This window comes from Nelumbo nucifera, chromosome 6 (genome assembly GCF_055504915.1).
Source record: "Nelumbo nucifera cultivar China Antique chromosome 6, China Antique-T2T, whole genome shotgun sequence".
NCBI classification, from domain to species: Eukaryota; Viridiplantae; Streptophyta; class Magnoliopsida; order Proteales; family Nelumbonaceae; genus Nelumbo; species Nelumbo nucifera.
In genome coordinates this window covers 39,243,705-39,295,447 of record NC_142654.1, presented here as the reverse complement: position 1 = coordinate 39,295,447, position 51,743 = coordinate 39,243,705, and the positions used below count along the sequence as shown (strand labels likewise).

The 51,743-nt window shown below is 41.7% G+C and overlaps 3 protein-coding genes and 1 long non-coding RNA gene across 7 annotated transcripts in view; 2 read left to right on the top strand and 2 right to left on the bottom strand.

Moving 5' to 3' along the window:
• Positions 1–281: 281 nt before the first annotated feature.
• Positions 282–28,701, top strand: LOC104586377 (mediator of RNA polymerase II transcription subunit 12). Of its 4 annotated transcripts, XR_016077422.1 has the most exons (14): positions 282–521; positions 1,270–1,866; positions 3,851–3,910; positions 4,155–4,260; positions 7,102–7,170; positions 7,704–7,757; positions 8,023–8,130; positions 9,224–9,373; positions 9,464–9,784; positions 9,948–12,331; positions 19,394–21,699; positions 21,795–21,997; positions 27,263–27,578; positions 27,707–28,701. XR_016077422.1 is itself a non-coding variant. In XM_010243587.3 (13 exons), the coding sequence occupies exons 2-13, from the start codon at positions 1,742–1,744 to the stop codon at positions 28,142–28,144; spliced, it is 6,735 nt and encodes a 2,244-aa protein (XP_010241889.1). In that variant the 5' UTR covers positions 283–521; positions 1,270–1,741; the 3' UTR covers positions 28,145–28,701. The 4 variants fall into 4 exon arrangements, 3 of the variants coding, with proteins under 3 accessions (XP_010241889.1, XP_010241888.1, XP_088745992.1); XM_010243587.3 differs by having other exon boundaries at positions 283–521; positions 19,394–21,997; XM_010243586.3 differs by having other exon boundaries at positions 283–521; positions 19,394–21,997; positions 27,248–27,578.
• Positions 28,702–44,059: 15,358 nt separating this feature from the next.
• LOC104586378 (ATP binding microtubule motor family protein) lies at positions 44,060–49,451 on the bottom strand. Its single transcript, XM_010243590.3, has 17 exons — positions 49,068–49,451; positions 48,696–48,861; positions 48,375–48,575; positions 48,063–48,252; positions 47,789–47,949; positions 47,419–47,657; positions 47,230–47,272; positions 46,934–46,984; positions 46,757–46,813; positions 46,456–46,509; positions 46,235–46,322; positions 45,849–46,114; positions 45,713–45,759; positions 45,172–45,193; positions 45,008–45,076; positions 44,473–44,511; positions 44,060–44,387 (listed from the first exon to the last, which is right to left on the bottom strand). The coding sequence occupies exons 1-17, from the start codon at positions 49,280–49,282 to the stop codon at positions 44,343–44,345; spliced, it is 1,953 nt and encodes a 650-aa protein (XP_010241892.1). The 5' UTR covers positions 49,283–49,451; the 3' UTR covers positions 44,060–44,342.
• A 273-nt stretch (positions 49,452–49,724) lies between these two features.
• The window catches only part of LOC104586379 (uncharacterized), a 3,933-nt gene continuing 1,914 nt past the window's right edge, over positions 49,725–51,743 (top strand). The window contains exons 1-2 of the long non-coding RNA XR_733446.3: positions 49,725–49,880; positions 50,134–51,743. The exon at positions 50,134–51,743 is cut by the window's right edge and continues 1,914 nt beyond it. This is a non-coding gene — a long non-coding RNA (uncharacterized LOC104586379). The remainder of the gene's footprint in view (positions 49,881–50,133) is intronic.
• LOC104586380 (rop guanine nucleotide exchange factor 3) overlaps positions 50,814–51,743 on the bottom strand; it is a 2,082-nt gene continuing 1,152 nt past the window's right edge. The window contains exons 5-7 of the mRNA XM_010243592.3: positions 51,523–51,743; positions 51,096–51,431; positions 50,814–51,003 (exon numbers count right to left, since the gene is read on the bottom strand). The exon at positions 51,523–51,743 is cut by the window's right edge and continues 70 nt beyond it. Of these exons, the coding sequence (XP_010241894.1) occupies positions 50,884–51,003; positions 51,096–51,431; positions 51,523–51,743 (677 nt within the window). The 3' untranslated portion in view covers positions 50,814–50,883. The remainder of the gene's footprint in view (positions 51,004–51,095; positions 51,432–51,522) is intronic.

The window sequence follows — 51,743 nt, the reverse complement described above, 5'->3', positions numbered from 1 at the left end:
CAGTCAATTAACCGGTTGATCGGTTTAGATTTTTATTGTTATAATATATATTATATTATAAATGAATGCATAAAATATTTATAATATCAATACTATAAATATATAATTATAAGTACATATAGTATATATATATATAAATAGTTATATATAATAATATATATCGGTCGATTTGATTAACTGACCGATTTTATACGTTAACCGAAACCGAACCGAAAAAACCGAAATTCTGCAAAATTTTCGATTTCGCTCGGTTTCTTGGTTTTTATAGCACCCCCGCCCAGTTGCAGGTAGGAAGTTGCAGAAATGGGAGCCCGATTGAGGGCACATCCAACAAATCAACGAAACTAGCAGGGCTAAATTTGGGAAGACAACCTGTAGGTATATATGAAGTTATAATATAGATCGACTTTTCTCTTTCTACCACGGAGTCATCGTCATCATCAGCGAAAGCAAGAGTCAAAGCGGAGGTTCTTTCGTCCTCCCTCCCTCTGCGATTCGTTCACTCTCTCTCTCTCTCTCAGGTACGCCATTTCTCTTCTCCTTTCCTTTGTTTCTGTTTCTAGGTTTCATGCCTCCTTTCTTATGAGAGCCCTATCTTTACTGCTTGCTAAGAACCTCTTTCTGAACCTTTTAAAACCCTAGTGTTTCCCACCGCTGCTGAAAGTCAGTAGTTTTCCCCTTCCGGAATTGGAGGTACTAATACTTAAACTATTTAAGTTATGCGAGATTTCATTTGGAATCTTTTTTCGGCTTCCGATTGGTCGTTTTCATTGAAGATTTAAAGGAAATATTCATTTATCTTATTTTGTTCTTTTCCATTCTTTTCTTGCTTTGACGAGATGGTGAGGTTGTTTTGGGTTGAATTGAGTTGTTAGTTCCCGGTTATATACTTAATCATCTTAGAGGCTTCGCCTTCTTGGCGTTTTCCTTTTGTTTTTCTACCGTTTCTGTATTTCATGGCTTCATGCATTTGAACAAGTTTGAAGATTGCATTGATCATGAAAATGGATTCAGATTCTCGGTTAATTTGGTTTTATAAAAGAAAAGTAGATTTCTTTTTGAGCATGTATTATCGGGTCTTCATTTCAGCTCATTACCAGAGTCTAATGCACATAACTTGTTCAGATAGTGTTGTTTTTTGGTTCTTCTCTTCTACTTGTTATGGTTTACAATAATGCTACTTTTTTATATCGTAGAACTTTAAAAGTTTTAATGTTATTATTATATTTCAATAAAGTTTACTTTCTTTTCCCTCCATCTTGATGTCAGTAAATTCGCATTTTCGAGTAAAGGACCAAGAAAGCAACAGCAAGCGCTTACGTTCAGAGTTTCTGTAACTGTGCTCCCTTGATGCATGATCTGTCCCCCCTCAGCTTTCAAATCGACTCGCACAAGTATATGTCCTGTTATGATAGAATAAGGCTTCTGTTATTGGTTGGATCTAGTTTCTGTGGTGACAACCAGGGAAGATTTTCCCGCATTTTCCAGAATACAACACAGCAAATTTTCAACTTAAGATTGTGGATGAAAGCTTTGCACCCAATATATCTGTGATTGTGGCTAGTAATTTAATATTTGTCCGTGAAAGTATTTTTACAGATTTGTTGGAGGGGTTTGTCTCTGATGTTTTGTGGTCAGATATAAGTTAGATTTGGTGGGTACTTTGCAATGAGGTCTAGCTTGCATAGCTTCATGTAGGGTTTAGATGCTGGAGGCAGTATGCAGGTGATTGCGGGGAGAAATGCAAAGGTATTCTGCTACCAGCTCTGGTGATGGAGTTAGCAGCGGCACGGTTGGTGGATCTGCTAGGGATACTGCTCGAGTTGATTCATCCTTCTCGTCATCTAACTTCTCTCTGAGTTCCAGGTAACTAGGTTTCTTGGTTATGCCATTGCGGTAATTTTGGAGATATTTTTTCTCTCCCCCCCCTCCTGTGCTTCCTGATGCTGGCTTTTAATTTGCGGTTGAGTAATGATGCCCATACATACTTCTATTAATAATCATTCACCTAGTCTTCCGAGTATAATGAGTTGATATCCAATCTAGTATATAAACTTTAGGTTTGTTCTGAGAATAAGATAGTTCACATCTTTGTTTATAATTCTTTATCTGAGCACTAAATTGAGAAGTTTGAAGGTAAAGTCTGTCAGTAGGACATGAACCATCATGATGAAGTGTGCAACATCTTAATATCTACTAGAAAAAAGGTGGAAACATAAAGAGAAAAAGAAGAATATAAGAGTAAACCCTAGAAATTGGATCTACTGTTGTCTTCAGATTTGACATCTCAATGATCTCATCTTGCTGCTATTTGCTTTGAGCTGCCATAGGTGCATGTGGCAGCTATTGTGTTCTTTGTAACACAACTATCAGAACTTTTATGCTTTAATATCACCCTTTTGTCTGCGCCTTGTACATGATTTTATGGAGTGTTCACATCCAAAGCTTTCCAAACTCTTGATCTGTATATGGAGTATTTGATACTCATCTCTTTGCTATTAATGATCCAAGTAGAAGTATAAAATTTACTTTTCTTTTTGTAACTTATTGCTCTTTTCTGAGAACTTATCCCTTCTAAGATCCATATTATTTGCCTTTGTTCTCTACACAAATGTTTTAAAAGGCGTGGGAGCCTCCAGGCGAGGCTCCCCCAAAACGCCCTGAGGCGTATGCCAGAGGTGCTGAATACCTCTGAAGCGTATGCCTCATGCACATTAAATATAAAAAGACAAAAAAATAAAAAAGAAAGAAAAAAAGAAAAAAAAAGGAAAGGAAATGAAAGGAAAAGAAAGGGAAGGGAAAGAAAAAGAAAGAGAAGAAAAAAAGAGAAAAAAAAGAAAAGAAAAGGGAAGGGAAGAAAAGATAAGGGGAAGGAACTAGTGCTATGCATCTTCATTCTTCTTAATATAAAAAAAATTATTAAAAATAAAGAAAAGTGAGATCCTCCTTCCTCCTCCTTCCTCTTCATCCCCCTCCTCTTAAGGAGGCTTACACCTCTTATGTTCTGAACTACACCTCACACCTCTAGGTAGTGGAATGCCTCACGTCACACCTCTGCGTTTTAAAACATTGGTCTACACTTATATCTAGATGTACAACCTTCTATTTTCTAGGCATTTCCTTTTTAAAATTCACACTGCTATGGTTATTCAATTTTGGGTGCCTAAGAAACTGAGAAACCTTTTTTCCCCCTTTTTTTGGGGCTAGAGGATACTCATATTAATTGATGACCATTCTGAAGCAGCGCTCTTATTTTATTTGATTTTGGTAGGTTGGTAATAGGGTGAAGTTTTATTGATCAGAAACAAGGGTAACAAGGAAGAAAGGATATAGATGTCATAGCAAAGGGAAGAGGCATCAATCAATGCTGAAAACAAAGAGTGACAATTTTTTCCCTGATAAAAACCATTTCCAAACAAATTACTTATCATGTCTCATCATCCAGCAAATTTATCAGGAGTAGGCTCCAGATGAATATGTTGTTTAATGTCATGTCTTTTTAGTGAATTGATGAAGTCTCCAGGGTCCTCTAGAAAAACCAGTCAACCAATAATGATTTGAAGCATATTCACTTTTCTCCTAAATGAGCAGTCAGTCTCTGGTTGCACTGTTTTCTTCTTCACAAGTATTTTTTTCTCATTTAGTTTTTCTTGACAAGAATGTTGGTTTGTTGATGTGTTACTTTATTTCTTTTTCATATTCATATTTTGGTATGCTTTGACTGATCTTTTTTTTGCTATGCTTTGATATGCCTCTCAAAAGGTCTTTGCTGGTCCTGTTAGATTTCATTCTCAGGGATCATAGTTCCAGTGTTTATTAGGTGTGATGTCCTAAGGATATTGTTTTGCAGGAGGCCATCTCAGTTAACTTCCTACAAACTGAAGTGTGACAAGGAACCACTCAATTGCAGGTAACTTGAATGGTTTTTCCCTTTTTTCGGTGGGGGGGGGATCACTAGCTGGAGACTAAGTTGGATGATAAAGAAAATATGAGTAGAAATTTTGGTTTTCTTTCTCTGCATCTTTTACATATTTACAATTTACAAGTCTTCCAGTTCTGCTACTCCATGTTTTTTTTTTGTAGTTAACACATGTAGTAAAATGATAGATGTACCATATCAATTAAGTATTTTTTTCCTTTGTTTTTCTGTGTAGACTTGGGCCACCTGATTTTTACCCTCAATTTCCAAACTGTCCAGAGGAGACACTAACTAGGGAATATGTGCAATATGGATACAAGGAAACCATTGAGGGACTTGAGGTATATTTCTGAAGCAATTTAATCGCCTTGAGTGCTTGCATCTAGGAGTATCTTTAGAGATATAAAAATATATATATATATATATTTATATATATTATCACATATTCTATTGGTTGGTTCTCTTTATTCTTTTCATTTCTCCAATTTTCTTTTGTATTTAATTGAACAATTATTTGGTGGTCCTAGGGGTGATCATGAGACGGGCCAGGCCAGTCTTAGAACCTAAGATAAGGGCTATAGCCTATAGCCTGGGTCCGGTCTGGACCCTAGGTCTGAAATATAAACCCAGGCCAGGCTTTGTGTCTATGTCACTAAATACATTATATTTAATATATAATAATTTATATTATATGACATATAACATATATATAGTATATCATCATCATCATCTAAGCCTTATCCCAATTCCCAATTATATGGGGGCAGGGTGGGCCAACCCTGGCTTGGCCCAGAACCCAGGCCAGGCCTTAACAAAAAAACCCAGGCACAAGCCTGGAAATTTGTGGTGGGCTAGAAATGGTCACTCCTAGGTGATAAAGAGATGATGAACAGTCTCTCTACCAGCCTTGCATAAGATGCAAATGTGAGAAGATGACATCTGTGATTTGCTTTCCAGAAGCTAGATTTTAGAGTGATTTTTCAGGCAAGGATTTTTAAGAAAACTCCCTGAATATCAGAAGACCAAATCTAGCCATTAGAAAGAACCATCCAATAATTTATCAAAAAGAAAAAACATCCAAAAAGTGCTTGTGCCTAAATTAACTGAGTGATTGTCTTTCCTGGAAAAAAGGCCTGTTCTTGGGAACATGTTCCATTTTTCTATTTTGTTACGTGCAAGTAGATAGAATCTACATGAAATCTTAATTTTCTTCTCTTCTTCCATAAAGATTTGCTTTTATTTAGCTACTGAATACAGACTCTTTGAAGTTTGAACAACTGAGAAAACTCACTGAGTATCAGAAGATCAAATCCAGCCATTATAAAGAACTATGCAACAAGTGCTTGTGCCTAAGTTAACTGAATTATTGTCTTTCCTGGAAATAATGCCTGCTTGGTAAATAACTTTGTTTCTATTTTTCATTTTCTGTTTGTTTATATTGCAAGTGGATGGAATCTACATGAAATCTCAACTTCCTCCTCCCTTTATATAAAAGATTTGCTTTCAATTATTAACTACTGAATCCAGGCTCTTTGAAATATACACCTACACCAACAATCCATTAGCCCTATTTAAAAATTGTTAGTTTTTGTTTGGTCAACTGCATAAAAAACAGGGGAAAATATGGTATGATTTTTCTTCTCCTCAAACATTTCTTCCTCTCCTTTTATCTAACAGATTCATCATTTCATCTAAGCCTTTTTTCCATCTATATGGGGTCAACCACATGAATCCTGTTTTTCCATTCCCTTATATTTAGGGTCATATCCATTGTTAAATTATGAGTGCTTAAATCCAAGGTTCAAAGTATCGACACGTATTGGCCCGTATTGGCCGATACGTATCGTTTCGGGACCTCTTCGATACGCCCATACAGTGGGTGTATCGGGGGTCTGACCGGTTCAGGGGGTGGAGGAGCTCTAAACCGCCCCCCTGAACTGGTTTTGAAAAAAAAAATAAAAAAAGTAAAAAAAAAAGGTATCGATTCGCCTGATACGCCCCTACCGGCGTATTGGGCGTACTGATATTTTGAACCTTGCTTAAATCATTTTGTACTTCAATCCACATCCTTTTTGTCTGCCCCTATCCTTTCAAGCCCCTTCAACTTGCAACATATTGCTTCCCATTACTGGTGCTGTAGATGGTCTTTTATGCAAATGACCAAAACATTTTAGTCTACTTTCTCTCATTTTATCACCTATTGGAGCTACTCCTAGGTTCCTTCAAATACCTTCATTTCTGACTCTATTCCTTCTAGTTTTTCCACCTATTTAATAGATTCATTTATTCCTTTTATATCCCCTTTTTCTGATGCCACTTATCTCTTACATTTGGTAATCACTATTATATAGTCACACTGTTCAATACCACCAGACAGCTAGCGGGTCTTCTGCACCTGCAATGTGGTACATGCATGATGGGCCCCACAAATGCAATTGTTTCTTAGGCTGTATTTGGTAAGGGAGGAAATGCAAATATGTTGGGTTCATGAAATTTTGGTATTATTACCAAACATATTTGGCTGTGATGGATACAAACACGAATTTAAAGACTGGAGTCTACCTTTTTACATAGACCAACTTTGAGGGCAAAAGAAGCAAACTTTACTCCCATTTTGAATGCAAAAATATCAGAAATATTCTTATCAAATGTCTGTGAAACCAAAACGGAGTGCAATTCGATTTGGTTCAGCATTTGCACACTTACCAAATGCAGCCTAAGGTTACTTTCATGCTATAGCCTGTCTATAGTGCATTGACTTTCATCTGAGCTTCTTGTTAGCATTTCTTTTGTCCATTAAATTTTCCAATTTGGATGACAGGTAGCTCTTTTGCAGTTCTGCACGACATTGTACGGCAAACATGATAGGGCCCATAGAAATTATTATCTTTTCATGTTAGGGCATTGAACATGTCTTGCTAGAAGTGATAAATAAACAAATAAATGTATCCTTTTTGCTTGTGTTCCTTGTCTAAGAACTGTGTACAGTTTTTAGTGAACAGTGATGCGTATGCATGTCCTTGCATTCTAGTATTCCATTTGCATTTGATCGTTCATATGTAGTTAAAGTTTTATGTCAAGTAATTTATATTTGCTTGCTATATGCATGCACTAGGTGGACATGCCTTCTTGGTTATTTTGATTTTTGCAAATTTAACTCCTGTTTGCTTGTTAATTGTCAGGAAGCTAGAGAGATTTTATTATCTCAACTTATAACTTTCTCGAAGCCTGTAGCCCTAAAATGCAAAGAGGTAACCTTTTGGTTATTGAAACAACAACTTTATGCTACTCTTGTATTCTTTGCTTACAAACATGGAGGTTCCATGAAAATTAGGGTGTAAGTTGAGTTGCTTGAGTCGAAGAATTTCAATTTTATTGACCTTGGGTTCTGGCATGGTCTATTCAGAACTTATTAAGTGCTCAACCCAACCTGACCTAAGTTGTATCCCTAATGAAAGAACATTACAAGACAAAATAGTATGCCTTTTTGTGAATTCCACATTGTCTGCATGGTTTTTTTTTCTTGAGATCTTTAATCTGTTGGGTTCTAATTTCTTCCCTATCATTTTGTTTTAAATTCTTCTCCTGTTGTAAATGCATAAATAAAACTTTCTTCCCTTCTATAAGGTTTACAAGTAGATTATATGAAATCAGTCATTCACTCATTCTATGTTAGAATAGAGATGTGGAAGTTTTACCTCTTTCAATGTGCACTTACTTGTTTTTTATGATTTTATCACTCTAGTGTTGCCCTTCACTTCCTTTTCATTGATTCTTCTTTCAGGCAATCAGGAAACGTCTTAGGGCTATTAATGAGTCTCGTGCTCAGAAGCATAAGGTAACTTCTTCCTTTTCATAGAGCATGAGGTGATATATATTTAAATATCATTTTATTCATCAGTGATTTGTTATGGATAGTCATGTGTATCCTATTAACTGTTTTTTGTGTTCTGCTTACCTGCATGTGCTGATATCTACAACTTTTGGTGCATGTTTACATTGTTGTTATTTAATAAATGCAGCCTGCACTCCATTTGGTTCTTGAAAATTTAGAATTATATTTCCACCAAAAAAATTATAATTTCATTATGGAAATGCAACAGGCTGGTCAGGTGTATGGGGTGCCTCTCTCGGGTTCACTACTACTTAAGCCAGGTGCCTTTCCTGAGCAAAAACCATGTGGGGAAGACTCCCGAAAGAAATGGATTGAGGTACTCACTGTTCCTCTCAAACATACATCTTACTTGCAACAGCACTCTTAGCAATCTCTCATTATTTTTTGTTGATTGATTATGCTTCTACTGAACACATTTCCATGCCACAATCTATCTTGCATGGACACTTTGAATTGGCTGTCAGGTCTGTGTATATAACATTTCCAAATGTCAGTCTCATTAGTTTTTGGGTTCTTGAGTTTGGGTAAATTGTGTACAACACTTTTCCATGCCATGCCATAATATTATCGTGTCTATGTAACATATATTTTAATTAGGATGTTTGTGCAATAAAAAAATCTTTTTCCTTTTCTGCATTTACATGTCCAGGTCTTCTTGTATAAACCTCTTGGAGTTGGTAGAGTTTAGACATCCTTGGACAATTTATACCTACTCTATTGCCTGCATTTGACATCTAATGACACTAGTGATTGAAAGGTGGTGTTTTCACCTCTCATTAGTAAATGGGTTTCTCGTATGAGTTGGTTTAGAGAAAATTAGGTTTGAAGTGTTTTCTTCATCCTCACTCTTCTTTGCTTTCCCATATTATAAGTAAAGGCTATTGTATTTGTTTTCCTTCAGCTTGTTATTATATATCTCATTGCCAGTAAAAAATTATTACATATCCCACGTAAAATCCACATATTTGCCTCCCCTGAAATTGCCATGGTTGTAATTGAGGAGTTCACATTTTGAACTATGCTGTGTGTGTGGGCACTATGAAGTGACTTGATATGACAATATAGTTATGAACTTATGATTCTGTGGCCTGTGCACCTTTCTAGTTTTTCCTTAAAATAACCTGAGATGAAAATTTTCTTTTTCAAGAGCAGTGCATTGCATGTTTGGTTCTTAATTTGAGCAGTTATATACATATATTTGTTTGTGTTTTTAAATGCTTGTCTATATGTATACATATCTCTTTTAATTGGTATAACATGCTGAAGGGGAAAATATATTTCCCATTTCAACTACTTACAGATGAAAGTATAGATGGTCATAAATTATCCTTCTTATATCTGTTGCTTTCCTTTTCCTGTTAAAGCGTTTGCTAATGTCTAGTGTTTAATTCCATCTGTTCTTTCTGCAGGGTCTATCCCAACAACATAAATGCCTTCATTTTTTGGCTGATAATGTCCCTCATGGTTTTAGGAGGAAAGATCTTTTTGAAGTTCTTATTAGACATAATATTCCATTGTTGAGGGCGACTTGGTTTATCAAAGTATCTTATCTAAATCAGGTTAAAAATGATTTGAAGCTAATTTTCTTTGACTACTAGCATTTGCTTTTAAATATGTTAGCATTCCTAATCGAAGCTGTTGTTTTTCAGATCCGACCTCTCTCTGTCAATGTTTCTTCTGGGACAACAGATAAAACACAATTAGCCCGTACTGATCTTTGGACAAAGGATATTGTTGAATATTTGCAGTACCTACTAGATGAATTCTTCTCTGTCAACAGGGATGAATCTCCCCAAATTCTTTTGGCTGGGTCTGTTCACAAGGGTGACTCGTCACTGGGCCTTACTGAAAGCGAGGAACCTTCTCTATATTTTAAATGGTGGTATATGGTGCGCATCATTCGATGGCATCATTCAGAAGGGTTGCTTTATCCCTCTCTTGTTATTGACTGGGTCCTCAATCAACTCCAGGTTATTTATGCTTCTGTCCTGTCTGGGAAAAAAATAGAGCTGCTTTTCAGATATAACATGAATTGTGTTCTACTATTTGATCATGAATAATCTAGTTTGTAGTTCATTCATTCATTAGAATTGAGAATTGGGCTTTACCTTTCATATTTGTGTTGACTTTCAGGATAAAGAATCACTTGAAACTTTACAGTTACTATTGCCCATTATATATGGCTTGATAGAGACCATTGTACTATCACAGACATATGTCCACAACCTTGTGGAAGTAGCTGTTCGTTCCATACAAGAATCTTCTAGTGGTTCTGATTTAGTGGATAATTCTCAGAAGGCTTACATTGCCTCTGCTATGGTTGAGATGCTCTGGTACTTGATTGTTGCTGTACCTGATACTTTTGTTGCTTTAGATTGCTTTCCTTTACCACTGCCTGTATTATCTGGTGTGGCAAATAGGAGATTTTTCTTGTCAAAGGTATCTGAGGATGCAGAGAAGACTCGGAATGGTGCAGAAGAACTTCTTACCTTGTATGGTGAGAAAAGGCAGGTTGCTCATCATCATTTCTTGACCTTTGACTATGTTGTTTCATCTATTCAGAAACGTGCTGATAATCTTGTAAAGGCTGTAAGTCCTGTCCCTCAAGGTCATGGTGTGGCTAAAGCTGTTCAAGCTTTGGATAAAGCTCTGACATTGGGAGATCTGAAAAGGGCTTACAATTTTCTCTTTGAGGATCTCTGTGATGGATGCATTGAAGAGATTTGGATTGCAAAGGTTAGCCCATGCCTGCAATCATCCTTGAAGTGGATGGGTACAGTTAGTTTTTCATTTATCTGCTCTTTGTTTTTCCTTTTTGAGTGGGCGACATGTGATTTTAGAGATTTTCGGACTTCTTTGCCTTGTGACCTGAAGTTCACTGGCAGAAAAGATTTTTCTCAGGTTTACATTGCAGTTCTGCTATTGAAGATGAAAATAGAAGATATGCATACCTCAAATCAGTGCAAGAATGGGAGCACTTTTGGAGCCAATAACCTTGGAAGGGATGCCAGTCACCATGATAGTTTTTCAGGTGGGGTTACAGGAGAGAATGTCTCTATACGTAAAAATAAATCAAAGAATTTGGGTGGAAGAATAGATTCATCTGATATTTTTGAAAGCCCAGGCCCTGTGCATGATATCATAGTATGTTGGATAGATCAACATGAAGTTGGCAAAGGTGAAGGTTTCAAGCGCCTTCAACTTCTTATCATGGAACTCATTTGTTCTGGTATTTTTAATCCTCCTGCTTATGCAAGGCAGCTTATAGTTAGTGGTATTATGGACAGAAGTGAAACTCTGGTTGATCTGGATAGACGGAGGAGACACTATTTTGTTCTGAAGCAGCTGCCAGGGGCTTACATGCTTGATTTTTTGGAAGTACGGATTGCTGATATCTCAGCACTAGAGGAGGCCTTGAATGTCTACTCAAATGAACGCCGTCTTCTGCTTCATGGACTTCTTAGTGATCTTACAAGCCACTCCAGGAATGGTAATGATAATAATGTAAATATTGATTTTCAAAAACAAAAAAATAATCCAAGTTCTGGGCAGAATGCACCTGGTCCTTTGTCTGGTAGAAATGCCAAAACAAAGGCCCAAGTTGCAGAATTGAAGGAAGCCATTTCAATACTATTGCATCTTCCTAGCTCTTATTCTACACTGCCAGATACACGATCTGATGAATCTCAAAGGAGCTGTAAGAGGTCAATTTGGTTAATTGGTAAGAAGATGGATGTTACAGAAGGAACACCTGGATGCAAAGAATACCGTAGATCAAAGAAACAGAAATCAAGTGAAGAAAGGAGCTCATATATGCAAGGATTTTCACCAAATCCATCAAATGATGAAGATAGCTGGTGGGTGAGGAAGGTCCCTAAATCCATTGAGTCATTCAAGGTTGACCCACCTCTAAAATCAACAAAAAATACATCTAGAGGTCGACAAAAAATTGTGCGGAAAACTCAGAGCCTGGCTCAGTTGGCAGCTGCTAGAATTGAGGGTAGCCAGGGGGCATCAACGAGTCATGTATGTGACAATAGAATAAGTTGTCCTCATCATAGAACTAGTATTGAAGGGGAAGCTTCTAAGCCAGTAGATGGGATGAGAGCCACACATCTTGGAGATGTTGTTTTGATTGGAAAAGCTTTGAAACAGCTGCGGCTGCTTGAGAAGAGGGCCATCACAGTATGGTTGATGTCTTTGGTTAGGCAGCTTGTTGAGGGGTCGGAAAAATCTGCTGCCAAGGTTGGGCACCGTACAGGGCATTTGCCTCCTAGTGATGACAAGAGTTCTGTGCGGTGGAAGCTCAGTGAAGATGAGCTATCTTCTATATTGTATTTGATGGATATTTCATCTGACCTAGTTTCAGCTGTTAAATTCCTTCTGTGGTTGTTACCGAAGGTTCTGTCTACTCCAAATTCAACTCATGGGGGGAGAAGCATTTTGATGCTGCCAAAGAACACAGAAAGCCGTTCATGTGAAGTGGGGGAAGCATTTCTATTATCGTCCATTAGGAGGTACACTTTGCAAATTTTGTCTCTTTTAATAGTTTTTAATTAAAGAGATTATTGTCATGTTCATGGTTGGATTTGGTTTGCTGCCATCCTTTTTTACCTCCCTTTTCCTTTTTCATTGAATGGTTAGGATTGATCATTCTGCTCTGCTACATTCTTTCTTGTATGTTATGTTGATTGCTATTTTGGCTGTTATGATCGAGTTCAAATCTGGTGCGAACACGATGACAAAAAAAGATCTGGTGTGAACACAAGTGTGCGAACTGGTTGTGTGACCAACCACAAGCGAACACACAAATGTTCCGTACACATGGACCCAGACTGCATTGTATGCCATGTTTATGGAACACTGGCGTGCTCACTCATGATTGATCACACAGCCAGGTTTGCACATTCGTCTTTGCAGTAGATTCAAAAGAACCAGAATCTTTATGATGTGGTGGTTTGAAGTCCATGGATATTCTTTTTAGCATGATGGTTTATGATGGTTTCTTCTTCTTATTATTTTTTTTGATAAATGTTTATGATGGTTTCTTGAGCCAACTGCTTTTTTTTCCCTATAAAAACAGTTTCCTTTTTTGATAACCAATAAAAAGAAAATTCATCTATAAAAGAAGAGATTACAATAAAAGGCGATAAGTAATCACCCAAAATAAAAAAAGAGAATCTCAACATCCTCCATTTCACTTTTAAAGTGCAAATTTGAGCCCCTGACCAGTCTTTTAAACAAAGGCAAACCTCCCCACAATCTCAACATCCTCCACCCTAATTGCCTTGACTTTTCCTTTGGCGTCATACCCAGTGTTGAAGAAGATGATGATGGACTTGAACTACAATCCGTCATCAAACCCCCAAAAGGAGGCATGCACTCTTTAAGAAAGTCACCTGCCCTCCCCACAATGGCTTAAGCTCAAAAACTGGCCCACCCAATCTCATTTCTTTCCCTCCTTCACACATGGGCTTCGAAATAATTGACCCAAACTTGTTTACACTTGTCACCCCCATGTAACCTACAAAGAGTGAAATGAATGCACTTGGCCTACTAGTTCTACCTACCCTAATCTGGTTCAACCCCTCCTTTTCTAGATGCCTCTTTGATTCCCCTTATTTTTCAAATAAGCAGTCCCAAACTTAGACTAAAATAAGAGAGAGATATAATTGCTCAGTTTGAACCTAACATACATCCAAGAAGGCAAGACCATGATAATTTAACAAAATACACACATATTGTTAGAAACCAAGACCGAGCCAATAAGCCAGTTATAAAACAAGTATATTCAAGGAGAAAAGCACATGGGGTAAAAACAGCCAGGCAAGATCCAGCTAAGCAAGAACCAGCTGTACAAGAGACAAGTGGCAATTTTGATTCTTGATTTGTTACAACTACCAACTTCAACATCTATAAATACAAGGCAAAATAATAAGAAAGCTATGAAAGATTCAACCTAGAAACCTCTCTGTTCTCTCTGGATCGGCTGAGACCATGCCTTTGCTCACCACGTGGCCCAAATAATGAATCCGGGTTTTGCCAAAATCACATGTAGATTTTTTTGCATACAGTTGATGGTGCCGTAAAGTTTCTAATGTGATTCTAAGATGGTCCAAATGAGCAGCCCAGTCTGCGCTATATACAAGAATATCGTCAAAAAACACAAGTATGAAACGACGAAGGTATGGACGAAATACCTCTTTCGTGAGTGACTGAAATGTTGATGGCGCATTTGTGAGTTCGAATGGCATTACTAGGAACTCGTAATGGCCATCATGTGTTCTAAATGCCATCTTGTGGACATCATCTGGGTGGACCCTTACTTGATGATAGCCGGATCTTAAATCCATCTTGGAGAAGATAGTGGCTGATCTGAGTTCGTCCAAGAGTTCTTTGATCAGCGGTATTGGGAACCTATCCTTGACAGTAATCTGGTTTAATGCCCGGTAATCAATGCAGAATCACCAAGTACTGTCTTTCTTCTTGACAAGCAGTAACGGTGATGAATAGGGACTGGAGTTGGGTTGCATGTGTTGCTTGGATATCAGTTCAGCTACAATCCTTTCTATTTCATTTTTTTGATAGTTTGGATACCTGTATGGTCTTACATTTTCCGGTGGAGCACCTGGTGCGATCGGGATTCTGTGATCGCTTTGCCTGGATGGTGGCAACCCCTAGGGTTCCTTGAATACATCCTCAAAGTTCATCAAGAGGTGCTGGAGCTCCCTGGATATCTCTAGCTGTGGTTGTTCTGAATTCAATTCTGTCAGCTTGGGACTGTTTGGGCTTAGGCCCATATTCATCAAAAGGTGGTGTCCTTGCTGTATGCAGCACTTAATCATGGACTGGAGGCTTTGATTCTGGGCTATTATGGGCCTTACACCTTGGAGATGGCAATCCACGCCATCCACAGAGAAGTCCATTGTCATGCGCCCCCAATCACATACCACTGGGCTTAGTTGGGTGAGCCAGTGGATGCTGAGCACAATGTCTGCTCCTGAGAACTGAAGAGGGTGCAGGTCAGCCTGAAGAAGGTAGCCTTGTACCTTCATGATGACATTTTTGCATAGGCTGGAGCATGGAAGGTTATGGCCGTTGGCAATCCAAACGTTGAAAGGTTGGGTCTGATACACAGTTAGGCCTAACTTCTTGGATAAAATCTCAGAAATGAAATTTAATGTGCTGCCGCTATCTATCAGAATAGATACGGGTTTACCTAACACTATACTTTCGACTCTCATTGTTCTTGGGGAGCTGGAACTCAGGGCATGTAAAGAGATCTGCGGCGAGTCTTGGTTGTTCTCCTCTAGGCTGTTAGAGTCTGCCAAATTCTCTGGTTCTTCTGACTCATCAGTTTGGAGTAGATAGGCCCTTTGAATCTTGCATTTGTGTCCTGGCCGAACTTCTCTTCGCAATTGTAGCAGAGGCCGCGCTCCCGGCGGTTCTGCATCTCAGTCCATGAAAGCTTCTTGTAAGGGACTAATGCCTGTGAATTCTGTTCTAGTGTGAGCTTGACTACTTGCATTTACTAGAGGTTGTAAAGGCTTAGGTTGTATGAGGCAAATTTCATATCCATAGGCCCCTAAGATTGTATCAACCTGACTTCTCCATCTCCTTGTAATTGGTTCCGATCAAAAGCTCAATGGAAAATGATTGAAATTGAGCAAAAAGGTTTTGAGTGTTCCATGGTTGTCAAGGCGACAAAGTGCCCTTTGAGGCTCGCTTTGCCTAATTGCCAAGCAGTTTTTTACTTTCTATTGTAAAATACTTCTTTGTTCTTTATTTTTGGAGATTATAATTATAAAATAGACAATATTAAACTAAAATAATCATTTTGTGTGGACTTCTTTTATACCTTTTCCTTTGATGATATTTGGAGAAATTGGATAGCGGTGGCTAACAGCCATACAAGGACAGGGAATCTGTAGTGTGGATCCCCCTGCTCGAAGGATGGGAAAGCTGAACTTTGATGGTAGCAGCCAAGGAAACCTAGGCCCATTGGGGATAGGAGGGGTGCTGAGAGATACGGAGAGCAACATCTTAGCCTTGTTTTCAGGCCCCGTGGGAATAGGAGACTCTAATAGAGCTGAGATTTTAGCGGCAGTACAAGGTATTCAGATTGCAGAACAATTAGGAGTTCAGCACCTGGTAGTGGAAGGAGACTCTCAGATTGTTGTGAGATGGCTGACAGACCCAACTTCAGTCATGTGGCGACACAAAAACTTGTTGAGGAAAGTCAACTGGCTTACAAGAAACATGACTTTTACCTCTCTTTGGGTGGGAAGATTATGTTTGTAAACTAGATCTTGAAAAGGCCTATGACTTAGTGGATTGGGGATTCTTTTCACAAGTGCCAAGGAAGCGTGGGTTTGGGGATAAATGGTGCAAATGGATAAACGATTGCCTTTCCAATTGCCATTATTCCATCCTAGTTAATGGGGTAGTTATTGATTTTTTCCCAGCTAGTAGGGGTCTGAGACAAGGTGATCCCATGTCACTTTTCCTTTTCATTTTAGTCTCCGATGCTTTTAGTAGACTCCTCTCAGAAGCGGATAGAGCTGAATCTCTAAGAGGGTGGAGAATAGGTAGAGATAGAGTTTCAGTAATCCATCTCAATTTGCAGATGGCATAATAATCTTTTGCGAAGGTTGTGATTTGATGGAGGTAAGGAATCTGAAGGATTTAATAATTCACTTTGAGGGGGCCTCAAATTTGAAGGTAAATTTTGAGAAGAGCTGTGTTGTGGGAGTTCATTTGAACAGAGGGGAGATGGAGTCTATAGCAGCCTTGTTAGAATGCACTTTCTCTCGATGGCCTTTATCCTACCTAGGACTTCCATTAGGTACAGATCCAAAGGAAAGTAGGTTCTGGAACCCGGTGGTGGAAAAATTCGAACAAAGATTGGTACCTTGGAAGAGAAACTATATTTCTGTGGGAGGCAGAGTTACTTTGATTAAAGCAACTTTAGCCAACTTGCCTTTATACTTCTTGTCAGTCTTAGAATTCCTGAAAGGGAGGCAAAGAGGTTGGAAAAACTGGTGAGGGATTTCTTATGGGAACCTGGAGAAGAGAAAAAAGATCACTTGATTAGGTGGGAGGTGGTGAGTCGGAGCAAAAAAGGAGGCCTAGGCTTAGGGAATGTGGTGAGTAAGAATGAGGCTCTTTTAGGTAAGTGGCTTTGGAAATGGCCCCTAGAGCGGGAGAGGTTGTGGCATGAAGTAGTGAAAAGTATCCATGTCTATTTTGAATCAGGTAAGGGCTTTGCTCACAACACCTTGGAAGGCTATCTCTGGCATTCTCCCTAAATTCCTCAGTTTTGTAAGGTACGATGCTTGTTCTGGAAACTCCATTCTTTTTTGGGAAGATACATGGGTGAGCACTCAACCGCTAAAAGATCGTTTCCCTTTTCTCTATTCCATCTCCCCCTTTAAAAAGAAACCCATTTCATGGTTCCTTTCCCCCCCGGTTTGCCCTTTGGCTTTAAACTGGGATTTTGGGTTTCAAAGAGGATTAAGGGATGAAGAATTTCTGTGTTTCAGAGCTATTGTTGCTTCTAGATTTGGTGTGTTTGGACCCCACTAATCCGGATAAAAGAGTCTGGGCCCTAACCTCGGTTGGCTCCTTCACTTGTGCATCTTTCTTTAAATCCCTTTGCTCTAACCCCTCCTTTCAGCTCTTCCCTGTTAAAGAGGTTTGGTCAAGGCCAATACCCCCCAAAATAGCAGTGTTCTATTGGGAAGCCTATTATGGTAAGATCAATACTGTGGAAAACTTGCAAAAGAAGAAACCTTTTATGTGTCTGTCCCCAAATTGGTGTTTCATGTGTAAAGTGAAGGGTGAGGACTGTAACCATTTGTTGATATCGGGCTCCTTTGCTGCCAATATTTGGAACTGGGTTATTTCTTTATTTGGGTGCGGTGGAACTTGCCCTCTGAAGTAAAGCTGCTGTTCACTCCGGCTGCTTTTGGGAGATTGACAAAAAGAAGGAAGCTAATGTGGAAATGTATCAGAGCCGCTACCTTGTGGATTTTATGGGAGGAGAGACATGCTAGAATATTTCCAGAAAAGGAAAGAAGTCTTGCTGAAATCAAGGAATGCATATTGACAAGGGCAATCTCATGGTTAAAATCTTCACATTTGTTGGCAGATTTCTCCTTTGATGAGAGACTGGGCAGCAGTGGCTTCTACAGTCTCCACCAAGAACAAACCACAAGTTGAATGGAAACCCCCACCGGATGGAGTGGTAAGATTGAATTTTGATGGCAGCTGCCAAGGTAACCTAGGTTCATCCGGAATTGGTGGGATTCTGAGAGACAAAGACAGCAATATGTTGTCTCTATTTTCAGGACCAGTGGGTGAAGGTGATTCTGTAAGGGCAGAGTTACTAGCAGCGGTACAAGGTATACAGATGACTAGTCAAATTGAAGTGAACAATTTGTTAGTAGAAGGGGATTCCAAGGTAGTAGTGGGCTGACTGAATAGCCCAGATACAGCTTGTTGGGGCTACAGGGATCTGTTAAAGAAAGTTAAATGGATGACAAGAAATATGACTAAGGTTTCAGTGGGTCAGCAGATCAGCAAATGCAATGGTGGATTCTCTGGCCAAGCAAGGGGTGTCAAGGGGAGATCTGTTTTGGGCTACTTTGTAATTTGTGTTTCAGGTTTGGGCATGTTTAGTGTATATGATTCAGTCCTTGGGGGAGGTAACATCTCATGCCTTCTAGGCTGATTGTATTTTCGTTGTTTTAATTAATAAAATTATTCTCATTTATCAAAAAAAAAAAACTCTTTCCCCAAACCAAACATCTGAAGAAACAGATTCCAATGACTAATTTCTATCTTCAGATTTTCTGGTTTATAATCCATCTTCTGACTCTTTATGTGTACTAACCTCAATCATAAGCTCATCTATCATCTCCTGCTAGTCCTGTAGTAATCCAAGCAACTCTTTCCAACCTTCCCCCATTCTTCCTTCTGGTTTCCTTCCTGGAAAACTCTTAGAGAGATAAATCTTCCTTTAAAATTTTTCTTCCTCTTCCTTTAATCTATCCAATTTTTTTTTCTTCGTCTCTGCATTAAACCTTCTATCTCCTTCCAGTTTATGACTTTTCCACTCAGTGTTCCTACTTGAATAAAGATCCCCTTCTATGAAGTTCTTAAACCATACTATAACTTCTCTACACACAGTAGCACCATCGCCATATTCACTTCCTTAATCTTCAAAGTAACCTTCTCTGTTATCATGATCCTCTTGTACAAAAAACTCTTTGCTTCAATCTTCACTCACTTCCTCCACAGCTCCATCTTAATGCCTCTTGAAACTGACTTCAATAATATATTTTGTCGGTACACTTGGAAAAATATTTCATGGAAATATTAGGAAATATGTTGACATTTTAAACCATGGCTGAAGCAGTTCCCTATAAAATAGTTTCATTTTTGGAGACTCCTTGCATATTATTTTATTTCTCTATGACTGCAGTGCCACTTGAAGCTGCATAGCTTTATGCATGCATGGTATGACAATTGCATTTTAGCTCGTCTTGTATAATACTAAAAATCATTACTTTTTTCAGGTATGAGAGCATACTTGTAGCAGCAGATCTTATTCCTGAAGTTCTTTGTGCCTCTATGGTTCGAGCTGCTGCAGTCATGGCTTCTAATGGAAGGGCTTCTGGTTCAGCAGCATTTGTTTATGCTCGAAACTTGTTAAAGAAATATGGTAACATGGTTAGTGTGGAAAAATGGGAGAAGAATTTTAAGGCAACATCTGATCAGAGACTTCTTGTTGAACTTGAATCTGGACGATCACTGGATGAAAACTTGGGATTTTCGCTTGGTGTTCCAGCTGGTGTGGATGATCTTGATGATTATTTCCGTCAGAAATTAAGTGGCAGGTTGACTAGACCAATCCCGAGCATGAAAGAGATGGTGCAAAAGCATGTTGATGAAGCTATGCATTCTTTCTTTGGAAAAGAAAGAAAGTTATTTGCAGCAGGTACTCCAAAAGGCCCAGTCATAGAAAAATGTGATGATGGATATCGCATAGCTCAACAAATTGTTTTGGGACTAATAGAATGTACTAGGCAGAACAGCAGTACATCTCAAGAGGTGGATCCCTTTATTGTGGCCTCTGCTGTTTCTGCTATTGTTGCTAATGTAGGTCCAGCTTTAGCAAAAATGCCAGACTTCACAGCAAGTGGTAACTACCAAAGCTTTCCATCTCCTATAACATCATTGAATTGTGCTCGGCATATTTTACGCATTCACATAGCTTGCCTCAGTTTACTGAAGGAAGCTATTGGAGAGCGTCAGAGCCGTGTATTTGAGATAGCTCTTTCCATAGAAGCTTCTTCTGCTGTTGCTGCAGCCCTTGCTCCAGGAAAAGGCTCTCGTAGTCAGTTTCAACTGTCACCTGAAGCTCATGATTCCAGCACCAATCTGTCAAATGAAATGTTGACTAACTATACAAAAGTATTTATTGGGAGGGCCACAAAAGCTGCAGCTGCTGTATCTGCACTTGTGATTGGTGCAGTTGTTCATGGAGCTGCTAGTCTGGAGAGGATGGTATCTGCCTTGAGGTTAAAGGAAGGATTGGACATTCTCCAATTTGTGAGGAGTGCAAAGTCTAGTTCTAATGGAATTTCTCGTTCAGTTAGTGCTTTTAAGGTGGATAACTCTATTGAAGTGTATTTGCACTGGTTTAGACTACTTGTTGGAAATTATAGAACAGTTTCTGATGGGCTAATTGTGGAGCTCCTTGGTGAACCATATATATTAGCTCTTTCAAGAATGCAGCGAATGCTTCCTCTTAGCTTGGTCTTGCCTCCTGCCTATTCAATCTTTGCTTTAATGTTATGGAGACCATATGTTCTCAATAGTAATACTATAACTCATGATGTTCAATTGAATCAGTCATTGGCTTCAGCCATAGGTGAAGCCATCACGCACCAACCTTTTCGGGATGTATGCTTACGAGACACTTGTGCTTTCTATGATCTCTTAGCCTCAGATGTTGCTAATTCTGAGTTTGTGGCTATGCTGGAAATGCATGGTGCAGACAAACATATGAAAACCATGGCATTTGTACCTCTCCGTGCAAGACTTTTCCTGAATGCAATCCTTGATTGTAAAATTCCACAATCCATGATCTCACAAGATGATGGGGTTCAGGTCTCTGGGAGTGCTGAATCAAAATTACAACACACGAAAAGTGAGATAAAACTTCAGGATCAGCTAGTGCATGTTCTCGATACCCTTCAACCAGCAAAGTTTCATTGGCAGTGGGTAGAGCTTAGGCTTCTCTTGAATGAACAAGCGCTTATTGAAAAAATTGATACCCATAATATGTCATTTGTAGAAGCTATTCGCTCTCTTTTTCCTAATTCTGACAACTCTGTTCTTTCTGAGAATGAAAACAATTTCAATGAGATAATCCTCACAAGATTACTAGTCAGACCTGATGCTTCTCCCCTTTATTCAGAGGTAGTACATCTACTTGGGAAATCATTGGAGGAATCACTGCTGTTACATGCTAAATGGTTTCTGGCTGGTCATGATGTCCTTTTTGGACGCAAGTCTATCAGACAACGCCTTATTAATGTTGCTCAATTAAGGGGTCTTTCAACTAAAATTCAATTTTGGAAGCCATGGGGATGGCCACATTCTGCTGCTGATCTAGCAGCAAGCAAAGGAGAGAGAAAGAAATTTGAAGTGAGCTCCCTTGAAGAAGGGGAAGTTGTGGAAGAAGGCATTGACTTTAAGAGGCTGGGAAGGGTGACCACCCAAATCTTGGATGCTGAAGTGTTCAATTCCAGTCAGCAGTATGCAACTGAGAGAGCTCTCATTGAGTTGGTTCTTCCTTGCATAGATAGGAGTTCCAGTGAGTCGCGCAATACATTTGCAAATGAATTAATCAAACAAATGAATAATATTGAGCAACAAATAAATGCAGTTACCCATGGCATAAATAAGCAGGCTGGAGCAGTTCCTTCTGGGATTGAAGGCAGCACAAGCAAAAGCAGCAGCCGCAAAGGAACAAGGCATGGCAGTCCTGGTTTAGGTAGGCGATTAATAGGACTATCTGATTCTGCACCACCCTCATCTGCAGCATTGCGAGCTTCAATGTGGTTGCGATTGCAATTCCTCCTCAGGTTTCTTCCACTCATTTATGCAGATAGGTAATAATATGCTCTGATTCCAATTGTTGTGCCTATATGCTGTTGTACTATCTCTTGCTGGATGTACACAGTAGTTCAGGCGCAGATTAATTTCTTCTTGCAGTGCATGTAACAGTTGCAATCTGTTGGCACAACAAATCCAATATTGCGAACTATTGGAGGATATGATTTTAAGCTTCCATGTTCTCCCTTGGGAGAATATTTATCAGTAACAGTAGGCTCAAACCTTTGGCATTTTGTATTTTCATACAAAGTGGCCACCCTGGTACTTGAACCCCACGTTCTCATGCATAGGGGTGCAAGTTGGGCTGGGATAGGTAGGGTTGAGGTCAACCCTAAACCAACCCAAACTGTTGAGTCCTCAATTCTAACCATAACCCAACCCAACGTTTTTGGATTGGGTTGGGATCATGATTTTGGTTTGGTTGGCCTGACTTTTTTACTTTCTTTTGCCCCAAGTGTTCTTATTTCCTAGACTCAGGTGGAGGTCAGTTAGGTTACGACATAGTCATCATGCTTTAGAAAAAATGTGTTAAACGTAAATTTGTTGACATGCATACATCATACATATGTGCATACATATACACACATGGTTGGCTTCAGGCTAGTGTGTCAGCCTTGACATACATACGTCATACATTTATGGATGCATGGTTGCATAAATACTTAAATACATAATAAATGCTTATATAATATTATCAAAGTTAATATGGGTTTGGGTTGGTCAAGGCCTTAACCCTAACCTAACCTGAAATAAAGTCAGGTTCATATTTTTCAACCCTAGCCTGACCTTTTGGGTTGGGTTCAGGCCAACGGCTAACCTGTCCCAAGTTGCAGCCCTACTCATGCATGCCAGCCTGAGATTTTCCATTGCACCAAGTAATGGCCATTTATCAGTAACAGTACAGTAAGTAGAGATTTTATTAATATAGTGATACAAAGAATAAACCCCAGTCATTCCATAGCATTAGGATGAAGGAGAACCAATACAAATAGCAAGACTGACATGCTAAAGCACATTTTATACTTCCCAAGCCTTGTGCCTCTATCCAGCTTTTCCCTCGTTATTCCTTCCCTTGTTAGAAAGTTGGCTACACTATTGGCTGTTCTAAGAAACTCTGTAAATGAGTTCTTCATATTCAATGTCAATGCCTTTGCTTCTTTTATCAGATGCCAAAGAGACCACGGGTGATATGTAATAGGAATCATCTAATGCTACTAGGCAGTCCCTTCTACAGATTTTTTTTTTTGATCAATAATGGAATTTCATTGAAATAAATTGGGAAGGATTACAAACAAACAGAGGGAGGTTAACTCTCTTAACTCCCCCCACAAGCATAAAAAGAACAGAATTAGAAAAAAGGCCCAAAACATTGAAGCCCTATACACCCCTTGCTTAGCTAGCCTGTCAGCAAAGGAATTTGCAGTTCTTCCCAGCTGTACTTAACTTCAATATCCTTTGCCAGCCATTTAAAATTTTCCTCTCATTGTTGTATTTCCACAAACCAGGCTTGTCTTCCTTTAACCAACTTACTACTACCTCTGAATCTCCTTCAAGAATCAGTCTCCTAATATCCAATTCTCTTGCTCTTTGGATCCCTCCCAAGGCTGCTGATATCTCAGCCCTGAGAGAGTCACCCTCTCCAATTGGGCCAGAGAAAAGGGCTATAGCATTCCCTTCTTCAAAGAAAAAGACCCAAAGTGGTACCCACTCTCTTCATCAGCTTTGCAAAGAACACACCTGTGTGGGGATAGACAAGTCTTGGGTCTTTTTCTTTGAAGAAGATCACACCTGTTGATTCTTTCCAGAAAGGTTTCCCAACAAAAACTCCCAACCTGAGGTGGAATAGGCTTGCACCAAATTTCTTTAACAGGGAAAGGCATCCCAAGGGGACTAGGATGCTGGGATAGGGACTGAAAGAACGAGACACAAGAGAAAGAGCCCGAGGGGGATGGAGTCCAAATTCTGCAGTCTTCCTTTAGAGGGTTCAGAAACACATTTTCAAAGATTGCCAAGAGGGACATAGTATCTTCTTAGTCAATGTCCCTAACAACCCTTCTCAAATTCAAATTCCACCAAAACCAGAGGAAGCATTTGAAGGGACTAGAAAAGAGGAAATAGGCTCTCATTCTTGAGGTCAGAGAGAGCATGCAAAGATGGAAGTTGGCTTGACAAAGTAGAATCCCCAACCCAAGTCTATTCCCAGAATTTAATAAGTTTACCTGAATTCAATTCATACCTGGTCCATTGAGAAAAGACTGGAATAAGATTATGGATGGCTTTCCGAGGAGAAGTGCTTGTGGCCCTTGCCAAGATTCCAGGATCCCAGCCATTGTTCTCCAACCCATGAATGCTAACCACTATCTTTGCCCACAATTTATCCCTTTCTAAAGGAAATCTCCATAGCCATTTCCCCAATAATGCCATATTCCTTTTCTTAATATTCCCAATCCCCAACCCTCCTTGCCTCTTGCTTCTAGTCACCACTTCCCAACCTACCCTATGGTCCCTCTTTTCCTCCCGTCTCCCATAGAAAAAGTCCCTCATCAACTTTTCCAACTTATTAGAAACCTGTGAGGGGATCTTGAATACTGTCAGGAAATAAACAGGTAATTTAGTTAGAGTTGACCTAATCAATGTGATCCTCCCCTCCATAAAGAGATAAATTTTCTTCCAAGAGGCAAGCCTTTTCTCAAATCTTTCCATCACTGGGTTTCAAAAACTTCCTTTCCTAGGGTTAAGTCTTAGGGGCAAGCCCAAGTAACTTATTGGCCAATCTGAAGTTACACATCCCAGAATATCTGCACACCCCCTAACCTCTCTTTCCTCCATGTTTGTTCCCATAATACAACGTTTCTCAAAGTTCACCTTAAGATTGGACATTTGCTCAAAAAGCTGTATAACCAACTTCAAACTCCGAATCCAGCTTATATTCCCCCCTTCACAAAAAAAAAAAAAAAGGATTGTATCATCTGCAAACTGCAAGTGTGTGAGTGGATTCTCCTCCCTTCCTAATCTCCATCCTCTTAACAGATTTCTTGAGTCAGCTCTGTGAATCAATCTCTCAATAACATCTGCAATCAAAATGAACAAGAAGGGGGAGAGAGGGTCTCCTTGTCTTATTCCCCTCAATGCTGGAAATAAGTCTACCACTGTCCCATTTATCAATACTGAATAATGACAGCATTTACCAATTCTGGAAAGAGAGGGTCTCCTTGTCTTATTCCCTTCTACAGATTGTTCCATCCTGAAGAGTAAATCATAGAGTCCTCTCTTTGGAAGGTCTGAATGGAAAAGGCAAACTGGTTTGTGCTTCCATCCCCATTGCAGCCATTTGGTCTAAGTGGAAGGAACAAAACATGAAGATCTTTGAAGGAGATACTTCATGGGTTGGGGAGATTATCAAACAGTCTGTAGGCAGGGTTATTTCTTGTTTGGCCATGCAAAAGGCTTTCTATGATGTTCGAATTCATTCAATTCTATCTAATCAGGTTTGGGGGTAATTGGAATGATCTGATTGTGGGAATTATGTTAATGGGGTTTTGGGGGGGGGTAATAGGAATGTGTCTGATTTATGTATTTTGATGTGTATATATATATATATATTGTAGCTGCACCCCCCTAAAACATAAAAACAATGAATTGTGCATTGATTCATGTTGACCAAATATATATATATATATATATATATATATTGTAGCTGCACCCCCCTAAAACATAAAAACAATGAATTTTCTTTCATCTAGTTGACCAAATATATATATATATATATATAGATAGATAGATAGATAGATAGATAGAGATATAACCTAATTTTGAATCCAGGCAAATTGAATTGTGCATTGATTCATGTTGAAACAGTTGACAAACTTGTAGATCATCTAGGGATTTAGGTAACTATTGTCTAGGGTAAATTGTGGGCAAAGAAACATAACAACAAGGTCTAGCACTGGTAGCCCCACCACTGCCATAATTTTTAACCTTGATAGTGTGTTCATGTGGCCACATGCACTTAATTTGATTGTAATATGCAAGACGGATTGATGTAGTATGATAGTAGAGAAACTCATTTTATCATTTATGTGGTGGGTAAAGGGAAAAAGATCTGAATTATGAAAGAAAAAAATTAGAAAAAGAAAATTGATACTAAAGGCATGATAAAAAATTGATAAGCAATCAACTGGTATCATACAAGTGTAACCAATCAACTGGTATTCATCAAAATTAATGTAGGGATTCTGATTGGTTAAAGTTCTTTTGGTACAATATCCTTCTGGCGTCATAAAAATTGTCTGGTAAATATTAAAGTTTTTAACCGTCTCTTACTGTGTATTTTCAGACTTATGAGCTTTTCTCCATCCAAATGAAAGAAGAATGGTAAAGTGATTATACTCATGTAATTTGCTTACTGAGCCCATTCATGATGTATCCAACCCTTAGAACGTACAACATAATTGGATGTAGATCACGGAACACAAGGGTTTTAAATAATGGGCCAGACAGGCTTCTGGGCCTATTGGTTTAAATATATTATATGATATATATAATATTATATATTTATGACATATAATGTACGTATATTATGTGCCATATTATAATACTTATTTATAATATAATAAAAAATAACACAAAACACATTGTAGGTTGGGCTTCCAGGCCAAGCTAGGAATGATCACCCCTATGTTGGATTTTTTTTCTATACAAATCTCACAATTTTTATTTGAATTGTATGATTTGATTAATAATTCCTAAGATAATTCGTTTGATTCAAATCAATTCAATTAGGAATTAAATCTCTACCGTCTTTTTTCGTTTCTGTTTAGTATTTGTCAAGGAAGACTTGTTTACCGACCTTACTAGAAAATGATTTATTTAGGTTATTTAAGGCCATTTAGAAATGGTATTGATGTTATTTTCATTTTGGTTAAAGAGCTATTGCATGCGAGTTATTTGACTTTCTAGTCAAACTTGATTATATCATCTTAGACTTCTAGCATACAAATGTTTAACTCTTGTTTTAGGTGCATATATGGTAGATGTGGATTGAAGTGGGATAAAATCCTACAATTTACTATACTATTCATGATTCTATTTGGTTCAAATTTCTCTACAATGTACAATATGGCTACAATGACTGCAGACTCTAGGACCCATCTAGCAATATACCTGGGACATGTTATTGAAGTCATTAATTTTGTAAAATTTTTCATAGAATTGAAATTTTATAAACTGCATAACTGGAATTCCAGGGAATTGTCTAGCAGGAACATGAGGCAGATGCTTGCTTCTATCATACTTCGTCTGCTTGGAAGTCGGGTGGTGCATGAGGATGCTGATCTATCATATCAGATACAAAGTTCTCCATCCAAAAGAGAGGTGGAGTCTCCAATGGAACCAGCAGTCATTGCATCGTTGGATCTATCTGGTGACAGCCTATTTGATCGGTTCTTGTCTATCCTGCATGGGTTGCTGAGCAGTTGCAAACCAAGATGGCTGAAGCCCAAGTCAGCCTCCAAGTCAACCGTCAAATCTCCTAGGGATTTTTCTGTGTTTGATCGTGAGGCAGCAGAGAGTTTACAGGTACAATCTGGTCCATGTAACGATTTGATATTTTTGATAATAAAATTTCCAGTTCTCATGGATAAATTCCTAGTTTGTAAGAGGCTGCTATAAATTAGTGGTATTTTGTTTTGATGTTTCTCATGCAGAATGACTTGGATCACATGCAATTGCCCGAGACGATACGGTGGCGGCTCCAAGCCGCGATGCCAATGCCCCCTCCTCCATCATTCTCCATTACGTGCCAACCACCTACTATCTCAAGTGCAGCTATTGCGTCGCTGCAATCTCCTGTGTTCCAACATGGAAATTCAAATCTGCCCCAGAAGAATCTATTACCTTCTTCACGAGCACCTGCAAGCATTCTTGGGAAGTTGAAGCAGTCGCAAACTCAGGACCAAGTCATGGAAGTTGACCCGTGGACGCTGTTGGAAGATGGGTCAGGGTTAGGGTCCTCTTTGAATAATAACAGTGGAGTGGGTGCTACTGGTGACCATGCAAATCTAAAGGCATGCAACTGGCTAAAAGGAGCTGTGAGAGTGAGGAGGACTGATCTTACTTATATTGGGGCTGTAGATGATAGATGACAAGTAAATTCAATTACTGTTAGTTGGCTTGGCGAGAATTGGGCAGCTTTCTCAGTGGGTACAGGCCCTCCTTGCTTAGTTAGATGGTTGGTCACTTGGTTGGCAATGAGAGCTGTTTGAGGGGAAGGGGATGCCTACAGGCTACAGAGGGCAGGTGCGAATGGGATTGTAGGCAGAGATGTCCAGCCGACTGGTTCTAGACCTTGTCTGAGATTTAACCCTTCGAGGGATCCTCCTGTCACCTCGCAATGCCGACCCCAAGCAGGTTCGGTTGAGAGGCTGTTGTATTTGTATATATAAAGATCTTTGTTATATTTTTCTCCCCATTGAGATGAAAAAAAAAAAAAATCTCAAGAATGATATGTAGCTTTCAGGTCGTCAGTTCCATCTCCATCTCTCTCTCTCTCTCTCTCTCTCTTGCTAATTTGGCATTGCAGCTAACCCGTACTGCATGCGCTAGCAAGCATTCCTTGAGAATCTACTTGTATATGTTTATTTTTTGGTGCGAAGTGCCCTGAGATTTGGGGCCTTTAGCCAGACCGTTCACAGTTGTAAAACCCTGGACCCTCAGCTATTACGTGCCACCATGTCTAGTGCGCTCATGATTGTTGTGTTCATAATGCATTGATTAGAAATGGCCTATGTACGATCAGCTCTTTTGGTCTCCTTTTTTATCTATACATAAAACGCCGTCTGAATGACTGAATCAGCTATACGTGGTTATGTAACAATCAGTGTGAAAGGTGCAGAAGCCCAAACACATAATGCCAGTTTGGGAGTCATGTTTGAAAACCAAGAAACCATGTTTGATGTAGCACGATCCAGTCACTCCTACCTAGTATTCACGTGGTTCCTGAGAAGTACCTGGGACGAGAGGGAAGAAGAAGAATTCTCAGGGGTTTGCCCGGCAGGAACACTCTGATGATTAAGTCAGTATTTTGTCCAAGAAGCGAAGGGAAAACGAATGCTAAGAGTGAAGATTGCGCCAGTGATTCGAAGATACCTTATTCCTTGAGAATAAGTTCCTTATAACTGAATTCCGTTGATTCAGACCCTCTGCTTCTGACAGGGTAGGTATAACCGCCACTGTCAGTCTATCACAGCCGTTACTGGCGAGGCTGAGGTGGCACGCACAGGGCCGTCGTTGCAGGGTACGTGCCTGTCAGGTGCGAGACACCTTTCTAAAGGTGATAGGTGTGGCGCTTTCTGACGAGGGACATGTCTGCTATCCACAGATTTGTCGAGTACGACGGTCTAGCAGGAAGCCTTCCTACGGTGTGCCGAGCTACCCTTCTGCGAATTACCCCGAGTCGGGCTGTCTCTTGAGTGATGAGCTGCCCGTAGCAAGTTATGCCGAGATGGTTGATCCGAGGTGTCCATGCCTCGGGGTGTCTAGAGATGGATCGGTGCGTTCCTGTCTAGGAGTGGCCCGAGGTCCATTGGGGGGAGCTCGGGCCTTAAGAGAGGTCAGGGTGCCCCAAACTCGGGACCCCCCGAAGTGCCTTAACCCCGGGGAGGAGTTGCGGGTAAGATGGCTTCCAGTGAGTGGCTTACCCACCTAGTTGCCGAGCTGAGCTCGATGGGACTTTCCCTCCGAGTTGTGGCCACGTCCGTTGCGCTGTCATGCTGAGTCACTGTTTGAGCAAGGTCACGCCCACGTGTACCCGTGCTGCGAGGTCGAGCCAAATCACCCTCCATCAATTGCCCCCCACTCCCTGCACTGGCGGCGATGGCCCAACGCGGGGAGGTCATGACACGCTGGGTGGATTTGGCATTGGTTTTCATGCCGCTTTGTCGCGCGCTCCGTCCAGCTGGACTAGTCTAGCGCCCAGTTTAATAAAAAAAGACTCGAGTCGCGTCTGGATTACGCGTGGATCTCACGCGATTTGGACTTCGCGGACGTCAAAAATGCGCTAAACCGTTTTCGCCTTGAGGAACCCACAGCTGTGGCTATAAATAGGGGGACCCTTGGCCATTTTCTTCGCCACAAAGCTCTTGTCATTAGCGTTTGAGCTCGCGTCGGAGGTCTCTTAGCTCGGGTCTTCCAGTTCGTCCTGTTCTCCCAGTCCGGTTGCGTTTCTTTTGGTGAGTCCCCCCGATCTTCCTTCCCCTTTTCAATTTGTTTCTTCCCTTTAGTTCGCTATGTCGTCTAGTGTAGACAGTCTTATCGACGAGCCCGGGGTGGGTACCTCGGCTCGGGGTGACTCCTCTACTGCCAAACCATCTGAAGTACGGGTGGCTTTGGGTCATTTGGCGTCCACCTTCCACCGAGGTCGGAAGCCAGATCAGTTCGGGCCTTCAATAATGACTTCGGAGAGGCTTCAGGACCTCATACAGAGGTTCCGCCTCCCTAAGGAATACTCATATAGCCTTCCCACCGGCAACTTCCCATGGGAGAACGGTCCTGACGAGATTGTGATCTTCAGGGAGCAACTGATAGCCGGGCTCCGATTTCCTCTTCACCCTTTGATTGTTGAGGTGTTGGTACACTTTAACATCACCCTGGACCAACTCCACCCAAACTCCATACGGAATGTGGTGGGGTCCATCTCTCTTTGCTTTGATCGTTCCCTCTCCATAGAGTTAGATGTTCTCAGTACAATTTTGGCTATAAAGAAGAGCGCTTCGGGCGCTCTCCCCGGGCACAGGCAATCCTACTATCTGTCCCCCCGCCTGAGTTTCAAACTCATGAACAAGCTCCCGAGCAAAGTCCCAGCTTGGAAGCGGGACTACTTTGTAGTCCGGATCAGTACGGGGTGACCCTTCCCGACCGATTGGAGGATAGCCGTTCAAGACCCCGGTGTCATCCTAGACGGGAAGACCAAGAAGGTGCTCCAGTCACTGGCTTAGCTCGGGTTGAATTATAAAGACTTCACTTATGAGGAGAAGCTCGTCCAGGCGAGCTTGAGCCCGGGTAGGTTTTCCTCCACTTCGACTTTCTGTTCATATGTTTACTTCGGGTTGCTGATGTCGTGTTTCGCTGCAGGTCCCATGGAGGCGGAGAGAATAGACAACCAGAAGCTCTTCCGCCAGATGAAGAGAAAGAAACGCGTAGCCAAGAAGGCGCGCGTTGAGTCCCTGCGAGCTTCAGCTGAGCCCCAACCTTCGCAGACTTCTGCCTCGGGGCCCGAGGTGGTAGCCGCGCTTGTCGTCGACTTGGAAGAAGGGGCCGTGCCTAAGGGGCCCGATATGATGGCGGAACCTGCCGTTAGGCCCACCGAGCCTGCTGGCAAGCCCACCAGACCTACTGGTGAAAGCGTTGCCGAGGCCAATGCTACTGCTGCCGGGGCTCATCCTGCCGAAGTTGCCGCCGAAGCCTCTGAGAGTTCCACTCGTGATGTGGAGATGACGGCTTCCAGCTCGGAGGGTCAGGGGAGCCAAACCGTCCTGAACCCCCAGTGTAGCCTGAGGAATAGCAAGCTGGCTGCATACCTGGGGGAGGTCAGTGAGTGGGTCGAACTCACTCCTGGTCAGCTCGGCGCCCGAGCTGCCACTCATACTATGGTGGTGAGTCTTTCTTCTCTTTTCGCCCCTCGCCTCTTCTGTTTCTTTTTTTTATTTCCCTCTTGACCGGTTCCCCTTTTGCAGGTGAACACCGCCATTCGTGCCTTGACCCTTCAATCAGATCGGCACCTGAGGCGGGCTTTGGAGGCTGAGAAGTCATCTCGCGCAGTCCATACTGAGTTGAGGGCAGCTCGCTGTCAGGTCCACCGCCTGGAGAGTGACGCCTTGGCTCAAAAGAGCTTCATCGAGGTGTTAATGGAAGAGAAGGGGAAGTTGGCCCGAGACAAAGGCAAGCTGAGGGCCGAGGTGAACGGCCTCAAGGTCGGTCAGGAGGCCTTAGGGCTCGAGGTGAACAACCTCAAGGCTGAGCGGGATGCCTTGAAGCTTGAAGTGCAAGGCCTCAAGGAGGCGAAGGGAAAGTTGGAACAAGAAGTGGGGTACCTCCAGGAAGACATAAGAGAGAAGACTGCAATCTTCGAGGGTGCTCTCGAGGAGGCCAAGACTCAGGCCGTCATTGACTACGTCAACTCTTCAAGGTTTGACGACGTGATGACGGAGGCTTACCGTAAGGGTTTCAAGCTTAGTCGGTTGCTGATCAGGCACCTCTACCCCGAGCTGGACACGAGCGCCATCACTACTTCGCGGATCACTAACGACATCGTGCGTCAGTCAAAAGATGACCCCGATTCCGAAGATGAGGGCGCCGAAGATGAAGCAGAGGATGCTGGTCCAGATATTGTCCCCGAGGAGGTCCCTGATAGAGGCGACGAGCTCCCGAAGTAGTTTGCTCTTTATATTTGTAACTTAATTTTCTCCCTTTTTCTTTCTTGTAATCAAGACGTTCTTAATGGAATTTATGTAATGAATTTTCTGCAATGAAGAAATTTTTTCCTTTTGTCAAAAGTTTGCGCAATTCAATTTTGTTGAAACGGTTATCTCACCCCAAGCTGTTAACCTATCGAGTTGGACTTCTGAAGTGGGTGTTCCTTAACGGCCATCGTGGCCCCGAACTGTTTAGTAGGGGTAGCCTCGTGTACGTCGGGGTGAGGGACATAGTAGGGCGCATGCCCGACCTGTCTGCACCCGAGGTAGGTTGTTGTCTATTATCCTTTATGGGTCCAACTCTTTGCATGCCAGGGCGGGCTATTTTTTGTAAGGTTCGTGCCTGAGCCGCCTACACCTCAGGCGCTGCAAGTACTTAGTTCATGCTGATGGGGTAACTTAATTTTGTATGCTGCTGGGGTTTCTTCATTAGCTCGGCGTTTCAGCTCTTAGGCTGGAGGAGTGGCTCGTGGCTCACTCTCGGAGTCTGCCCACGCCATAGAGGCAATTGGGTCCTGTTGTGTCGAGGTCATATTAGCTCGGTATTCTGGCCCCTAGGCTTTGGGAGTGGCTCGTGGCCTACTCGATTCTTATAGATAGTATTGTCTTAGGTTGACAATATTCCATGCCCGAGGTACTTGTTTCCCTTCGAGGGTCTCGAGCTCGTATGTTCCTTCCCCGAGCACTCGTTTCACTCGGTAAGGGCCTTCCCAGTTGGACCCGAGCTTGCCAGCGCCAGGCTCAGGCACCATAATTTTACGAAGGACCAGGTCGCCAACACGGAGATTCCGCTTCTTGACCCTGGCGTTATAGTACCGAGCTACTCTCTACTGGTAGGTTGCTGTCCTGATGTACACGAGATCCCTTACTTCGTCGAGTAGATCGAGGTTGGTACGTAGCTCATCTTCGTTTGTCTAATCACTGTATGCCTCTAATCGTAGCGTGGTCACTTCGATCTCTGCGGGAATCACTGCTTCGGTGCCGTAGGTGAGATTGAAGGGTGTTTCTCCCGTGGCGGTCTTCTCCGTGGTCCGGTATGCCCATAGAACTCTGGGTAGTTCATCTACCCACAATCCTTTAGCCCGGTCCAACCGTGCCTTTAATCCGCGGAGGATGGCTCTGTTTGTGACTTCTGCTTGACCGTTTGCTTGAGGGTGTGCAACTGAAGTAAAGTTCTGTTGGATTCCCATGTCTCGGCACCAGTCTTGAAATTTGATGTCCTCGAACTGCTTTCCGTTGTCGGAAATCAATACCCGAGGTAATTCGAAGTGGCACACGATGTTCTTCCAAAAGAAGTTTTGAACATTTCGGGTTGTGATCGTCACGAGGGGTTCGACTTCTACCCACTTGGTAAAATAATCCACTGCTACTACTAAGAACTTCCTTCCACCCGTTGCTGGCGGAAATGGCCCGAGTAGGTCGTTGCCCCACTGTGTAAAGGGCCACGGGCTGGTGAGATACTTGAGGTCGACAGCGGGTTGGTGGTGAATATTGGTATGTCTCTGGCATTTGTCACATTTTCTGACGAGCTCATTAGCATCTGCCTTCATTGTTGGCTAATAATACCCTTGTCGAAGTGCCTTTTGAGCGAGGGCCCTCCCCCCTAAGTACCCGCCGCATAGACCCTCATGAGTGTCGCGGAGTACGAGCTCGGCTTCGGTAGGTCGCAAGCAACGCATGTAGGGAGTGTGTAAGATTTCCGATATAGCCATTCGTCTATCATGACATATTTAGCTGCCTGGCGCTACATCCTTCTAGCTGCATTGCGATCTGCAGGGAGGGTCCCGTGTAGTAAGAAGCTCGCGAGCGGGTCAATCCAGCTCGGCTCTGCTTGAACGACGGGAGCGACCTCCTCTGCCCCCCTGAGAATGCTAGGCCGAGACAAGTCCTCTATGTACACGGTTCTCATGGTGATGTCGCTGGTGCTGGCTAACCTGGACAGGGCGTCGGCCTCAACGTTCTCCGACCTAGGGATTTGTCTGATGAAGTGTGATTGGAAGTTGAGCTGGGCCTCTCTGACTTTGGCTAAGTAGGCGACCATGGTCGGCTCACGAGCTTCGTACTCGCCAGTGACCTGGTTGACCACGAGCTGAGAGTCGCTGTACATAACAATGTGCTTGGCTTTTACTTCTCTGGTTAAGGCAAGTCCATCTATCAATGCCTCGTACTCTGCTTCATTGTTAGATGCTGCGAACTCGAAGCGTAGCGCGTATTCGAGTTTTGTATCGCTTGGGTCGTGCAGAACTATTCTGGCACCGCTGCCCTGTTGGTTCGAGGAGCCATCCACAAGAAGGATTCAGGGTTCCTCATCCCAGCTCGCGCTCGGCCTAGCTAGGAGAGATGCCACACTAGTTGCTACCTCACGGGGCTCGGACTGAACCGGCCTGGGAGCTTCGAGCTCACCCGAACTGGGGACCTCGTGCTCAACCGGCCTAGGAGCTTCGGAGCTGAACGTGCACTCGACAATGAAATCTGCTAAGGCTTGGGCCTTAATGGCAGTTTGCGGCTTGTACTAGAGGTCGTACTCGCTGAGCTCAACGGCCCACTTCGTCAACCGACCAGAGACCTCGGGCTTAATTAAGACTTGCCTCAGAGGTTTGTCGGTGAGGACGATAACAGTATGAGCTTGGAAGTACGGGTGGAGCTTCCGAGCTGCGATTATTAGTGCATATGCTAGCTTTTCCATCTCCGGGTATCTCGTCTCTACTCCCTACAATACTTTACTAACATAATAGATGGGTCGTTGGACCCGATCTACTTCATTTATTAGTACCGAACTGACCACTTCGTCGCTCGCTGAGAGGTACAGTTTTAAAACATCGCCCTCCTCGGGCCGGGTTAAGGTTGGCACACTAACGAGGTATTTCTTGAGCTTGTCGAACGCGAACTGACAGTCTTGGGTCCATTCAAACCCTTTGCTCTTAATTTCCTTAAAGAACGGCAGACAGCGGTCCGCCGATTTGGACATGAAGCGGCTCAGGGCGGCTATGCGGCCATTCAACCTTTGAACCTCCTTCAACTTCCGGGGTGGTCTCATATCTAAAATGGCCTTGATCTTATCCGGGTTGGCCTCAATGCCGCGCCAGTTAACGATGTATCCTAGGAACTTGCCCGAGGTCACACCAAATACACACTTGTTTGGGTTCAGTCTCATATTAAACTTACGCAAAATTTCAAAAATAGGATGCAAATCTTCTATTAATTCATGTGAGAATTGAGTTTTGACAACCATGTCGTCTACATAGCATTCTACTTTTCTGCCGATTAACGGCGCAAACAATTTATTTACAAGCCTTTGAAAGGTTGCCCCTGCGTTTTTCAACTCGAAGGGCATAACCTTGTAACAGTACAAGCCGAATTCTGTGATGAAGGCAGTCTTTTCTTCATCCGCCGGGTCCATCTTGATTTGGTTATAGCCCGAATAGGCGTCCAAGAAACTTAGCAACTCATGCCCTAAGGTTGCGTCCACCAAGCGGTCAATTCTGGGGAGCGGGAAGCAGTCTTTTGGGCAAGCCCGGTTCAGGTCGGTGTAGTCGACGCACATGCGCCACTTGCCGTTGGCCTTCTTTACCAGGACGGGGTTGGCTACCCAGCTCGGGTAGTGGACTTCTCTTATGAAGTCAGTTGCGAGGAGCTTCTTGACCTCCTCGTTGACCGCTTTCCATCGCTCCAGGGCTAGGTTGCGTTTCTTCTGTCTAACAGGCCTAACTACAGGATCAGTATTCAGCTTGTGAGTTATGAATTTAGGGTCTATACCGGGCATCTTTGTCGCGGACCATGCAAAAATATCTAAATTTTGAAGTAAGAATCTTACCAGTTCGGATCGTAGAGGTTCTTGGATGGAAGCACCGATTTGAAGCGTCTGAGCTAGGTCTGCCGCTGAGGTCGGGACTGCGACGGTTTCTTCTGTGGGCGCGGCTCGTTCTTCGCCTTGCTCCGCAGGTCGCTCCAGTTCGAGGTCGTCGGCTACCTTGGTCTTTCCCTTCAGGACGGCGACATAGCACTTGCGGGACTCGAGTTGGTCGACCGCGCTACCCCCACACCGAAGTCTATAGGGAACTTCATAGCCAGATGGTAGGTGGAGACCACCGCTCGCAGGACATGGGTGAACGGTCGACCTATTATGGCATTGTAGAGGGAGGGGGTCGCGACCACCAGGAAGTTGTGTTTGAATCTGACCACACAAGGCCATGTGCCAACTTCCACAGGTACTGTTATTTTCCCAAGGGGCCGGACTTCTTCTCCACTGAAGCCCACCAAAGGAGTGCCTGTAGGCTTTAGGTCGCTTCTCTGCAACTGAAGTTGGTCGAACGCAGCTTTGAAGAGGATGTCGGCTGAGCTGCCTGAGTCAACGAGTACGCGCCTGACCTCAAAGTCGTTGATTCTCAGCTTTATTACGAGCGCATCATCGTGGGGATAGTGGACCCCTCGCGCATCATCTTCTGTGAAGAAAATTGGGTCTCCCGTCCTTGGCCGCTTTGGGGGGTTTGCTCCTCCCGGGTGGCCTCACGAACTAACGTTCGAGCTGCTGCTGAAGTGCAACCCGCAACGATCGAACCTCCCACTATCCTGTGGATGGTCCCTCGAACTGGCCTCTCCTCCGGAGGCTGCCTCTGTGGTTGTTCGGCCAGCCTGCTGCTGGACTCGGGAGCATCCTTACCGTTCTCCCCTTGTTGACCTATTTTATTACTATTATTATTATTATTATTATTATTATTATTATTTTGTACAAAGTTTCTTAAATATCCGCGACAGATGAGCTCCTCTATCTCGTTGCGGAGTTTTTTACAACTCTCGGTACTGTGACCGTGATCTTTGTGAAAACTACAATACAGACTCTTATTTCTTTCATTGGGATTCCCCCTCAGACGGGGTGGCCACTTCACGTACGGGGCGTCCTTGATCGCCATCAGGATTTCGGCCCACTTCGCGTTCAATGGGGTGTAATAAGCTCGGTCCACTACAAGAGCTCGGAATAATTGACCCGGCTTTTCCCCCCAAGCTGTGTCCTTTTTCTTTCGGTTGTCCCCTTGACTGGAAAGCTCTCATTCCCTCTTTCTTTTTTCGGGCGCGCCCTCGCCCTTTTGGTTGATCTCCTCTTCGGTGGCTATGAACCATGTCCGCGAGCTTCAGAAACTCGGTTATGGTCGCTGGTTGGTTGACGACCATGTGCCATTTGAACTCTGTGTGTCATGCCTTTCTTGGCTTCTGCAAGGCATAGGGCGGGGTCCAGGCACTGTATCTGCATACAGGCATCGTTGAACCGCTTGATATAGCCCCGGATGGACTCTCCCTCTCTCTGCACTATGCTGAGGAGGCTTTCTTCAGTTCGCGGGCACCGTTTGTTGGTGACGAAGTGGGACGTGAAGGTTTGTGCAAACTACGCCCAACTTCTTATCGACCTAGGTGCCAAGTTCCGGTACCACGTGCGGGCTGCTCCTCTGAAAGTAGTGGAGAAGGCCACGCACATGCACGACTCACTGGCCCTCGCCAGGTGCATCTGTGACTGAAAGGCATCTACATGATCATTCGGGTCAAACGACTTGTCATACTTGTCAAGAGGGGGGAGCTTGAAGTCTTTGGGCATTGGGACTGCTAGGAGTTCGAAAGACAGGGGGATGGAACTGAGAGGAGGGGAGCTTTGACTTCGGCCGAGCTTACCTCTTCTTTGCCCCCGAGCTCAGGCAAATCGCGAGTGATAGATCGGCGAGCTCGGCAGCGGCGTCTCTGCTTCTTGGTGGGCTCGGCGTTCGTGCTGCTCCCCTCTGCGCTGTCCGAAATGGTTTGTGCAGGAAGTAGCCCGGTTTGCTGGTGATGGCTGCCGACAGAGGGGTCCTGATTGGAGTCTGTTGCCAGGATCTCGAACCGGTTCTCAAGGATCGGGGTTTCAAACTTCGACTACCGAGGTGATGTAGACTTGGCGAGCTGAGGTCCTCCCGACTTGTCCGCTCGCGGCGTGACCGGGGTAGCTGATCTCTCTCGTCTGCCGTGGGGGGAGGCCTGGTTTTTTGGGAGGTTTTGGGGGGCCTCTCCTTGGTCAGAAGGGCGCTCGTTCTAGCGGTGAGACTTAGCTTGCTGTGAGGCTGGGTCCCGAGGCGGGAATTGCGGCTACTGAAGTTGAGGTTGAGGCAGCTGTGGGAACTGTTGCTGATACTGGTACTGGGAGACCTGGTGCAACACATGTTGTTGATAGAGTTGAAGTTGTTGGAACTGTTGCATTTGGGCCTGCATGGCCCGCATGCACTGCATCAAGTCCTCTAGTTGATTCGGGCCGACTGCTGGGGGCACGACCGAAGGTTCGGTGAACGTCGCTCTGACTGTAGCAGGGAGTGGGGCGACGACAGGTGCCACTGTAAGAGGCACATTCAAGCTGGGGATTCCGTCCGCCGAGAGGGGGACGGTGAACTGTCCGATGTAGACAGTAGGAAGATGGGGTTGTTCCCTGGAGTTATCCATTTCCGTGCTTCGTCCGACGTTGCTAGAGGAAGCCATGAGTGCTGAATTTTTTCAGGGAAGAAGAGAACTATGAGAGTTTAGAGAGAAAAGCCTTTTGAAGTGATTCCCACATACGGCGCCAAATGATGTAGCGCGATCCGGTCACTCCTAGCTAGCACTCGCGTGGCTCCTGAGAAGTACCTGGGGCGAGAGGGAAGAAGAAGAACTCCCGGGGGTTTGCCCGGCAGGAACACTCCGATGATTAAGTCAATATTTTGTGCAAGAAGCGAAGGGAAAACGAAGGCTAAGAGTGAGGATTGCGCCAGTGATTCGAAGATACCTTGTTCCTTGAGAATAAGCCCCTTATAACTGAATTCCGTTGCTTCAGGCCCTCTGCTTCTGACAGGGCAGGTATAACCGCCACTGTCAGTCTGCCATAGCTGTTACTGGCAAGGCTGAGGTGGCACGTGCAGGGCCGTCGTTGCAGGGTACGTGCCTGTCAGGTGCGAGACACCTTTCTAAAGGTAACAGGTGCGGCGCTTTCTGACAAGGGACATGTTTGCTGTCCACAGATTTGTCGGGTACGACGGTCGAGCAGGAAGCCTTCCTACGGTGTGCCGAGCTACCCTTCCGCGAATTACCTTGAGTCAGGCTGTATCTTGAGTGACGAGTTGCCAGTAGCAAATTATGTCGAGCTGGCTGACCCGAGGTGTCCATGCCTCGGGGTGTCTAGAGATGGATCGGTGCGATCCTGTCTGGGAGTGGCCCGAGGTCCATTGGGGGGAGCTCGGGCCTTAAGAGAGGTCAGGGTGCCCCGAACTCATGACCCCCCGAAGTGCCTTAACCTCGGGGAGGAGGTGCGGGTAAGATGGCTTCTGGTGAGTGGCTTACCCGCCTAGTTGTCGAGCTGAGCTCGGTAGGACTTTCCCTCCGAATTGTAGTCACGTCCGTTGCGCTGTCATACTGAGTCACTATTTGAGCAAGGTCACGCTCATGTATACCCATGTTGCGAGGTCGGGCCAAATCACCCTTCATCAATGTTTGATGAAAAGTCTCGAAAGCAAAAAAATGGGCTTAGGAAATCTATTTTCTTTAGTTTTATGGAAATGATTCAATCAACAAATCACCCTCCATCAATCAAATTCCATATATTTCCTAACCTATATTTTTTCTTTAAAACCCAATTTTACACTTCTCTCTCCTTCCCTTTCGTTATCTTCCCTTTTCATCACCGCCGCTGCAACGAATTGCAACAGGGGACCCCTCCACCTTTAGCCCCTCTCTCTCTCCTTTTTCCCCTTTTGCAACTCGTCCCGTCAGATCTGCAAGGAACCATATAGATTTTTTTTTCTTTTTTTGTCACTGGGTTCTCTAGGAGGACCTCTCGTTGCCTCTGTCGCTTCATCTTTGATTTTCAATTTTTCTCGCTCTGGTTTAGTTGATGACGACAGGAATGGGTTGAAGGGAACTAAGCGTCTGAGGCAAAAGAGAACTAATACGAGAGGTGGAGAACCATCAATCCTTTTATTGCAGTGCTTCCAATCCAACCATTGATCGTTGATTGAAGGATTTTTCATTTATCTTGACTTTTATACAGTCAGCCATGGCAACCATGTTTGTGTTGTTGGTGCTGCCTCTAAGGAAATCAAAGTTGGTGATGGCTCTTGACAAGTTGATGGTAAAATTATCGGCAATCTCTTGCATTTTCCCCTAACATTGATCTCCCCAAAACAAGAACTGCCAGTGCAATTGCCCTAGAAGCAAGAGTTGTGTCCACGGAACAAGCTTATGCAAAAGCAGAATCAGTTTGAAGAAATGCAGAAGAAATAGCCTTCTCAACCTCCCTTTGGAAATCTTCATCCTCTATCATAAACCTTGGTAAATGATTACAGGGTTCTTACTGCAAATTACTGCTCCGACGCTCGAAGATCTTTGGACGATGCCGTTATCCCCAATAGTTGTTGAGACTAAGATAGTCTGCTCCGTCTCAGACCTCTATTATCCGATGTTTGATAGTTGGTTGGAAGGTTAGGACTATCTTAGTCTCAACAATGCCCCAACTTGCTCGACCTCGTGGGGCTTCTACGTGATGAGGCCCGTTGAGCAGCTTGCAGTTACGAAGGAAATTGTACCTCCCAAAGTCGTTACACTTTAGGAGCCTTGAAGAACAGGGGGGCGATGATGGGAAGGAGGAAAGAAAGTAAAAACAAAAAGAGGGAAAGAGGGAGAAGAGGAGAGAAGGGGAAGATCGAAACCAAAATCACTGCTTGTGATTTCCTCTCGATGCAACAGCACCGCTGGCGAGAGTGGACTGGAAGATGCCATTGGTGAGGAACTCGAAAAAATTGTTGCCAATCTCATCGAGTTCTATAGCAGGAAGATGCACATCTCTTGAATTTACAGTAATGGGGGGATTGCTTGGCGAGAGTAGTTTGGCAAATGCTATCGGCGAGGAACTCAGAAAAATCGACCCCAAGATCAGAAGTAGAGATGTTCATAAGAAGGGCTAAACCGACCAAACTGACCAAATCGGTTCGACTTGAACCGATATGGTCGGTTTTTAAAGTATATCGGTTCAGTTTCGGTTTATAAACATGCATAACCCAATTGGTTGGTTCGGTTTTGGTTTATGTATTTGTAAACCAAAAACAACCCAAACTGAATCGACTATAAGTTAAAAAAAGGTAAAATATTCAATTTCCAATGTTTAAAATTCTCAATTTTCCAATGTTCAAAATTCTCAATTTTCCAATTTGTCTTCTTTTCTAGTTTCCAAAAAAAAGCTTAGAATTTATATAAAAGTTTTATTTTCCAACATTTCCTTCCTAGTTTCGAGAAAAGAAGTCATTATTCATTCAAAAGTTGTCTTTCATTCCTTTTGAGGATTGAGCATTAATAACCTGACAGAAAAGACTAGGAAACTCTTAAAAGTCTAAGGGTCTGTTCGTTTTCTCTTAACTTTTATATCTTAAGAAGAATCTTTTAACTTTAAGGTAGCGTTTGATTGCACTTTTCAGATGATTAAGATCTGAATTAATTGCTTTTCAAACGCTACAGACGTTTGGTATTTCCTCTTAATACTAGATCTGAAATACATTTTTAGATCTTAATTTGTAAGTGGTGGGGTGGGTGCTTAATGCGCCGTCGACACAAATTTCGTGCTAAATTTGGAGCACAAAAAAAAATGAAGACAAATTCAATGGATTTTTTTTTTGCGAAAATGTAAGTGGGATACAAACTCTTTTTTTTTTTGGCAAAAAAAAACCTTTGATTCTCTTGTCACGAACACAATCTGAACTTGTACTTGCTACGAACACAACCCGAAAAACTTGACAACTTGTAGTTGTAGAAAGAACTTGCAATGATCAATTGTATTGCTTCCACCCTCTGAGTCTCAAGTTTTTGAAGTTAGTTGGATTTAAACCGGCCAAATCGACAAACCTGACTGTTCAAATAATAGGTTAGTTTTTATACTCATTTGGTCGGTTTTGGTTGGCTGAAAATTCAACCCGAGCAGTTTGGTTTGGTTGAAAAAAACATATGCAACCAAACCGAACCAGCCTGTGTACAACCTTAGCTAGAAGCAACAACACTGCCGACGATGAAGGCTTATATATTTTAGTCTAGTAGCCCCTATAAACCGCATCCTGCCCGTGGATTTGGCATCAATCCACGGTCAAGATTCATTCCACCCCTAAAGTGGAGCTAAGATTTCTAGGGGTGGACTGAACAATTAAAACCCCTATTTTAGGGATAAGTAGGCTGTACCCCTATGTTTTATTTTTTCTTGGCTTTGGTTTCAAGTGCAATACTAGAGTTGCTTGTGTTTGCAACAATGGCATCCAGACAAATGGGTGAAAATAGTATCAACTAGTATTAATGACAAAGAGAAAGATGAAGATGGGGATACAGTATCAACTAGTATTAAAGGAGGTTTTTTCATAAAAGACTCGTGAGATTTCAAGGCTAGTCGATCCTTAGCATTCGGAACCAAAGAGTAGGGGTACTCTTTTTAATCCTTCTGTTAACGGACAATGACGGTAAGGAATATTTAGTCAATTGTCAAAAAGAGTAGGGGTACTCTAAGATGATACAAAAATAGTAGGGATAGTTTAAAAAAATTGCCCTTTTTTTAAATAGGGAAAATTCCCGATTAGTACCCTGTACTTTGGGCCTAGTGCCACTTTGCTCCCCAAACTTTAAAGCACGACAATTTATTATCCAAACTTTTAAAACATGCCAATCCAGTACTTGCCATTAACCACCCGTTAAATGGCATTTGAAAAGACACATTGCCCTTCTAGTGTCCTCTTATTTTTTTATCAATCATCCAAACATTGATAAGGAAAGTTGGGGTCATGTTCTTGTGGGCACTCTAGTGACCCCAACTTTCTTGAATAGAAGAGACACGGATTTGGGACTGTTAATTTTTTTTGTCAACGTTTGAGTGGTTGATAAAGAAAATTAGATGACACTCAAAGGGAATTTGTCTTTTTAAATGCCACTTAACGGCTAATTAACAACTGATTATAATGGCAGGTACTGGATTGGCACGCTTTAAAAGTTCGGGTACTGAATTGTTGCATTTTAAAGTTCGGGGACCAAAGTGCAGGCCCAAAGTACAGAGTACTAATTGGGAATTTTTCCTTTTAAATACTGATACAGAATTAATATAGAAATAATTATTTTACCCAAGCACTCTTATCCTTAACCCTTTTTCAACTTTTCATTCCTATCTAAGTGGGACAAATTTGTTAACAATAGAAGTGTTACAGTTTGATATTGACAAAAATACTTAATTTTAACATTCAATACAATTTATCAGCGTTTCTATTTCATTTTTATAAACCCATTGTCAACCTTTTCTTGATGCCCATGTGGGAAAGACCTTTCAAGAAGTACAAATACACGTGGGTAAAAAGGTGCCAAAAAAATAAGATAGACTTTTAAGTTTTAAATGTAACACAGCAACCTTGTGTAACAGATCCGGGTTCATTGTCTTGCCAACCACAGAATTGACTGCGGAATTTTCTTCTTTAAAGCATGATAACTTAAAGGAGGGTTGATTTCCATTTCCAAATGAGAACTTTAGTGACTTACCTTGCTGAATTGAAGTAAGGGGTGTTAACTAAATTCTTCACCTTACAGAGTAGGTGAAACCATAAAAGAAATGTCCAACTCTATAAACTTTTCAGGGGCCCCACCATTCTCACAATAATTCCTCCACAAAAATATAGAGAAAGGAAACAAGCAAATTTTTCTTGGAAAAAAAAAAGTGAATGAAAAGATGATGAAAGAACATCATTTTGACACTGAAAATAACATTTCATGCATAAACATGTTCTAGAAATTCTATGTTTTAGTGAGGGCAACATTGAGTTGCCAGCGATTAGAATTCAAGATCCCTGACAGCAACACAGAATATCTATATACAAAGTCAACTGAAAAGATCTCCAGCAACTTTCTTCATCATTTGATTTATCTGTTGAAGAAACAGACAACCGAATCAATGTGAAGGGCCAGCTGCAGGAAAAATCTTAATTGGTCAGAGTCAACAAGGAGCTTACCTGCTTCTTGGAGAGGCCTATGTCTTTCAAATCATCTAACTGTAACCAAATATAGTTTTTTTAGTCATAGTCTGTTCTAGTCACCAAATCATCTAGCTGTTACCAAATATAGTTTTTTTAGTCATAGTCTGTTCTAGTCACCAAATCATCTAGCTGTTACCAAATAGGTAAAAACAATGATTTTTTTTTTGTGCTAAAAACAATGTAGGAAAAATCTTCATTTGAATTTTTATTAGCAGTAATATTTGCATTTCAGTTTATGAACTTTTGTGCTAATAACAATTGAAAAAGTGAATATAGAAATCTTTTCATAAATAGGTTCAAGTAAAAAACACATTTAGGCTGCATTGTTCCCACCATAAATTGGACAGAATTTTCAAACTAAAATATTTCAGCTATTATTTCTGCCTTTTTTTTGCAGAAAGTACAAAACAAAGTTTCCATCATAAGAGAGGAGAAAATGTAGCTTAAATATTTCAACATGAAAAAATTTCCTGTTTTTGAGAAAAATGTAACTGAAATTAAGAATGCTTACATCTTTGAAGGGCTCTGGTAATTCATCACGAAGTTCTAGTATGTAATTGGCCCTTTTCTCTCCAATTCCCTATAGAAAATAAACAAATGTAAAACTATGATGAGAGTGAGATAGCGAAAGGTTTTGGAAAATTTGAATGCTAAATTGGAAAAAATGAAGTCTACCTTCATCCCTTTCAATTCTTCCCTGTGATTGGTAAAACAAAAGTATTAGTTCACACTAAAGATAAAGGAACAAAAACTTGAAAAACATTAGGGTTATCTAGAATTGGACTCTGTCATGCTATCGGGTAGCTATTGTAAACTTAGCTTGAAGTGCACACAGAAGAAAACTAGTTTGAACCTCCTAACATTTAATATATGGCATCCAGGTACCTCTACAAGGGTGTAATTTTGTGCTGAATACTTCAACACCTTATCCAGCTGTGTCCTTGATGTATTTAGGTAACATAGCATATAATTGTCATTGATCCCCAAAGAGAAACAGGAAGAAAAATAAGGGGTATTCTTGATGAATTCATAGTTTTGACGAATTTATGGCTAATAGAAATTTCCATAATACCACATGGCAGATGATTCTGTCCTACACAAAATTAGTTTCATAACCAAACTTCCTATGATGTTCAGGGAAAAAGCTACAAAAGGAAAGCAAGCATGAATTAGTGCATGATAAAAGCTGATTAATTTATGAAATGGCATTACTTACTTGTCAGCAGTATTTAGAAACCTGAGGTATTCTCTAACTAAGGAATTCTGCATGAAAATAGCAACTTCTAATTAATGACAAGAGAAAGAATTTGTCTCCTTGTACAAGGGTACAATTTAGAAATCCTAGAAATCACCTTCAGTCCAGAGCTGCACAAATTGAATTTTCCCCGTGGTGTCCCAATATTTGCTAGCTCCAGGTTATCGTTAAATCTAAGACACTGTTCAGTTCGTGGGGTTTTGGGTTCCATAACATCCACAAAAACCTGGCTGTTGCAAGGATTGTTACTTTCCTGTGGCATCTTTATGCTAAGTGGTGTTGAGGAGCAAAGAGACTTCAATGAGTTTGACAATTCTCGTAGTCTTTCACTTAAAGGTGGTGAATCACTGTTGTTCTCCTTTTCTGCATTATAATGTGCAATATTATCAATATATAGATGAAGAAGAATAGAAGATATTATTCATACAAAAACTTGCATTTGACATCTAGTAAATCCACAGAGGGAGTCCACATGCTACCAACCTTCTTCCGGAGCAATCAGCATTGTTGTATCACATGCAGACACACTGGTAATATCAGGATGCTTGTACTCATTCTGTAAGGATATAGCCTAGGAAAACAAATGGTTAGTCCGTTTCAATGTGAAAAAGCTTCTTATGCAAAAACCTTAGTTGCACCCATGAAAAAAAAAATCTTGTGCAAAAGCTTAATAGTAAACAAGGTATTCCAAGAAAAAAAAATACCTCATTTTCTGGAAAAGGTTCTATTTCCTTGGAAGCAATTGTTAGTGAAACTTCCTGCGATGGTTTTAACTAGTATTATATTCCATTTCTGTTTAAATGAATTCTCATCTAGATTTGTCTAGATTTATAAGAATGCAGAGTTGATCAAATCTTTTGTATTTCCTTGGTAGCATATCATTTGAACAAGTAAAATGGATTTTTACTTGCCTAAAGTAACATATCATTTGAACAAGTATATACTAGTTTAAAAGCTATATATTTCAAATGCATCACAAATTAAACAAGAACTACGTGCTCTAACCTCTTCTTGCAGTGGAAGAGGCACTATTGCTGAAGAAATTTCTGATAAGCAGCTTTCCTGCATGAAATAGAGTTTTTTAGATCATCTAATTGGAAAATAAGAATAATTCTTATAGGTCCCAACACTTTCCCAATATGTGTCCTTCATTAAATACCGGCAAAAAGATGGAAATACTACCTCTTGTATGGAATGCTTTACAGATGAAGCAATGTCTGATGAAGAACTTTCCTGCATAGAATTCAAGATGCCCTTATTAACTAACCATCAGAGGAAATTTTTTTCTCTTCCCAGTTGTAGACTGATAACATTCTCAAAGGCTGAAACTCTTAAAGAATTTGCTGAAGAAACATATACTTAGGTGGTTAAAAATTCAAATATGTAGGACCAAAGTAATTGGTGAAAAGCTGGGATCTCAATCTTGCAACAGAATTCAATATTTGGAAATACCACACATAGATCACTAGTGTTCTTACCTGCACTGAACTGTTGGCAGGATTTGCTCCATCAAAAAGTTTCCTGTGAGCAAAATATAAACAACAAAATGGTATACTAATGTGTCTAATTTGAAAATTAAATGAAAGTTTTATGCACTAACCTAGAATTAATCGTTCACACAAACATGTACCAACTCACACACAATTCATGCACACAAACACACATACCTTGCTTTCATTTCTGATGACACGAAATTGGCCTTCTTTTCCATAAACTTCGATTGCAAGATGTTGTGCTTTTTTGCAGAAGTGGAAGAAAGACTTAAGGGTCTCCCAGATTTTGGAGAGTAGAGTGCTGACCTTGTCACAGTCATGGTCCGTTTTGTGTCAAGGCAGATCTTCCCAACTTGGCATGATCGAGAAGCAAAACTAACTGTGTAAATGGTGTCTTGGCAAGGGTATGGGTTCTGCATTCAGGAAAAAAAAGGAAGAAAGGTCAACAGCAAAAAATAGGAAAATAACAAGGTATACATAGGTAAAGAAGGTCTCAGGAAGTAAAGAAACCCAGAAAGCTTCATTGAGAAACAAAATGGCTCACCAAACAAGTGACCATTAGAATTTGGCTTGTGCCACCTAGTGTATCTTGCAACATGCGGGTGAGTTTGCTTTCTCGGTATGGAACACGTTCATTGGCATTTAAAGCATGAACAACATTCTGTAAAGCATATAGTGACTTGTTCATCCTTGTGCTCTCAAAACCTATAAAAATAATGCACCAAAAAGGAAAAATGAAAAAATATTAAACTTGACAGAACAGAAATGCTACTCCTTTTGAACTCCAAGAATTTCAATTCAGCTCTGAAGGGTAATACCTGCCAAATCCACAAAATTCATCTTCCCTACCAGATTAGTATTGGAATCTTTGTCATTAGCAGAAACATAAATGATTAGCCCCTTATGGCTCTTATGTGGGACGTCATTTGTGTGCTTCTGTGCTGGTTTGCGAGAAGTGCATGCAGGAAAATAGATTTTATTAAAATCTGAAATTGACTTCACTGGAATCTGGAAACAAGTAACAAAAGGATACCAGCATTAGAATAAGCAAAGAGACATATCACGACCTGATCCTTGAAGTTGTAGATTCCTGAAACCTAAAAGAGATTCACAAGAGATGTAGAACTTACCTGAGAAAGCCCTTTGAGCTGGATTCTCCCTCCAGCACCTTCCAAAACCAAGACTTCTTGTCGTTTAGGTTCCAAGAGGTCGTAGACATGGTCCTGATAAACCTCGTACCAAGACATCGTGATTGAGCTTCCGGTTTCTTCAGCAATGGAAAGAATTTCCTCCATCGCTAATGGCCCCAATCCAGGTTTTTCGTTTGAACCCTATATATTGCATTGCTTTCATGAATCAGTAGAAGTTAAACAAAAAAAAAGGAAAAAAAAAAAACAAAACGAAAAACACTGAGAATGAAAACAGATAAAAAATAACATTAAAAAACCTACCTGAATTGTGTATGTCTTCCCACTACCCTTAGCTCCATAGGCAAGAACAGAGGCGTTTAAACCACGGAAAATCCCGGAAACAAGAGGCTTTACCTCTCTTGAGAACATCTTTCCAATATCCTCATTTTGATCGTAACAGTAGTCTAATTTGTACGACTCTTTACGACTGAAACACCAAAAACAATAGTCAAGATAAAATAAATATGTAATCTTTTCTATATCAAGTTGGAATCCCAAGCTCTCGCATTCAAAAGGAAGAAGTCTAAGAAGGGTATCGAGATATTCTAACATCAGTACATGCTCCGTTTCCCGAATTAAAATCCGATAAAGAAATCTAATGGAAAAAAAAAAGAAAGAGAACGAAAGTCACACCTGGTCGTTGGCTGGTCTGTGAACGAGATCGTCACTCCTTCTGATGACTGTGGCTCGGGTTTCTGCACAAAAATCCGGCATGCTGGAGACCCATTAGAGGATTGGACCTCTAAATCAGTGGAATCCCTGATTTTTGCCACAATTCGGACTTTTCGACGTGAATCAGAGCCCAAATTTGCCCTAACTTGAACTGAATCTTCTGTCGATGAGGCCATGGGTGATCAGATCAGTGAATAAATAAACGCAGGAAACGAGTGAGAATTTGAGGAACGGAGAGGAAAGAGATGATGAAATTCAGAAAGAGAGCAGAAAGGATAATGTAAGAAGAAAACTCAATAGAGTGCGTGGAGGAGGTAAAGCCGGTTACGCTCTCGTTTGGGCGGAAAGGGTTTATCAATTTTAGAAAGTAGCCGTTAAGGTTTTCATTTTTCAAATCTTGGTTCTGGCGCTCCTCCCTACATCATGACACACTTATGAAGGAAGTTTGCTTGAAGCGCACTGTCAATTTATTGTATCAAGGGGGTATCTACGTAATTTGACACAGCTGAGGTAGTTTAGTTTATATGTCCCAGATGGAGTGTGGGCTTGGGCTTGAATCGCTTGATCAAAAGCCCATAATTTCTCTTTTTTTATTGCCTAGTCAGGAGTCAATGAGTCTTTGTCTTCCCTTCTGGTCGAAAGCCGGCGTAATTTCATCGCAGAGAAGCGTAGAGATCTGACGACGAAGAGTTGACAGGGTTTGCGGGTTCTAGGGTTTAGGATTTATACGATCAATAGGATATTTCCGCAATTTCTCATCTCTCTCATAAACTAGTAAGTAAATGAATTTCCTTAAAATCGTTTTTTCCCAGAACTCGATTGATATTCTGTTTAGTTTTTTTACAAATTTCAATTGCTATTTCTCCCGAGTGGTTGGGTAGTTTGGTCTCGATCAGGATCTCCAATATTGATTTTTGGTTCAATTGTTTCAATTTTGGTTGGAATTTTGTGTTCTCTGTGCCGGTACTCAACCTGTAGATTTTAATCCAATCTCCTCCAAGTGGCTAATTTTCTTTGATTGAATCAGGTTTGGTGGACGAAGTTCCTTAATTTCTGGGTTGGGGGAGACGATGGATAACCAAGCAGATAAAGGGAAAACGAAGAAAGTAATGTCCCCATGCGACGTCGAAGCTCTAAAGAAGTGCTTGGAAGAAAACAAGGGCGACTACCTCAAATGCCAATCACAAGTGGAAGCGTTTAGAACTTCCTGTTCTTTGAAGAAAACGCAATCGCCTCCTGAATCCTCTTCCAAGCTCAAGCGCGGTGTGGTCTCTGATGGTTGAGAAAGGATGATTTTTTTTCTTCTTCCCTGAGTGACACCAATTTACATACTTTGTTTCATCTACAAATGAATACGATAATGTGTTCTAGATTTCTCGTACTTAATAGCGCAGATAATCTTGAAGAATGACTGCTTTTCCAACTGGTTTCCTCATTGTTTACTGTTATTACTTTCTTTGTTGATGGAATTTTATTGTTATTACTTGATTTAAGCTTCTCTATTCAAAGCTGGTGAAGCCGGAAATCTCAGAACCAGTTCACATTTACAAGAGCCAAAAATATCGTGTTTTGAGAATTTTCTGTGAAGAACACAAATGACCTTGAAAAATTCTTCATTGGGCGTATCTCTAACCGTTTTACAGGTTATAGATATACAATTTAAGCCATGGGTCATGGGGATTGGTTCTATTCATTACTGTCGGGAGCTTTTCTTCTTGGTTGGCAACGAGGGTCTGCATGTATCAACTTTACAGTTGAATTCATTTGTTTTCTTCCACTAATCTTGGTGTTTCATGGATTTGTCTGCATCGAGAACATCCTCGATCCAGGCAACGATATTGAATGCTAATCCTTCCAACACTCTTGAATAGCTCTCTAAGATTGACTGACCGACATCCTGCAAGCAAATGATCCCCTTTAGGCCCTTTTTGCATGATTCAAGTTAATGAATTATTTAAATTTAACTGCATTAGCATGCTCATGACTCACCTTATTGTACTGAATCTTGTATGTATCCAATGTTGTCTGTGACAATTCAGGGTACCTCTGTTTCAAGCATAATAACAGAGTCTCCGCTCTACCTGCAAGTATGTGACTCTTGTCGACATCATCCATCAAATCCTTGACCATTTCCCAGGAAGATTTTGAGTGACCCATGCCTACTTTGCGTCTCCATATGTGCATCGAAGCCTCAACTCGGTTTGCAATCTCAAGAGCTTCATGCTCAGATGTTATGTTGAGGCAATCAAGAAGATAATCTGGGGAGAACTCATTGCTGGTACATATGCAACGGTAAATTGCATCTCCCAAACCGGCTCTTCCGCTCTGGAGAGTGGAGACAAGACAAGATTAAGCAAAAGCAAAGTCTAGGAAAGAGAGTCCTTGTTGAAGCATTGGATCAGCAGGGAGGTTTCACCTTTGGTAGAGCTGCTATGTATATCTCTGAGACTTCCATCTCAGTAAGGATACTACTGTTGATAGCCATTGCTGCTTTGTGCATTTGATTCGCACAATCATGTTTGTGCTGCAACTGTTTTCTTGAATGCTCAGAGAGGCCACCTGGAGGAACACAAGGAACTGGCAACCACCATTTATCCTTCTTCTGATGGATAACACTTTGGAATGACCCAGAAGGAT

Bases quoted from the DNA above. Each gene is read 5' to 3' on its own strand.
- LOC104586377 (XM_010243586.3), top strand. From the start codon at position 1,742: ATGCAAAGGTATTCTGCTACCAGCTCTGGTGATGGAGTTAGCAGCGGC. The intron at 8,131-9,223 runs GTACTCACTGTT...TTCTTTCTGCAG, and splicing joins CCCGAAAGAAATGGATTGAG to GGTCTATCCCAACAACATAA. The intron at 9,374-9,463 runs GTTAAAAATGAT...GTTGTTTTTCAG, and splicing joins AAGTATCTTATCTAAATCAG to ATCCGACCTCTCTCTGTCAA.
- LOC104586378 (XM_010243590.3), bottom strand. From the start codon at position 49,282: ATGGCCTCATCGACAGAAGATTCAGTTCAAGTTAGGGCAAATTTGGGC. The intron at 48,253-48,374 runs GTAAGTTCTACA...ACTTGTTTCCAG, and splicing joins AGCTCAAAGGGCTTTCTCAG to ATTCCAGTGAAGTCAATTTC. The intron at 45,760-45,848 runs GTGATTTCTAGG...ATTTTCATGCAG, and splicing joins TGTGCAGCTCTGGACTGAAG to AATTCCTTAGTTAGAGAATA.